The sequence below is a fragment of the Arachis ipaensis genome, chromosome B3 (genome assembly GCF_059453495.1).
Source record: "Arachis ipaensis isolate K30076 ecotype BB chromosome B3, ASM5945349v1, whole genome shotgun sequence".
NCBI lineage: Eukaryota > Viridiplantae > Streptophyta > Magnoliopsida > Fabales > Fabaceae > Arachis > Arachis ipaensis.
Genome location: NC_142438.1, coordinates 28,486,427 through 28,558,515, shown reverse-complemented (window position 1 = coordinate 28,558,515; position 72,089 = coordinate 28,486,427). Strand labels below are relative to the sequence as shown.

At 35.1% G+C, this 72,089-nt stretch overlaps 4 protein-coding genes across 7 annotated transcripts; 1 reads left to right on the top strand and 3 right to left on the bottom strand.

The window, feature by feature from the left end:
- Positions 1 to 17,733: 17,733 nt before the first annotated feature.
- Positions 17,734 to 18,234, bottom strand: LOC107632810 (uncharacterized). The gene has a single exon (XM_016336460.1). It carries the CDS (start codon positions 18,232 to 18,234, stop codon positions 17,734 to 17,736), a length of 501 nt encoding a protein of 166 aa, XP_016191946.1.
- Positions 18,235 to 29,137: 10,903 nt separating this feature from the next.
- Positions 29,138 to 48,778, bottom strand: LOC107632811 (G-type lectin S-receptor-like serine/threonine-protein kinase At4g27290). The gene is made up of 8 exons (XM_088508559.1): positions 48,462 to 48,778; positions 45,600 to 46,543; positions 31,196 to 31,336; positions 30,621 to 30,769; positions 30,305 to 30,515; positions 29,993 to 30,227; positions 29,748 to 29,898; positions 29,138 to 29,667 (listed from the first exon to the last, which is right to left on the bottom strand). Exons 1-8 carry the CDS (start codon positions 48,776 to 48,778, stop codon positions 29,359 to 29,361), a joined length of 2,457 nt encoding a protein of 818 aa, XP_088364685.1. The 3' UTR covers positions 29,138 to 29,358.
- Positions 48,779 to 51,256: 2,478 nt separating this feature from the next.
- On the top strand, positions 51,257 to 52,549 carry LOC107632814 (uncharacterized). The gene has a single exon (XM_016336465.1). The coding sequence runs from the start codon at positions 51,257 to 51,259 to the stop codon at positions 52,547 to 52,549; it is 1,293 nt and encodes a 430-aa protein (XP_016191951.1).
- Positions 52,550 to 56,193: 3,644 nt separating this feature from the next.
- LOC107630117 (G-type lectin S-receptor-like serine/threonine-protein kinase At4g27290) lies at positions 56,194 to 63,456 on the bottom strand. Of its 4 annotated transcripts, XM_088508563.1 has the most exons (10): positions 63,316 to 63,456; positions 62,231 to 63,102; positions 60,322 to 60,438; positions 60,060 to 60,205; positions 59,539 to 59,749; positions 59,184 to 59,421; positions 58,946 to 59,096; positions 58,700 to 58,868; positions 57,953 to 58,085; positions 56,194 to 56,443 (listed from the first exon to the last, which is right to left on the bottom strand). In XM_088508563.1, exons 2-10 carry the CDS (start codon positions 63,036 to 63,038, stop codon positions 56,374 to 56,376), a joined length of 2,043 nt encoding a protein of 680 aa, XP_088364689.1. In that variant the 5' UTR covers positions 63,039 to 63,102; positions 63,316 to 63,456; the 3' UTR covers positions 56,194 to 56,373. The 4 variants fall into 4 exon arrangements, with proteins under 4 accessions (XP_088364689.1, XP_088364686.1, XP_088364687.1 ...); XM_088508560.1 differs by lacking the exons at positions 56,194 to 56,443; positions 57,953 to 58,085 and having other exon boundaries at positions 58,432 to 58,868; XM_088508561.1 differs by lacking the exons at positions 56,194 to 56,443; positions 57,953 to 58,085 and having other exon boundaries at positions 58,432 to 58,868; positions 60,322 to 60,435.
- Positions 63,457 to 72,089: the final 8,633 nt, after the last annotated feature.

The following is a 72,089-nucleotide window of genomic DNA, read 5'->3' as shown; positions in this document are numbered from 1 at the left end:
CTTGAATTGCATGTTTAAAATTTTTAATTAGTTTTTGGATGGTTGAAATAGTTTTGGTAAATTCTTACTTGTGCATATTACAAGTGCTTTAAATAGTCCAATGATTTTGATTTGGAAAATAAATTTTTGGGCAATTTTAAATTTTAATGTGAATAGTTACATATTTTTGTTATTTCTTGTTTATATGCATTTTGAAGTGTTAGGTGAAATTCTGTTTTGAAAAAAAAAATTTTGCCTTTTGTGCGTGCGCACACTTTCATACTGCCCCTCTATTCAGAGCATGCGCACACCTAAGTGCGTGTGCACACTTCTTCTCAAGTATGCCTATCACGCGTACGTGTGAGCTTCCGTTTTTCCCTGGCCATGCGTGCGCCTGCTAGACGCATATGCGTCGCTTCCAATTTTTCACCAGTCCCGCGTACGCACCTCTTTGTGCGTATGCACCCCCAATTCACTACAAAAAATGGATATAAAATGGCATCAATATAATGGCGGTTATATAAAACCGCCGTTATTTTCATAAAGTGAGGCGGTTTATGCAGCTGCCATAATTCGTTTGTAGAAAGTGGTAGTCTTTTGGTGATTTAGGCGGTTTTAAACGCCATTACTTGCTCAGTTGCTCCTGCTTCACTGGTAATTAAAAAAACTATTCTATTTCACTAATAAAGGCTATGCTATTCAATCGAACCTCCATCACAATGTGAGAATCAAGAAGAAACTCCATCGTAACATGAGATCTGCGATCTCATCCACGATGCTTTCCTCTGGCGGCAATGCCGTTGTTGCTGCCTTCGAAGGAGCGCTCTTCTTTGATTAGGTTTTCTGGCTTTGATTTGAGGGTTCGTTGCGCCGCCGCTCATCTCTTCGTCACCATAAGCAACGCTATCATTGCTGTCCTCGGTGGAGCTTCTGCTATCTAGTTTTGTACATCTTTGTTGATCTTAAATTTTCTTAATTCTAATTTGGATAAGCTTTTACAAAGCCTTTATTTTCTTTTTCCCCTTCAATGGTGGTCCTGATTGGTTGAATTTGAGTTTTGTAACGCTTTCGTCTCAATAGCTCTCTAAGTATAATTCCCTTGGTTAATTTTCTTTTTCCTTCTAGGTATAATCTGAGATCGCACATCGGAGGGAGAGGGAAATGAGAACGAGAGTGAGTTCATCTCAAACCCTAGAGTTTGTCGCCGCCATCGTCACCACCATTCATCTCATTTCAGCCGCTTTCATCAACCTTCTGCGTTCGAGTGAAGGCGCCTCTATCGACGTGTTTCAAAATCTGGTCACTACGCCATAGCTTATGAGATTGAGCGAATCACCTATTCCATTAATGTGTCTCCTCCGCCAGCGGCGCCGGTGCGTTCTCACTTCTGCATTCTCTTCTTCTTCAATCCACTCAACATTGCTCGTAGTGTGTTTCTGTTCATTCTCAATTTCTGTTTGTATTCTCTTTCTCTTCTTGTTTATTCTCAGTTGCTTATTTTCTAACTGTATTTCAGTTTAGTATTGTTATGCTTGCCATGTGGTTGATGAATTTCCTGAGAGAGATGGAAAAGATTGGAACTTGTTTTCTGTTATAGATGATGATTCTTTGGTGCTTATTATTATAACTACTGCATGTTCATCATTGTGAAATTTTGAAATTTAAAACTAGCTTAGCTCCCAATGTGAATCCAGCAAGGACATGCTTTCTTTGTTTTCTTTATATAGAGTAATCGTGAAAAGAAAATTGTTCATTGTGAGGGGAACATATATTGAACTTATAAGAGGTTCCTCTGCTAATTGATTCAAGTGTTTGTGTCTTCAAAAATTGACTTATAAAAAAAAGGCTATTTTGGTATTTGTTAGTTCAAGCTAAGGACCAGCCTGTGTAATATTTTCATGTTCTTGTTATGCTTTGGTATTTTATGGAGCTGATGAAAGTGCCAAGAGTGGAGGCAAAATTAAGAGTGTTCTCTTTCAAGATTCAGTTTGGGACTTAGATTTGCTGATTCTCAAGATGTTTTGTCTGAATTTGTTTTCAATTTGGTTTTTCTTATTTCACTTCACTTTATTTTTTTCCACTTGATGCAGGCTGAAGACTTCAAGAGGAGTTTACACTGTGAACTCTGCCTGTGAAGAGGTACTTGATATTTAAGTGAAATAAAAAGTCACACTTGACAAGATTAATTAAAATAAAAAAACTAAAGCATTCATTCCCTACAACATTTAGAAAATGTTAATCAAATATCACATAAGGAAATTGGAAAAAGTTAATCCATGTACCACTGTATGCGTTAATTGACCAACGAGCTAAAATGGTCATTCATTCTTTATTGGGGGGAAAAGACAGGACTAACGACGTATATATATTTGTACTTTGTACGTAACAGCACCTTAGATTTGATTATTTTTTTCATGGAGCTAACTGTTTCTTTCTTTTAAAATAAAAGAAGATATCTTAAATGTAAAATCCAATTCATTAATTAGTAATTACTTTAGAATATATAGTCATCAATGATGATCAGTTTATGAAAATCTATCTAATGAATTATATTAGAGATTTGAGATATAGCTATTACGTAAAATAGTTAGGTCGGCGCCAAAAGTGGTTAGCTCACTTGAGAGTTAGTTACAGTTAGCAAGTTAATTAGTTATGTAGTTAGAAGATATTTATGTGGAGTCAGGTAAAGATAGTGTAGCAGAGTAGTATATTCCCAATGGATCTCTCCATTATCACTTAAATTGGAATGAAGAAGCTCTAACATGGAAGAAAAGACTAGAAATATGCATTGGAGTAGCAGAAAGATTGAGCTACCTTCACACAACATCAAATTTTCACCATAACATAAAACTCAGCAACATCCTTTTGGATTATGATATGGTTCCCAAACTCTCAGATTTTGGGCTCCCATGGTCCAAGAAAATTCATGCAGGTGACTTTTTATTTTCATTTTTATCTTAGCAAAGCAAAAATACTTATTTAATCATTTGTTGTTGTTAACCAGTCACCAATTCTGTGGCTTATTACAGAAGATTATGCTGCTCTGGAGTTGTTACAAGGACATGATTTCACAGATAAATGTGATGTTTATTCCTTTGGTATAATTCTCTTAAAAATGGTACTAACAAACAAGCTATCAATTGTTGAAGGGGTTATTTATCTCAATCTAAAGGGAAAGATTGCACTACAGTGTTGGGAAGTATTCTTGAATGTCATAAAATGCTGTTTGAAGTTTGAAGCAAATGAGAGACCAACAATGAATGAAGTGATAGCTCAACTTCAACATGACCTGGCACTGCAAGAGGAGGCAGGTTCCAACACAAGTGGTGATTACAACTTGTTATCTGTGACCTTTGATCCTCCGGTTGGAGGAAGCATATATTACTAAGAACATTACAAGTGTGAAAAGGGATTGAGAATTGAAAAAGGTAAATATTATATGAATAGCCTGTAATAATGTGAACTGTTTATATTGTTATATACTTTTTGGTAATTTTTTAATTAGATCTTTATGTATAACTAGATGGTAAAAGATAATAATAATGTTCTAGGTACCATTGTAATGATCAATGATTTGATAATACTTTATGTAAAAGATGAATAATAGAACACAGAGCAAGTGGTTTTTGGAATCAACAAATTTTCCATCTGTAGCATATGTTTTGTTGCTTGTGATCTGTATGATTATCATTGTGATCTTCTACTTATACAGAGGCGAAGAGACAGGATCAATGAGAAGATGCGTGCATTGCAAGATCTCATACCAAACTGCATAAGGTTTACTCTTTCATTTTCATTTTTGTTATGCGGACCAGAGAATTTTCATAAGCATAATAGAATATTTATCATCACTAAATTTTAACTTGAAGCAAAAATATTATAGAATGACAGCAATAGATGTCAATATTTAAGCTTCACTTTTGTTTGGAAGGTTCAATTCTCAAATTGAATATCAAGCATGCCCTCTCACTAAAATTCATAAAAAAGAAGAAGCTAAAGTTCAATACCTTGAACATAAACTAATTGCAGTGATCAATGGCTTTTCTACTGCTAATTATTTCTACTGATAAATAACATGCTGATTGAAAATTATTGAATAGGGTTTGATGTGGGAGAACTCTCAGAAGAGAGTCTGGATGATTGGGAAGGTTTAGATGCATTAGCAGCACACATAGCTAACTTGCTGTCAACAGAACCAGCTGATGGTAACAAATTTTCCAGGCCTAAATATGTTATATTTCATACCTGAATCAATCATAAGCTAGATTATCAGGATCTATTAGTAATATGGTTATTGTGCAGTTATAAGAAATTTTCATATTAGAATTGCTAATTTAAGATAGTAGATTTCAGACTAAAGTGTAATAAGTTGCTTGGTTAAATTTATTTGTGTTGTCCAAGTTAATGGTTTAACTAGTTTACTATTAATTGTTAACTCTTTGATTCTTTTTTTTTCTTTTCTTGATTTTGGTTTGGGTTCTATCGAATTTTGTATAGTTTTTTTTCCTTCTTCACTCGTTGCCATTTAATAAAAATCATCATATAAACTATTAACTTTAATGATAATCTAAGATTTCTTCAACCTTTAGCCACCACTGATATATTTGGTGCATATAACTGACAGCAAGATCTCTTTGATAAATTTGTATATTATTCACATTACATTTTTTGGTGCAAACATGGCTTTTGGTTTCAGCGCAAGCATCCCCTGTAGTTTAACTTCCATCATTTTCATTTCTTCCCTTTTTCTGGACAGTTGAAATAGGATTAAGACATTATGCCTTTAACCTGTGCAGGGAAAATTGTTCGCTCTCCTCATGGTGTCATGCATGGGAAAAGCTCTTTGGTGTATTATGATGAGAAAGGAGAAGATGGATTATTTGCCGGATTATCAAAGTAGGGATTCATTGATATTATTTATGAAATTCGATTTTTGTATTCTGATTTGTTTGATTTTTTCTATTTTCTATTTTTGAGTTGTGTCATTAGTTGGCCTTACCGCGCTGTTATTTTCAATCCTTTCTTAGCTGGTAGATATCACAGCCTTGTGATCGAAAAGGAGAGTTTTCCTCATGAAGAACTTGAGGTGACAGCCTAGACTGAGGATGGTCTTATAATGGCAGCTCGTCATAAGAAGTATAAGCATCTACAGGTAACACCCTATTCCTTATATGGGGATTTCTTTTGATCAGATCAAGAAAAGATTCATCGCCCTTCTCTTAAATTCAGGAAAATAGTGTAATCTGGTTTTCAATTTTGATATGGAGTTTAGCTGACAGCTTTTGAAATATTTTGAAATTTCGTGGACCTGAATTTAGAGTTTGTAGAGATCTTTATCATCATCACTTTTGTTTAATATGTGCTTTGTTACTATTTTGATGTCCGAGAAGTCAATTTGGGTATAATACACTACAAAGGTACATAGCATGAGTTAATAAATCAGTACGTCTGTGTAGACACTAAACTGTGCTGCATATTAAAATATAAACTCAATTGAGAATTTGATGTTTGAAAAGGTGAATGTACAAATCAAGAATTTACTCTCTAGCATTGAAGGGGTTATTTTGGTTGTTCATGCTTTTATTAACCAGCAATTCTGTGCTAAAGTTTAAGTTCTTCAAAATTGCAGGGTGTGCAGTTTCATCCAGAGAGCATTATAACAACCGAACGAAAGGAAATTGTTCGAAACTTTATCAAACTCATTGAGAGAAAGGAGGCTGGTGGTTCATGAAAATGTTTAGTGCTGAATATTAATGCATTGCAACATTTGTGGTGTGATGACCACATACATGAAACGGAAAACAGTTTAAGAAATTCATTGGCAAATCTATAAGTTAGGATTTTATTAATTAAATAGCAATGAGCAAATATCAGGTTAGAATGAATTGATTCATTATACTATAAGCGATAAATGTGATTGTTGTAGACCTACAAATTGATTCACTAATAAAAAATTATATATTATATTAATATTTTATTTATGAGTTATATAATATTTCATTTATGGATTATGATTTTTTGCTATTGTGAAATTTTAATCACAAAATTATTCATTTAACGCGATAAAAATAACAGTAAAAACTATTTTTTAAACGATAAAAAATGTCACTGTCATGGTAAAACAGCGGTTCAAAAATGCCATTTTAACCAACCAAAATGCTACTGTCAGGGTAAAAATGGCGGTTCAAAAATGCCGTTTTAACCAACCAAAACGCCACTCTGTCAGGGTAATAATGGCGGTCAAACCGCTGTTTTAACCTATCAAAAAATTGCCATTTTAACCCTGGAAATAACGACGATTAGAACTGCCGTTTTAACCAACCAAAACACCACTCTGTCAGGGTAATAATGGCGGTTCAAACCACCGTTTTAACCTATCCAAGAACCGCCATTTTAACCCTGGAAATAATGGCGGTTTTGAACCGCCGTTTTAACCTATTCAAAAACCGCCATTTTAACCCAGGAAATTGTGGCGGTTTTCAGAAAACCACCGTAATAACAAGAATGGCGCCCAAAATTACGTCGCTTTACGAAACCGCCATTATTGGTAATAATGGCGGTTCAAACCGCCGTAAATACCCAAAAAACGGCCGTTTTTACCATAATTTTTTGTAGTGATTCAACCCCTTCTGGTGGGAGCGCCCACACAACTTTGTGCGTCCGCATCCCCCTACTCTTCCCTTCCCTTCTCTTTTCCTCTTCTCTGAGCCAACCATTCACCGTCAATAAGCTTCCATCTTCTTCACCATCATCATCATCCATCACTGTCTCAGACCACCACACCACCACCGGCGATTGCCGCAGCTGCCATCCCTTTCCCCCTCTCTTCTTCCTCCTCTCTCATCTCTCTTTTCTCGTCCCTTACCCCTTCTCTCTTCCGCTTTCCCAAGCCCTGTTACCCTCACGCTAATCCACAACCCCGCGACCTTCCTCTTCGTGTAACACCCTAATATTCAAATCCTTATGCTCGAGTCATAAGTCAATGATATTACGGTGGTACGACTCTCAGGTGGATTTTTAATAAATAAATATAGGTAATTTCGAAAGGAGTATTAATCGAGACGCCTGAAAAGAGTAGAAATAAAATCACGAAGACGTATCTCTCACGTTTCGACAACAAAAGATAAACCGTGAAGTCGAAAACGATATGCGGACAAGGCATAGAGGAGATTGAGAGATAGATAACAGATAGATATATATAACATAAGTAAATAGCCACTAGTCACGACCCGCGAAGTTTAGGTCGGCTAGGGTACAGTATGAAAGTAGTTGACAACAGTATGTCCTAATCTCTCCCGAAGGAAACATGAGAGCCTCTATAGGCAAATTCAAAGAGTTCAATACATAATATAAACTTTCCAAAACAAAGGTGGAGAGATTCTAATCAAAACACAAAGTAGAGGAAATAAAGATCTTCGCCGTCTCTCAGACGACCCACAACTCACTTCTGAGCACCTGGACCTGTATCTGAAAAACAAAAGATATATACGGAATGAGAACCCCGGGCCCATGGGTTTCCAGTACGGTAAAAGTGCCAAATAAATACAATGCACTGCAATAAAACTCACTAAGCATCCTAAGCTTCTTCACCAATTATTCATCTTAGGTTTTCGCTAATCCATGAATAGGCAACTGTCATAAGGGAGTGCTAAATCTAATTCATGTTTCACATGTTTCCCAACTCGCTGACTCTTCCACGAATCAGACTCAGAATTATAAGCAAAACCATCACCAGTTGTTCTGCCTCAGCAATTCTATATCAATACATCATACACTCGCCTGGAGCTAGTGAAACCACATCACTGCGTCTACCCAGGGAGCTACAATTATCTCATTCAATAATCATCATCATCATGCAATCGCATCATCAATTCATCCCATCAAGAACAACCCTCAACACCCACCGACACCAGCATGAGGGGCCTCTCAGTTGTACAAACACAAGCAATACAGGCAAGTAATACACAAATATGGTACAAGTAGAACAAGTAACATATAGTCAGGTAACATGGCATATATGATGTAGAAATCCAAAACAAATGGCAAACCCAAACAATTCAAACATATGCAAATGATGAATGCCTGCCCTATGGCTGATGATATCATCTGTCGGTTATATAGCCAACCCGACATGTCCTGGTAGCTAACCATTGGACAGAAACACCCATTGCGGAGCAAGTAGGTTTGAGCTACAACCCCCTTGCTACTACCCGCTCAACCCAGAGCCAGTGGAATAACCACTACTGCGGCTACTACCCAGGCGGGTGTTTAAAAACTCAACCTGGAGCGAGTGGATTCACCACTACTGCCGCTACTACCCAGGCGTCACAATCTCTGACCTGGAGCAAGTGGGACGAACCACAACCCTTGCTACTACCCAGGTATCTCAAGCATTGGCCCGGAGCAAGTGGGACGAACCACAACCCTTGCTACTGCCCAGGTATCTTAAACATATATTCATTCAATCTCAATTCATATTATCAACATTCATTGTTACCAAATCTCAAACATTAACTTGGAGCAAGTGGGACGAACCACGACCCTTGCTACTACCCAAGTATCACAAATAAACATTTATTTATAATCACCCTTCATTATTATCAATTTTCAGACAATAACCCGGAGCAAGCGGGACGAACCACGACCCTTGCTACTACCCAGGTATCACAAATAAACATTTATTTAAAACTCCATGATTAAACTCGTTTATCATAATCCTCCTTTCCCGTCTCATACCGAAGCAAGTGGACAACGCCACTGCCTACTACCCGGGGTCGCACATCACATTTCAATATCTTTTCATTATTATCCATTTAACATATTCATTTATTAATCATATATGCATTTATACTCAGCCATAAACAATAATGGCTTTGCCGTAACCCGGCAATAACTCAGCCATCCGGCTCATGGTCCAATCAAGAACGGGCCATTTATCAATAAATATAGCCATCCGGCTCATGGCATACACGGTACTTCCACCGTCATCCTCCATATCTCATATAATCATCTTTGATCATCATTGATCATAACTTTTCCCCTTGCTTCACTCGCAAGTTACCACATCCCCTAGCTCCTTTCTCATTGCTAGGCATATCATAATGATTTAATACATAAGAGGTGAGATCGGAAGCTTAGAAGTATGAGATTTGGCTTTTAAAACTCAAAAATCAACTTTGGCATGAAAACAGGGCCACGCGTACGCGCACTCCACGCGCACGCATGGATGGCCAAAAACTCATCGACGCGCAAGCGCCATATGCGCGAACGCGCGGATTGAAAAATATCCAAACGGCGCACAAGCGTCAGCCACGCGTACGTGTGGGTGCTCTTGCGCCCAGGCACAAAACTGGCACAACCCTGGCACAACTCTCTGGAAAATGGCTGGGCAATTGGTGCAGCGCATCGACGCGCCCGCGCACACCACGCGCACGCGTGGATGGTGCTTTCTGGAAGAACGGCGCGGACGCGCCAAGTGCGCCTACGCGCGTAGGGTCGTTCTGCTAAAATTTTTTCTAAGTTAAAAGCTGCAGAATTTACAGATTCAACCCCCAACCTTCCGACGGACATAACTTTCTCATTTTAAATCATTTTTCACCCGTTCTTCGAACGGCATGGACATCCCGGATCCAATTTCATTTCTAAATAGATTTGGCAGAAAACAGAGATCCGTAGTCCAGGTTATGTCCCGTCAAAGTATGCCCAAAAAACCATCTTTTCATACAAAACCACAAAGTGCCATTTTCAAAACAAGCCATTTTCAACTCTTTCCAAAGTCAATCAAAACATGCCAATTTCAACCCTTTTTGAAATCAATCAAAATGTACCAAAATCAACATCAAGCCATCCTCAACTCACACATTGACACTTTCGCAAACTCAAGCACATTTACATATCATATACTCTTCCTCATGCCAAATTTCAACAACACTATTTCCAATCAACTATCATTATACATAATCAATATCATACTCACTATCACGTGGTTTCACCCACAAATCAACCTTAATCACTCCTCAAGTATATATCACAACATACATATCTCTAATGCATCATAATACCATCAAGGCATCAATAATCATAATCACATATATGACCACATAATATATCTCAACCAAAACCAAACATGCCTCATCTATATAATTTCACCCAAATTTACCAAATTCCACACTTCAACTCCTCAAACCTTATTGTTCAATAACCAACCCAATCATTCATATATTCATTATCTGAAATTCATCCAATCACTTGTGTCATCATACAATGCACACATCAACTTACCTTTCTTACCTTTCCCCGGCCTCCGGCCCAAAATTCACGGCCTCCGGCCCAATTTCACAATTTAAATGGATGAATCACAATTCAATACTCATTACCCAGTACATCAAATTCTCAATACACCAAGCATACAAGGCTACACAATCCTCAACCCAATCATTAATTCACATTAGATACCAACTATGCATATTAGCACCAACCATTTACGCAATCCAAACTTAATCCTAGGGGCATCTAGCCTAGGAATTCTCATCACAACACACGGTACTTAAATGAAACTTAAACCGTACCTCTTGTAGCCAAACCAATTGAGCCTCTTCTTTGGAAGTCTTCACCAACCTTAGCTCCAAGCCTTACCAAAGCTCCTCAAGCAATACCAATCTCCCAATTGTGCACCAACATCACCAAATACACTAACATAACCAATATCACATACATACATCAACCTAGGGCTCATAAAAATGACAAATCACAAGGGTTTGAGCACTTCTTACCTCACCCATATGAAGTAGGGATAGAACTCACTTAGAATCCATGTTGGAGTATCCCTAAACACCCAAAATCACAAGATTTCAACACTAACTACCCAAAAACGTGTAATAGTGGGGAATTTCGAAAATTGGGCAGAGATGAATAGAATACTCACCACCAAACTTAGATAGAATTGTAGAGAATGATAAGAGCGACGTGTGGCCGCAAACGGCTCGTCAATCGGAGCTCCGTAGCTCAAGTTATGGTGGTTTGAAGATCAAAGAGAGTTAGGTTTTCTCTCTTCTCTTCTCTCTTCTCAAATCAGCGCCCCAACCCCTCTTTTTAGGGTAAAATGAGCTGAAATGCTCACAACTAATGTTTATATATGTTGGGTCTTGGGCCCACTTAGGCCCGGTTCACTTATTTTTGCCCATTGGCCCAATTTTGGGCCAAAACCTTTAAGATTAGCGCTCTAAATCGCACTTTAAATATTTCTACCTTCCCTAATTATAATTCCTCATTTCTTAATCTTATTTACCCATAATCAATTTCCTCAGCTGTAGTACCAGACAGATCTCAGCCGGTACTGCCGGTCAAAATTCCACTGCGCGCTTTTACGCAGAAAACTATATTTTCCGACTCGGAAAAATTCACTGAATCCAAATATCATATTTAAATTATCAAATTCCAATTGCCAAATCTTCCAACCATATTCGCTCCTATTTAACTTATTATTTAATTAATTTCGGTTAGACCGGGTATTACACTTCACGGTACCCTAGCACCTCAACACTCTCCTTCCCTGCCTTAAACCATCATCATGCGACCACCTAGCGCCGCCAGCAACCCTAATCGCCAGCGAGCCACACCACGCTTCGCTGCACCCACCCTTTCCCTCTCCCTTTCTTCTTCTTTCCGTCGGCTTCACCTCCGCGATCCACCATCGCCAATGCCACTGCCCTACTTCTGCGGCACCTCTCTTTCCCCTGTTCTCCATCCCTTGCAGCGAGCTTCCTGCCACCGACGACCGTACGTCCGCCGTTCACCATTGCTACAACACATATATCCCTTTCCCTTCTGCTCTATTCATTCTCTACTTCCCAGATTTTCGTCTTTCTCATGTTTTATTTCGTTTAGTTTATTACTGTTTATAGTTAATTTTGCTTATTTTAGTTTAGTTAGTTTATGCATGCTTAGTTGATTAGGATGTTTGAGAATCTGGCGTGGATAGTTGATTTAGGTTATGTCTTGTTTGACGCTGCTGCATAGTTGTTATTGTTGCTTTACTCTTGTTGGTGGCTGATTTTTGAAACAAACAATTCCTGGATATGGCTGTTGCAGTGATGATAATTTTGATAAATTTCTGAATTCGAGTTGTTATTGCTGCTGGATTGTTCATTATTACTGTTTTGAGGCTGTATCTTAGGCCATTATTTGCTCATTTCTGCTGGTTGCTTAATTGGTTATGGCTTAATTGTGCATTGCTATTTGCTGTTGTATGTTGGTTTATTTGTTTATTTCATATGAATTCACATGTGATTTTTGTGTGTTTAGTGTTAATACATTCATATGAAACTTGGTTTGATTGAGCAATATTGGAAAATAGGCCAATTTACTACTGAAATGCTGCATGATTTTTTCTAACCTTGTTTCATTAAGACATTGTTTTATTTGGTGCAACAAGATTCTATTTGACGAATTTCTGTGTAAAAAAGAATCTTGTTTGCTAAATGGTTTTGGAAATTTTCTCAAGAGCTTCCTTACAAGTTTTGGTCAATTCTTGAACTTCTTTGCTTGTTTTAAATTGTGTGTTATTCATAAGTATCACATAGCCTTAATTGATTTTTCAATTGACCATAAACTTGAAATTCTTTTGAGAATTTGAGCCTCTTTTGCATAAACTCACAAGTTTAAAGGTTTTAAATCTATGTGGTTGATTTGATTCATTTTATTCATACCTAATTTACATTAAGTCACATAGATCATGGGGTTTTCAATTCTTGTTTCAACTTATGACTTTTATGCTTCATTGGAATTTGGTGTTTGAATGTTACTTGGTTAACTTGTTTCTCAATGTTTTAACTTTGACAATACCAAATTGATTTAACTTATGCCAAATGAGGATAATTAGCACTCATTTGATTATGTGCTCCACACATACATGTGCATTACTTGTTTTGGCATTTTGAATTGTTGAGAAGTTAAACATGAACTTGCTTGTTTTAGAATTTGTTGGAATTTTCAGAATTAAGGGACATTTTTGCTATGCACATAACTCTTGCCTTTCTTTTTGTTTTCAACTAACTCTTTGTTTGTCTTCACATAACTTTTGACCTTTGTTTTCTTTTTCAACTAACTGTTTTTCTTTTTTCTTCACTTGACTTTTAACTTTTCTTTTCTTTTTCAACTAACTCTTTCTTTTTCCTCACATAACTTTTAACTTTCCTTTTCCTTTTTAACTAACCATTTTCTTTTTCTTCACTTAACTCTTGACTTTCTTTTTCCTTTCCAACTAACATTAACTTTTTAATTGTTTTCTTTTTTCTTCGTGCATAGCAACAATGCTCCCTTCTTCTCTTTATCTTTGATAAAGAAGTAAGTTAGCTATCTTAGATTACTTAATTTGATTGGAAGTTACTTCTGTTTGCTTTTAACTTAAATCTTATGTATGCTTCCATTCAAATTTTTATTATCTGTTCACTTCATATGCTGTTTTGTGACTTAGTTCTTTCCTTTTCAGCACCACCATCGTTCTTGCAGCCACTCTATCGCCTGACTCACTAGCTGAAGGTGGATGTGATGACAGTGACGACTCCTTCCACTCCACCTGATCTTGAGCACCGAGACGGTGCTACATCTTAAGTGTGGGGAGGTTGTCTAACTTCAGCAGCGCATTTTGGGTAAAAAATTTCATTTTCGAATACTTTTAGTTTAGTTTCTTATTATGCTTTTTAGTTGCTTTGTATATATTTCATATTTTTGAAAACCTTTTTACTTATTTTAGTACTTTTTACTTAGTTCATTGCATCTTCTAATTTTGCTTGTACATAACCTAGTATGATATTGTAGTGATGCATATTTTTACATTTTCTTTTAATTTTGGCTTTTACATATGCTTTTTAGTGTTTAGTTATGATTGTGATTTGGATGATGTGATGATTGCACCTAGTTTAATTTTTTATACAGTTGCTATTTTGGTTTGATTGAAATTAGGAATTAAACTTAGGATTTTTGACCTTTTCCATCCAATCACATTATATACATATATAAAATAAAAGCTAGTCAATTTAATGAAATCTCCAAGAAACTTACTTTTTATAGGGAATTGAAATTCAAATTGAATTGAGTTTAAATCTTTTAAAACTTGCATGATTCATACATTGTGGAATATGATTTGTGAGTTAAAGAACATGCAACTTGTGAGTTTCGAGCCTTATTGTGTGGTTACATTATTTAACCACTTATCTCATTCTTGTGTGTTTTCTTCTCTATGATTACAATCTTTGGTTTGTTTAATTCTATATGTCCATTATTTAGTGTATATTTATGCAATTATGTGATTGAGGCCATCACTTCTTTATAGCTCACTTAACCCAAAAAAGCTTACCATTTCATTTACCTTTGTTTGCCACTTTGAACCTTTATAATCCGATCCCTTTTTTCTCTTTATATTGCCACATCACTAACTTTAAGCGCAAAACAATTAATTGTCCCTAATTTGAATCTTTGAATAGCTTAGGATAGTGAGTGTGTGTGTCAACTAAGTGTGGGAAAGATTTGGAAACTTTGGTTGATGAAAATGTGTTTTAATTCTTATTGAAAAATATTAAAAATTTGGGTACATGCTCATGTAATATTATAGAAACTATATGCATTGATGAGTTGGTATATATTATGTTCTTGAAAAAAAAAGGAAAAAAATAAGAAAAAAAAAGAAATAATGAAAAGGGGACAAAATTACCCCTATGAGAAATTCAATAAAAATCATGCATATGTGATGAATTGCATTTAATGCATGAGAGTGTGTATATGTAAAAGTGAGATTATGGGTAGCTAAGCTTAATATTAAAGTTGTATAGATTGTGTATGTGCTAGGTGAGAACTTAGGTTAATCAAAGATTCAAATGCAAGCTCACTTAGCCATATATATATCTTTACCTTTACCCTTAGCCCCATTACAACCTTAAAAAGACCTCATGTTTTTTGCATATGTACATTAAATTTTTGTTGATTGGTTAAATGAAGAACAAACTTTAGAAAGCATGATTAGAGGAGAATTGAGTGGATTGACCCTAAACACTTGAGCGACTAGAGTGCATATATAAATCCGGTGATGGTTTAATTACTCAATTCCACATTTCCATCTATGATCATTGTTATCTTGCAAGTTTGTTAAATTGTTTTATATGACTCAATTCAATTGCGAATATGATTTGGTTATGATAGTCTTAGCCCTTGATTGTATATAAATGCTTTCTTGGAAATTAATTTATGACTTGGACTAAGTAAATACGTATAGATAGTTAGATAGTATAAGGAAGGATAGTTACATACATATAGATAGATTGTATACAATAGTTACATTGAATAATTGGTGATTCCCCTTCTTATCTTTCTTTGGTATAGCATGAGGACATGCTATTGTTTAAGTGTGGGGATGTGATGAATCCACATTTCATGATATTTATTTGCTCTATTTGGGTGGATTTCATCAAATTTTCTTGCATTTATCTATTGAAATAGCATAGTTTCATTATTTCTTCCTAAATTATGCTTGAAAGTAAAAACATGCTTTTTAGGCCTTTTAATTGCTAAATTTTATTCACTTTAATCCCATTTGATGCCTTGATGTGTTTGCTAAGTGATTTCAGGTTTCCAAGGCCAGTATGGGTTGAAGAAGTGAGAAAAGAGCATGCAAAAGAGAAGAAATCATGAAGAAATGGAGTTTGGAAGTTTCAGCATCTGTGCGTACGCACAATGATGCGTGCGTACGCACAATTGTGAGCTCATGACAACGCATACGCGTGAGGGTGAATTTCATCAGGACACGCGTACGCGTGACCCTGGTCACGTGAGCCCATTAATTACAATTCGTTGGGGCAAATTCTGGGCCTCCAAAACCCAGTCCAACTCATTTCTGAAACTATTTCAAGCCAAAGTGAAGAAGGATGAAGGGGAGAGCACTTAGGTTTAGGTTTTTTACATGTTTTAGCTTAGTTTTCTAGAAAGAGAAGCTCCCCCTTCTCTCTAGAATTTAGGGCTTCTAGCTTAATTTCTCTTTAATTTCAGTCTTTAATTCTTGTTTTAGTATAGTTTCATTTATGTTATTATGATCTCTTGCCTTGATCTTCCTAATTTCTTTTGTTACTTCTCAATTTTGCTACTTTTAGTTTGTGAACACTTGTTAATTTTGGTTTTATTAATGCAATTTTGATGTTTGATATTTCTTTGATGCTTGTTTGAGTTTTGATTATTATTTTCATGCAATTGGTAGTATAGATTTATTTTTATTGCAATTTATGATGTTTTTCACTTTTATGCATGCTAGGTATTTGATAAAATGTCTCTTCTAGCTTTTGTATAGTTTTCCACACTATTGGCTTGGAATTGGGTAATTAGGTGAATTTGAGTCATAGATGTCCATTCCATATTGTGTTAGGATTGTTAGTTGGTTTGGTTTCCCCTAACGCTAGTCTTTCACTAAGTTAATTAGTGAGTTGATTAGGACTTGTGGATTGAGATCAATTATACCCTTTTGACTAATTCTCGATGTTAGGATTGACTAATTGGGATTAATTCTATGCAATTACCTTGTTTGTGGTCTATGATTATGATAGGAATCCTCAATTCCCCAATCCTTGCCAAGAGTTCTTTTTGCCATTTAATTTCTATTTTTGTTACTTTAATTGCTTTTTATTTAATTCTTGCATTTTAATTTTCTTGTCACTTGCAATCACAACCCCCAATTCCTCATAGGCAATAATTGAGCACTTAATTGTAATTCCTAGGGAGAACGACCTGGGATTTAAAACTCCCAGTTTATATTTGTTTTGAATTGTGACAAATTCTTTATTTTAAACTTTGATGAGTGGATCCATTGCCGGTTTGGACTATACTTGCAATGGAAGTTATTTTGTGAAATTCCAAACCGGCATAAATCTTCTTCATCAGCCAGCCTTTCCAAGAGGTCTTTAGCAATTACGCATTCGTTGGTGGCATAACCGAACTTTTCGTGGAAAGCGCAATGCTTCGTCTTCTCAACATATTTTTGGTCCTGGTAGGAATCTGCTCTGTTCGGTGTTTTGATCATTTTTGCATTGAGTATTTCCTTAATGATGTCCTCTCTTTTAGTATTGAATTATGTGTACGCATCGTATTTGGGCGTAGGGGTGGCAACACTACCCGAACCCGCGGGTACCCACCCCGCCCCTACCCGCTCGGGGCGGGTAATTACCCGCCCCCGTACCGGGGCGGATTTTAACGGGGCGGGTTCTTGGACGGGGCGGGGCGGGGTCGGGTTTAGGTTAAACCCGCCCCTACCCGCCCCGATATATATAATATATATATAAATATATATATTTTTAATATATAATATATGTTACATATATAAAATAATTAGTAAAATGATTAATAATATTATATCATATATAAATTTTTACTTTAATTTATGTTATGTATGTAAATGGTGGTTATATAATTTTTAAAATTTTATTTTACTTGTTGAATTTAATGATTATAGGGGCGGGTAGGGGCGGGGCGGGTATCCGCAGGGGCGGGTTAGGGTTTTACATTTTACTACCCGCGGGTAGGGCGGGGCGGGTTTCATGCAGGTTTTTTGTAGGGCGGGCCGGGGTCGGGTAGAGCAAAAACCCGCCCCTACCCGCCCCATTGCCACCCCTATTTGGGCGTCAATTTAAAGGGCTTCTTGTGGTCTTTGTTATTTTGGGTCTTGGGTTGATTTTCTTCATCTCAGGGAGGTTGTTGTCTGTCAATTCGTCGAGCTTCTTAGAGTTCCTCGATTTCCATTTGACCATCTGCCTTTTCCCGAAATTCTGCCAATGTTTTCATTTTGGTAACAGCTATTGTTTCTTGAAACTTCCCAGGGTGGAGACCACTTTTGAGAGTGTGTAAGTGGACTTCTGGGCTTAAATTTAGGATTTCCATGGTTGCCTTGGAAAACCACGTCATATAATCTTTTAGACTCTCATGTTGCCCTTGTTTGATGGTACTTTGGTAGTCTGATCCATGTACATATATCCTTGAAGCGCCAAAATAGTCGATGAAAGATCGGCCCAGCTCTTCAAAAGAGGAGATTAAACCTGCAGGCAACTTAGAAAACCAAAGTAATGCATCACCATCTAGAAAAGTAGGAAAATCTCGGCAAAGTATAGGTTCAGAGGCACCATTAAAGAACATCATGGATTGGAATTTCTTAATGTGGACGTGGGGATCTCTGAATCCCTCATATGCCTTGAGGGCGGTGGGCAACACAAAGTTCTTCGGCATTTTAAATTTGACAATGTCCTCTGAAAAAGGGATTGTCAATTGTTAGTCTTTCTTTTGGTGGGGTAACCTCGTCGAATCTTGATCCTTGCGGTCGTGTTCCGTTTGAGGTTGCACTCTTTGGATCCTCCACATTCGACTTACCGTTGCGATTTGATTCCAACAGATCGGCCATCCTCTTAACTTCGGCCAAAAGGATGTTGTTCAGGGCTACCAACTCGTCATGGGTGGGCGGAGGAGTCGGCGGTGCAACATCATCGGCCATGATCCTGCAAAAACTAGCAAAACAGAATGTGCATGGGGATTAATTTAAATAAAACGAGCCCCACAGTAGACGTCAAATATTCCATCAAGGATACTCTTTCGAGTTATAACTTGACCACGTGTCTCTGCAAGTCTTTGTGGTCGCTGGGAAGGTTATCCTCTGAACTTGGGCTTGAGCATGGAACCTGCAAGAAACACTCGAACGCTCAAATCAATAATCTTATCAATGATAAGGAAACTAGTGTATCTTATTTTTTTTGGTATTATATCTGTCCCTGTGAGATTGGTTCCACGCTGTTATATAGATGAGCCAGATCAGTCCCTGCAACGGCTTGTAGAGTAAGTGGTCAACTTTCTCGAAAAGTTCATTATGCTTTTGAATATCTGTTTCAGTTGTGCGAGAATCTCGACTTTTGTGGGTTGCCAAGGATTCCTCATTAGTCTGGTATATGCTCGTACATTTATTCGAAAACCAAGGTTGTTGGTATAGTCCAATATATACTGCATGCATCAATTATCCAATGTATAACTTGTCAAAGTAAGATGAAACTGGCGACTTCCTTTTTGATGGGTGAAGAATATCTCGGTAGTGCAAAATGTGAGTACCTACAAAAAGCACTATGAGATTTAAGTCAGGTTAGATCCAAATGATGTTGGTAATATGTTAATAGTTTTAACTAAGATTCTAAAAGTTGAATCAGTCATCAAACTTCTCTAACTAGCTAATGATTCGTATTAGAGGTTCAACTAATTTAATTATAACTCAATTAGAATTATAATAAAATAATCTATAAAATTATAAATAATTAGACAAAAATATAAATATATGCTAATATAAATATTAAAAGTACATAAATTAAAAGTACAAAACCAACTAAAATTTTATAATCTCATATAAGTATAACACAAGAGTTAAATAGAAAAAAATTTTCAAATCTCAAGGTTTATATATGTATAACAAAACAAACAAATTTTAGTTCAATTATATCTTAATTTGTGTTTCTTTTATTTGAAAAATAAGTGTATTTTATATCTTTTAATTTTAATATATATTTAATTTAAATTGAATGTAATTTTTGTATTATTAAATGTATTATATTTTAACATTAAAGATAAGCATAATTATTATATATAAAAAAGCTTTCTTTTTTTTTGTCATGTACTTGAGTAGCCCATTAGAAATACCCACACAAGAAGTCTCTTTTGTTGTAGACTTGAATAGCTGTAGAAAAAATTTTAAAAATTGGCCAGTTTTTAGTTCGGTCCAACTGACAAATTTCTGACCGATTTAACAGTTCACAAATGATTCTTAAACAAATGATTTTGGTTTATCAACTAAACTATAAGTTAAATAGTTTTCGGTTCAACCAACCAGTTCAGCTCAATCTTTAAAATATTGGTTTCAACATACTTTTTTCTCTTCACAAAAAGCTTCTGTTATATCTGACTTATTCTTTTTAGTCTATTGTTCGTAAGAATCGGTTATAGGATAAATAATAAATAACTATAACAAGGCAATTCATTTAACATAGTTGAACGTATAACATGCAATTTGTTGTAATAATATCTGAGATATAGGTTGGTTATGGCCGAGTTATAACAAATATATCACAGCTCTGATCTCAAACATAAACTGATGTGTTGACAAGTAAATCAATTATGAGCTTTCAAAATATTTAAAAAAAGAGACATAACCCGGACATACTCAACCCCAAGGTTTTGTGGACATAAATTGAGTAACTTGCATAGAATATATATGAATCATTTAAGTTTGGACATAGTGAGAAGTAAGGGTTGTCATAAACGATGTGAGAGAAGACATGTATATAAATAAAAAATTAAGAGAAGCAATCATAAGCATTAATTTAAAAGGAGGTTCTATGGTGCTGACGAGCAAAATCACCATGTGATGCAGTTTGAATGTGGCGTGCTTTTCAAGTGAGGCGTTGCGAAAGAGACTGTGCATATTACTGGACCGTTATAGATGTTTTTTTTTTTGTCGTTTTTCCGTTTCTAGTATGTGTAATTAATAGTGTCAATGAGGTGTTATATTAGTGGTATGGTTGGGTAGGATATGATTAGGCATGGATTATGGGCCGGACTAGATGATTTTTAGGGTGATCCTTCTTTGGAAACCAAGTAGCTTTGCCTAGTCTCCTCCAAAAAGAAAAACGAGTTTACTGTTAAAGTGGGTGAGGTTTTCATTTGGAGAGGACGTTGTGTGCTCTTCGAAGGCACACGAGTAATACAATAGTAAAAGATTTCCATTTTCCCATTACACTCTAATTTAACAACAACAATAACAACAACAACAACAATAATAATAATCACTCCTTTAACTTTTTTCTTTCCCTTTCACTACAATAATTTTTATCTATGTCAATATATATTCTAAGAAATGCTTAAAAAATATTGTCTAAAATAATAAAAAAAACTCTTAATATTTGTTTTAAAGAAATAAGACTATTACAACATTTTTCTAATCAACATGTTATAAGTGTTTCTTTTTAGTTAATTAGAAAACATATAAAAAATGTTATTTTAATAGATTAAATAAATAACATTCACTATATTCATATATTATATTTTATAAAAGTTACTTTTAAATTTTTAATAAACATCAACTTATAAATGTTGTCTAAAATAAATTAGTATCTTTTTTTTTTAAATTATAATCTTCCCTCCAAATATTTTAACAAAAATTATTCTTTCCCTCCTTAGCTTAAAAATAGAAAAACAAAAGCCAATTTAATTCATCATCTTCATCTTTCGGTGAAACAACCCCAACTTTAATTTTTGAAATCCCAAACATAAAATCATCATCTTCATCTTCCTCTCTTCGATGATGACAATGGAGACATTTACACGCGTTCTTCTTTGCTCATTCATCATTGTTCTTCAGTTTTGAGCTTGGGTCCTCTTTGCTCACGTTCAAGCTTCGATCCTCTCTGCTTGCCGTTCGAGCTTCGATCCTCTTTGCTTGCGTTTTGAGCTTCGATCCTCTTTGCTCTATTTTGTTCATTACCGTCAGTTACTATTTCGCAGGTACCTATGATTTTGCCTATTTCTTTTTCATTTTTGTGCTTTGAATCCTAATTTTGATAATTTTGTTGTTATTATAGCGTTTTGGTTATAATGCTGCCGTTTCGAGCTTTTCTAGGGTATGCTCGCCGTTCATCTCTGATCTTACATATCCTTTTTAATTTTTTTATTTTATTTATTAGTTTGAAGTTGGTGAATATGCATAAATAGAGACTTAACTTTTTCGTCTTGTCTCTAATTTAATATCTATGTATTTTTTTATCTTGAGATCTGGATTTTGGGAGTCTATAGATGAATTGAGGGATATTATTGGTTTTTCAAGTTAAGGTTATTATACTTGTTTTTACCTCAACTGTGTTCACTGCATCATTTCCTGGTCATTACCAAGGGATTAATACATATAATATACTTATATTCTTCTTAGACTTCTTTGGTTTCCCTTTTATACATAATAATCCACATAAGTGCCTTTTGATGCACTAGTATTAGGCATTCCTAAAATTGAAGTGTTATGATCGCAAAATTTAATCTAATTAACCACCTGTTTAGTATTTTGTAATCTATATATTATTTGATTAGCTGAGTAGTTGTAGACTCAAGCTTTGTTCTATTTTCTTTTTGAGCTAAATTGTGCCTCCCATTTAAATATGGCCTCTTGGTGGCAATCCATCCATTCAATTATTGAATCCCCAGTCAAAGAAATTTTTAAAATTTTGCAGTATTATGAGCATGTATCCCTACTTATTTCATCAAAATTAGGTGTGATATCATGTCCCGTATGTTGATGATATGACACTGTGAAAGTTGATTTACAGTTGATGCATGCTTTTTATCCTCGTCTACTTCTACAACAATGCCTTAGTTGATTGCATTTATGTTGATCACTTTGTTGTTACCAATTGCTGGTAAAATCTAAACTTATAATTTTACTTTATGGCTTATTGTATTGTCAAGACGTTGGGCTTCTCTTTGTGGGAATGACGATTACTATTTGAGAAATTGGGATATCAAAGCACATAGTAGCATAGCAAGGTCGTATAATAACACTAACAAGCTGTGCAAGCTCTAGTGTGTTCTCATTTTATAGTGTGTTCTCATTTTAGTGTGTCAAATAATAATAGACATATTGATTATGCTAATTCAAAAGTTCAGCTTTAGTGCAGGTTAAGATTTCGAGGCACGAAAATTTTTAGGCAGAATAAAGGAAACTATTTTTTATTTTATTTTAAATATTAAGCTTCCTAAGAATTTATGTTGATTATTCCTTCTTGTCTTTTGGCTGAAAAATCAAGCTGCTCCAAAAGAATTTATGTTGATTATTCCTCCTTGGTTGTCCTCTAAAAATAAACTACTCTCATTAGCTACTGCTGCTTTCTTCCAATATAGTTAGTTACTATTAATTGTTAATATTGGTGTTTGTTTTCTTTTTTCTCTTGAAGGAGATTGATAAAAAATATTTGCGAATCTTTGGCGAACACTAAGTGCAAATTGTGCGTATATAGCAAATTGTTGCGTCATAACCTCGTAAGATATTTCTATCTTATACTTATTTGCTTTTATATGTGTATATTCTTGCACTTTTTTATGTATAATGTTCTTTTTATGTAATGTTTGTCTACTATTGAATTATTAATAGAATTCATTCATCTATTAATATTCTTTTAAGGTGTTGTTAGCAGGTATATAAATTACATCATTTTTGCTACCTAGATTCTTAGTTTAACAGTAATATCCTATGAACAATTATGTTTTCCCAAGACTCATCCAAGAACTGGATGAGTTTACCAAGACATAGCCAAGAGTTTAGGGACAACGTCAATAGATTCTTGGACTATGCTTACTTCTTTGAAAATCCTCGAGGAGAGAAAATTATATGTTCTTGTGCAAAATGTTGCAACTATTTTTGACCTTGTCAAAGACAGTCTGTTTATAGCAATTTGCTTTGGATTCATCAAGGGCTATACACGATGGGTTAATCATAGGAAAAATATAATTGGTATGGATGTCGATACTGGTGATACCGATGAGATTTATTCATGCGATGACATTAAAGGCATGCTAGACGAAAGGTTTAGGAATATGGCAGATGTTGAGGGAGAAAAAGAAGCTATGAACGAAGATGCAAAGAAGTTCTATAATTTGGTTGACGAGGCTAGCAAGGAACTATATCCTGTTTGCAATGGATTCTCTACGTTATCTTTCACTATCCAACTATACTTGTTGAAGTGTCTACACAAATGGAGCAATGCCTCATTCACTTCCCTCTTGGAGTTATTCAAAGAGGTTATTCCTAACTTGAATCTCCTTTCTTCTTTTAACAAAGCCAAGGCTAGTAAGAGATTTAGGTTTTGATTACAAAAAGATTTATGCATGTCCAAATGACTGCATGCTATATTGAAAAGAGCACAAGAATGAAACATGTTGCCATGAATGTGGAACTTCTCATTGGATTGAGAATGTGGTAGTTAAAGGTGACATATCTTCAAAGAAAGCTCACAACATTCTTGCAAAGATATTGCGATACTTTCCCTAAATTTCCAGGCTTCAAAGGCTATTCATGTGCTCAAAGATTGCTAAGAATATGAGTTGGTATCAGGAGAAAGCGTAAAAAGGATGGAAAGCTAAAGCATCTTGCCGATGGTCAATCATGGAAGGATTTTGATAACCGACATTCAGAATTTGCCAAGGAACTTCGTAACTTGAGACTTGGTTTGGCGAGCAATGGATTCAATTTGTTTCGAACCATGAGTATATCTCATAGCACATGGTCAGTTATTTTAGTGACTTATAACTTGCCACCATGGATGTGCATGAAACAAGAATACTTCATGCTTTCTTTGTTGATACTGGGACCAAAATCGCCATAAAATGATATCGACATGTACCTGCAACCATTGATCACATAACTTTCTCTATTAAACTCTAATTTCCCTCATATTTATACCATTTTAAAGCTCTCACAACTATCTTCAATTTGAAATAAATTTCACTCAATTCCAAACTCCGAGAGCCAAGTTATGGCCCACCGAAGTTGGTTAAAAACAAGATTTTACCAAATTTGTCAATCCTCAAAAGACCAAATCTCTCAAACCAAACCAATTTAATCATAGCCCAAACAATACCAAAACAATCCAAAAATTCATACCAAACATTCCTAAACCATTTCTCAATCATTCAACCATCTAAACCATTCAATTCTCACCTCATTAACTCATTCAAAATTCTCAATTCAACGTAATTCATATCAATACTCATTATCAACATAATCATCAACAAACACCATCAACCATTAACTATATCCATTCATTTCATAGCATTATAACCATTATCATTCCACAACAATCATATCACCCCTCCATTCACAATTTCACATACCACACATACATTTAATCAACAATTCAATCATTCATACGAATTCAACCTATCTTAAGGCAACTAACCTAAGTCTCACGCAACATAACATATTAACTAAAGGAAACCGAAACCATACCTTGGCAGATTCTCACACAAGCACAAAATCACCAAATTGATCCTCAAACAAGTTCAACGATACTTAGCCACCAAAATCAACTCCAAGCAATCCAAACTACCAATATCAACTCCAATCAACATGTATTTACTTTAATATCATTCAATACACCCAAATTAACACTAATGTTCACAAACTCAATAAACCACAAGGGTTTTGAATTGGCTTACTTCATTCAATGGTATTTGATGAAAAATCCAATAATTTTTTAATGTTAGTTGACACCTAAACAACCAAAATCACAAAATTCACTCAACCACCATAGCCAAAAACTCAAAATCTGTTAGAGCAGAGAACTAGGTAAAAAATTGAAATTTTCTTACCACTTTGTTTGGATAGAAATGAAGAGCTCGTCGAGAGCTTCGTGTGACCGTAAACAGCACGCAAATTGGAGCTCTGTAGCTCAAGATATGAGCCAAGGAAGAAGAAGACGAATAGTGCTAAGTGGGGTTTTCTTCTTCTCTTCTCAAACCTATTGCCTCTCTCTCTCTCACTTGTGTGCTGAAATGAGGGTGAATGTTCATTAATTGGAGCTTTTATATGTTGGGCTTGGGTCCAACTTGGACCCGGTCCAATTGGTTTGTATTTTTGGCTCGTTTGACCTAATTTTGGGCCAAAACCTTTAAAATAAGTGACCGATTTTCAATTTAAATATTTTTCTAAGTTTTTTTGCAGTTTTAATTTCTCACTCGCAGTACCGGACAGACTTAAATCGGTACTATCGATATGCATTTTTACGCAAATTTTCCCCAGAAAAATACACTTTTTCACTCGAAAAAATTTACCGAATCCAAATCTCTCCTTCAAATTTTTAAATTAATATTTCTAAATTTTCGAACCTATTCCAAAAAATTAAACTATTATTTTATTTTAATTAATCGGTTAATTAAATTTCTGGTTCTTACAATCCTTAAATCACTGCTACACACTTGGCAACTAAAGAGAGTGCAAGGTCAGCAGAATGTACAACCACAACTTAAAGAATTTTTTTCTCTAACATTCTGCTACAATGTTCTGATTTTTCATAATTCAAAATTCAATTTTTGGATGCATTACCTCCATATAAAGTGGCACTTAACCAGATTTTGAAATCAAGGAAAATAGAGCATTTACAACACATATTCTTATTGAAGTTTCATTCTTTCTTTCATGGAGTTTACATAGAATATTTCTTTTTTATCTTTTCTATCTATCACTTTTTTGTAACTAAAAAAGGCTGAGTTTCATCATATGAGAAATCAAAGTAAATGCTATGAGAGAAAAAAGGCAAAAGAGGTCAGTTTGAGAAAAGCCATAATATTCATTTTATTATAATTGGTGTTTTGATTTCTTGAATTAGGATTTGTTCTCTTTTTTAAACTGGGTTAGCACTTGGAGATTGACTATGCTTGTGGAGAAGCGTAATGGTTTGTTGAACCATGTTAGGTCATCCTTACTAAGTTGGGATAATACTCAGTGTAAAGCTAGGCTAAGTGAGCTTTGTGTTGAGAAGTTTGGTGAAAAGTTTAGGTGATTCCTAAATGGATTAGGTTGTAATCCTATGGAATTGGTGTTTGTTATTCCCCTGAAATTATAGTGAAATTCTATTACTATTATTATGGAGACGGAATGTAAATCACATTGCACTAAATGGTTGAACCAAGATACATAGTATTGCAAGATTTGCTTCTTTTCTCTTCTCTGCATACTGTCGCTATAAAACAAAACAAAAGTCTCATGAATTTTTTGTTTTTAAGTCACCACAACAAATTCATTATAAGTTGTTTTAGTGCATCACCTAAAATTTGGTCCTAAATTCAACCTCTTTCTCTAGGCCAATCAAAACCTTCATACACCTATGGATGTTTTTTCGCTTTCATACAATAGAAGTGCCCGTTAATTTATACATCTAGACAAGAAAATAAAATATAAATAAGTGTTGATTTTGGTCCCTAAGGTTTAGGTCAAAAATTTTATTCGTGCCTAACTTTTTTTTGCATTCAAATTTGTCCTTAAGGTTCAACTTAGTTTTAAAATCATCCTTCGAACAACTATATCCTCAATATCATTATCTCTATCAGAGAGAAGAAAAAACTCAGAGAGAGAGAGAGAGAGAGAGAGAGAGAGAGAGAGAGAGGAAAAGGAAGCCTCGCTGTCGCCCTCGCCGCACCCTGCCCTTGTTGTCGCCCTCGCCTGACCATGCCTCGCCTGGCCCAGTTTCTTGTCTCGCCGCTGGCGCCACCTCTAGAAGGATCTCCAAGCCTTTGATTTTGATTTTGATACCCAACGCATTAGGAACAATGAGAGATTCATGTCTTTTGTTGACACAGTTCTATCTCAGCACATGTTTTTTGACATCCAAAAGCTCTGCCTCTCATGTGCGGCACACTTAGATGACGGCAATGCCATCAGAAGGTGGATGCGTGCTGCTCTCAGACCCTAACTTCAAGAAATGGATCTTCTTTTGTTTGGTTATGTTAATAGCAACTGTGTTTATGAAATATTCACATGTGCTTCGCTGGTGTCTCTCGCCCTTGGTGGTGGTTGTGTTCCTTCCCTCCCTGCCCTTCGCCGTCCAGACTCTTGTAGAGCATGGGTGAGCTAACAGAGAAATCCTAATTCCCTAATTTCCTTCCCTCCCTTTCCCTTCATTTTCACATTCTTGGTTCTTTGGTTTTGGTGAGAAATTGGAGGAAGAACAAGATATTTGTTGTTCTTGTTAATGTCTAATTTTTTTTTATTAATGTTTGTTTTGACAATGATGATAATAATTTTCTTGTTTCATGTTAATGATGGTTGTTTTGGTGATGAATTGGATTCATAAAAAAGTGGTGATGGAGTGGTAGTGGGTGGGGTAGTGGTGGTGGTGAGAAGAGAGAATCAATAATGATGGTGGTGAGAAAAGAGAGGAGATATTTTTATCATTTAAAATTTTAATCTATCAAAAAGAACGATTTTAAAACTACGTTGAATTTTAGGGCAATTTTATATGGAAAAAAAGGTTAAAGACAAAAAAAATTTCCGACCTAAACTATAAAGTCCAAAATTATATTTAACTCTATAAATAAAAAATAAAGATTCTTTAGACTCAAAACTTATTTGTTTGATCCAAATTCTACACCAAATATTTTGGAATTATTTTGTATCACTTTCTCACTCTAGTAATATACGTAATATTGTTCTTCCTTATCTTTGTTTATAAATATCTATTAATTAATGACAAGAGAAAGACAACAATGAACGTAAAACATTGAAAATTCTTTAAAAACAACTCTTGTCGTTAGTTCACCCAATCTATAGTTCTACGCAAGTAAATATTATGTTTTCCAAATATGCTACTCCTTCATTTTTTTAATTAATCATCTAATTTTAAATGATTCACATAGATTAAAAGAATGATTGTAATAATCAAAGCTATAGAAATTTAAAAACAATAATTTACAAAGTTGTCATTAATATTAACAGTACGTCTTATTTAATTTAATTAATTATAATAAGTAACATATAAAAAATAAAATGAATACTATTGCATATATATTTAATAAATAATAAAAAATAAAATTGTGGTCAATGAGTTATAGCTCAAATGGTATAATTTTTCGAGTTTGAGTCTCCCTATCTTCGATAAAAAAAAAATAAAAATAAAATTTTGAACATGAATATTTATTTTTTTAAAGAATGTTAGATTTATATGCGTGTTAGTGTTATAAGATGTAGAGTAATAGAATAAAACAAGGTAGAAGATAGAAAACTACTAGACTATATATATATATATACACACTTACAAAATAACCAATCAGTTTGTGCAAAGAGAAACTATAACTAACCTATAACTACTTGACTTAACTGAGGCTAACCTTTATCAATAATAGTTGGGGAATGCTAGGTAAACAATGATCATTTTGAACAACATGAACAATCATCAATCACATCAAAATATACTACACCCTAATTTAATGCTATTAATTAAATTTAAGGTTAATTTACTCTTTTAACCCTATTAATTCACATTGTTCAAAAATGTTGTTGGTTACCTATACTTTTCCATAATAGTTATACCCTTTTTTTTTTTTACCAAAGATAGAAGACTCGAACCCGCAACTTCTTAATTGAATATGGGGAGACTATGCCATTTGAGCTATTACTCATTTGGCCATAATAGTTATACCCTTAACAATAACAAGTTGTGATAAACTAATCAACTAGAAATATACTTGGTTTTTGAAAGCTTTAGGGAAGGGGAGGAGGTGGAGTGTGTGATTTACATAAATTTTTTATATTCTAACTAAGACAGACTTGGGGAAAAAACAATTTTATCTGGCATCTAACAATGTCACAGTTACTTCATTAGTTGAAGAATTAGTCATATTTTTAGATGAACTTTGTTCTTCAATTATTGGCGTCCTTTCTATAAGGAAACCAGGTTCTTTTGGTTGAGGCAAAGTGTTCTCATTGGTAAGCATCAAAATCACCGATGCCATGTTTGGCCTATCCTCAGGATGCAATTGCACACATAAAAGACCAATGTGTATGCAACGTAGAACCTCTGAAATTGTAAAAGTGTCTTCCAAACAAGCATCTACTAGTTTCATTGGGTTTTCTTCTTTCCATAATCTCCATGCCTGTAATAGTAACATTGGAGGAAAATATTTATGATCCTAAAATTTCACATATATGTAAAACAAATGTTATGATCACTTACATGTCCTAGAAGATTGAATCCTTGATTAGGATAAAAAATTCCTGTATTTTTCCGTCCACTTACTATCTCTAATAATATTATTCCAAAGCTAAAAACATCAGATTTGGTAGAAAATATCCCTTCTATTGCATATTCTGGTGCCATATAGCCACTTGATAAAATTGAACAAATTGAGTTATTTTTGTGATTAAAATGTATGTAAAAATTGAAAAAGTAAATCAATTTTCCAGCTAATAAATACTTACTATGTTCCTGCAACTATTTTTGTATTTGCTTCCATTTGATTTTCAGTAAACATTCGTGCCACTCCAAAATCTGAAATTTTTGGATTCAACTCATTGTCTAATAAAATATTACTTGTTTTAAGATCTCTATGTATAATTCTCAATCTTGAATCTTGGTGAAGATAAAGAAGTCCACGAGCAATTCCAAATATGATGTTAAATCGTTTCATCCAATCAAGAAGTTCTCGAGAAGAATCTGTAAAGGCGGTCAATAATATTAGTTTAATTAAAAAAAAAATTGTTCTTAGAAAAAACTGTGTTTGCAGAACATACCAAAAAGAAAGGAATCTAAACTTTTATTGGGCATATACTCATAGATTAATATTCTTTCTTCTCCTTGGATGCAACAACCAAGAACCTTAACAAGATTGCGGTGTTGAAGTTTGGCACATAATATAACTTCATTCTTAAATTCTCTTACTCCTTGTCCAGACTTATGCGCCAATCTTTTGACAGCAACCTCTTGCCCATCAATTAATGTACCCTGTATTTAATTAGTGTACAATTGAAACAATGATTAAAAATGGGTAGTGTTATTATCTTGGCATATAGTATTTAGAGAAATAATGTTAAATACTTAGTTACTTGCCATGTACACGTGCCCAAAACCACCTTGGCCAAGCCTCTTGTCACTTGAGAAGTTATTAGTGGCATGAACTATTGTGGTAAAATCGAATAATGGAAGCTCAAGTTTTTCTTCATGGGCTTCATCATCTCCTTTTTCTTGTGGTATATTTCCTGTTTTTTTACGAGTAAAATCAACATAACATACTAATGACAACAAAGTAATTATTTTGTGAAAATAATTCTTAAATTGATGTTTTTTGTGTCAAATATGGGCAGTAAGATAGTTATCTATTTAATTTTTCTGAAAACTAAATTTATAGGCCCAAAAATATAAGAATAATAACGATTAAGATTTTAGTGTCTATACTCCCTTTTAATTTTTTTTATTCGGATGCAATCAAATTTTATTTTCAAATATCATCTAGAGAGAATCATGTAACTGGAACTTTCATATGAGCGTTTCAATGTTTCAAATTAGAAAAATAATATCATATATTTTTCTAAAAAAAATCAAAATATGTATTAATTAAATTTGAGGTTTGAAATAAATAATTTTTCTGACATAATGTTCAATGGAGAGCAGTTGAGTAAATTTACCTCTAAGCTTTTTTTTCCTCCAATAGAAAGTTAAAACAATCATAAGAACCGAGAAAAAGCTAACTGAAATTGCCACAGCAAGCTTTCTCCTTTGCTCATCCTTTGAACTTTCTTCACTTGGAATAGTTTTGTTTGAGGAATCTACCCAAAGAAAGTGTATACATAATTAATAAACAAAGAAGATTGTATATGTACTTGATAGCTTTAATAAACACAAACGTTATCTTTGCATTTGTTTTGTATTTGAATTAACACTAATTAATATCTTTTATAACATTGATCTTTCATAAATGACCAACTCGTTCATATGAGATACGTACTAAATGGTATAAGATACTATTCTATATTTTTTGATAAAATAATAGAAAATATTTATATACTGATTTCAATAAATACAAATCTTCTTATACTTTGTATTATTCAATTTACTCTTATATGAGATAAATTAATCTAGCTAATTAATTTGTATTTAGATCTTATTTTATTCAGATATTTTGTCAAGTACACTTTAAGTTTTTTTTTTTTTTTTTGATAATTAGACACTCACAAAAATCCAAATAGAATATGTGTTAAATTAGTATATGAAGCAAAAGTATCGTCAATACTATTACAAATATGAAAATGAACAAATTCTAGCCATCTATAACCAAACTATAAAACCAATAAAAGAAATACAAAATATAAAAAAAAATATTTAGTATTTAATACTCAATACTCCCACAATTGTACTACACATATCAGAATAGAGATTTTTTTAACCATTGTGTTATTTCTTTCCATCATCACCCTTTGTCTTCTAACCTATCTTTCACCCACCTTATAGTATAGTAGTAATTAACGTCTTGCATTATTACTTCCAACATTACCTCTATATTCGTAAAAAATGTATTGTTCCTTATCCTCCAAATGCACCATATCACAATAAAAAAATTGATCCTCTGCCTATCTTTGTTACATTTAGGGACAATTTTGGCCAAAACCTCATTCCTCCCCTTTCAACTGTAGATTGTAATCTACACAAATTACAAATTTAAACTTCACTTCTTTAGTTACACATTTAACTGCCAGCCATCTTCTGCCTCTGATTATTTGTGGATTTTCAATAAATTCATAATTCCAAACACATAAAAGAATCCTTGAAGTGGGTGGGAAACATCGGGAGGGAGTGAGAAACACCGGAAGGGGTAAAACTAGACATTTTAGTAGAGATTAGAGGCATTTTTGCGTTCGTTCGGTATACAACGAAGGGCGGAGTAATGAAGGCTATTACGGAAATGAATGGAATGAGGTTACGAGGTAAGGTTGTTTCGGTAGGAGAAGCTAAGTATCAGCGTATGAATGAAGTGAAGAATATGAAGAGATATCATGGGGCGGATGACGTCCAAAATACTGTTAAGCTTCATCCTCATCGTAAGGAGAACCATAGGTCTTCAAGGAAAATGGTGAAAGAACTGAGGAAAGGGGAGAAAAAAGAAGATCCACATGGCAATGGGTGGACGAAGAAGATAGAAATGCCTGTGGCAAAAGAAAACCTGAACTGGTTACAGAGGAGTCTAATAGGAGGGATGATAAAGGCTATTGACTATAATTCTTTGAAGACCATGATTGAAAAGAATTTGCCTCAAGTTGTGTAAGTACAAGAATTAGGAGCGTACAAAGCACTCCTGACTTTTGATACTGTAATCAGTGCAGAAGAAGCCTTCACGTTCAAAATGAATAATTTTCTGCAATTTTTTCATCGTATGGAGATGGGATGAGGAAGAGCGCAGTGAAACTCGAAGGGTATGGCTTGAGTGTTTTGGTGTTCCTTTGCATACGTGGTCAGCAGAGACGTTCACGATGATAGGGAGCCAATGGGGAGAAGTTATTCGATGTGACAAAGCCACAGAATCAGGCCTCTCTTTCAATGTGGGACAGGTACAAATTGATTGGTAATTCCTGAGGAGATTTTGAATGAATGGAGTTATTGCAATTCAATTCAATTTCAAATACAAAGGGTAATGGATGATGCTATAGAAGGAAATGCTGATTTTATGGGATATAAAGATTTGGTTAATGATGATGAATCAGAAAGAACGGTGAGCTGGGGGTATGATAAAGATGGATTGAAGAAAGGTTTCACTTGGAGGGAAAAATCTAACCAAAACAGACTTCATTGTTGGCCCAATAAGGATATGTGTACTAATTGTGTTAAAAATAGCATGATCGGCCTTATCCAAATTAACAAAAGCCCATGTCATGCTGATGGGGCAGGAGGAGGAGGCGGGTTGGTGGAAGGGAGACCAGGTCGGGCTAGGGCTGATGGGGCAGGAGGAGGAGGCGGGCTGGTGGAAGGGAGACTGGGTCGGGTTAGTGCTACTCCGTTTTTCTACAGCGCTCCAAGACTTGGGTTGTGCGCCGTTACTCCAAACCAGATTGAGCGTGCGAACCAAGACTACGATGGTGCGGCTATCTCTCGCAGCAACGGAGAGCACCAATTCGGAGAGCTACAGCGCTGCAGCAATGGAGGTGATGGCACTGTAGGGTTTGCGACGAGGACCGTGGAAGGCGAGACTCAGCCACTGGGGTGCCTCTCAATGGATCGCGTGACCGTTCCTGACAACCTCTCATCGCCGGCGACAGTGGGGCAGCGTTCTTTCAGGGATGATGGATTTGACAGAGATGCGGAGGTGAGTGAAATAGTGCCTGGACAAAATTCTGTGGACTACGGAGTCGAAATAGAACAAGATGGAGAAAGCGAGATAGAAGATTGTGTGACGTTTAATGGTGTGGGCCTTGATGATGGCTATGTTGAGGCTAGAGCTGGCATGGATTTTGGTGTTGGTAAACTGAGGAACAGTGAAGGAATGGCTTTGGAAAGAGAAGAGAAGTTGCTAGAAAATAAGAAGACATGGGAATTAGATGTCGAATCAGGAGCAGTGCAGTACGACGAAAAAGATGATATCATGACAATTATTCAAGAACAGAATGAAGCATTAGCTAAAAAAAGGAGGATGGCAAAGCAGAAAGAAAAGGTACGGAGATGCATACCAAAGAAACTCAATATGGTGTGTAATAAAGCTTTAAAATGATTTTCAGTTCCTGGAATGTTAGGGGGTTACGCGATGTTGGAAAATTGAGTATGGTGAAAGAACTAAAAAAGAAGCAAAAATTGAATATGTTAGGCTTGGTTGAATCTAAATTACAAGTTATGACTAAGTTTGATGTAATACGTATTTGGGGGAACAATGTTGTGGGGTGGGAGTATATAGGATCAGAAGAAACATCTGGGGGTCTGTTGTTGATATGGGATGACATGCTGTTTAGAATGAATAAGTGTTACAAAGGAGATTGATGGTTATGTGTTGAAGGAGTTCTTTTAAAAATGAGTTCAATTGTGTGTTTTGTTTGGTATATGGTGCTCATACTAGAGTGGAGAAACTTGCAATGTGGGAGGAACTGAGCTTTATAGCTGGTCTATGTCAAGTTCTGATATGTTATATGGGTGACTTTAATGAAGTTATTCATGTTGAAGAAAGGAAAGTTCAGGACAGGTTAACAGTGTCTGCAGAAGATTTTAAGGGTTAGGTTCAAGATATGCAGTTAGTGGACTTACCGTTGAATGATCGACATTTTACTTGGTTTAGATGCCACTCTTGCAATCGTATTGATAGGGTTCTACTGAGTATAGAATGGACTGAGGAGTTTCCAGATATTCATTTAAAAGAAGGCCCAAGAGGTTTGTCAGATCACTGCCCAATTATAGTTAAGGATTCCAAGTTCAGAAGTGGTCGACCCCCCTTTTCGGATCTTAGATTCTTGGTTCACACATGATGGTTTCCTAAAAATTGTCAAGGATGAATGAAGGAATCTTGGTGAGGTACAGTTCATAGATAAGCTGAAAGCTATAACGCTATCATTGGGGAGATGGCATAAGAACAATTTTGGTGACATGGACGAGAAAATTCAGCACTTTGAGGAGGAGATCAAGATAGATGAGATGGCTGACAATGGAGTTTATGATAGTACAGTGGAGGCTAGAAGGAAGGCTCTAGTAAGCTGCTGCAAGCGGTGGTATGTGAGAAAGGAAATACACTGGAAACAGATGTCGCGATCCAAGCATGCGAAGGATATGGATAAAAATACTAGGTACTTCCATAACTTGGCATCGGCAAGAAGAAGGAACAATAATATTGACGCTTGGTAATTAATGGAAGGTTGATAAGAAATCAAGCTCGGATCAAAATTGCTATTAGAGAGTTTTATAAGAATTTGTATCATCAGGAGAGGTCGCCGGTTGTGGGGTTTAGGGACGGACTGGTAAATAGGCTTGATGAAGAAGGTTCTGTAGCTTTGGAGAGAATGCCGACAATGGAAGAGGTTAGAGAGGCGGTTTGGGATTGTGAATCATCAAAGGCTCCATGAAGTGATTGGTATAACATGAATTTTATTAAAAAGTGCTGGGATGAGATTAGTACAGAGTTCACGACAGCTGTTCTGGAGTTCTTTCGGTCATCAAGGTTGCCTTCTAATTCCAATATTACGTGGGTGGCCTTAGCACCTAATTTCACTGGAGCCAAGGAGATTAAGAACCTCAGGCCGATTAGCATGGTAGGCTGCGTATATAAAGTAATCTCTAAAGTGGTGGTCAGAAGATTGAGATCAGTGATGCCAGGTCTAGTAGGGAAGACCCAAAGCGCATTCGTGAAGGGTCAGAAAATACATGATGGGGCACTTATTGCTTGCGAAACAGTCCAATGGTTAAAGATGAGAAAAAAGAAAGTGGCTATCATTAAATTAGACTTTTAGAAGGCTTATGATCAGGTAAAATGGAGCTTTGTGGATGTTGTGCTACAGAAGATGGGCTTTGGTTGGAGGTGGAGAGAATGGGTGAAGGAGTGTGTTGGTACTGCATTTGTGTCGATACTGATAAATGGCTCGCCATCTAAACCTTTTAAGATGGAGAGGGGTTTGAGACAAGGTGATCCACTGCCCACATTTTTGTTTCTTCTTGTTGTTGATGTTCTGCATAGGATGCTAGGGGAGGCAGTCAAGAACAGACGTATTTCACCTTTGCTGGTTGGCAAGGATAATATAGAGTTATCACACCTCCAATTTGCGGATGACATTATATTGTTCTATCCACCGGAGGAGGAGACCATCAAGAACTATGCCAGGCTGCTAAGGTATTTTGAGTTGATGTCGGGGTTAAGTATCAACTTTGACAAATCAAGTCTAATCCCAATCAATTGTGATCAGCAGTGGACTTACAACATGTGCAACTCATTGGGATGTAAGGAGGCTAACCTTCCAATTAGATATCTTGGCATCTCGTTAGGAGCGAACCCAAGGCTGATCAGCACTTGGAAACCTATAATTGATAAAGTGAAGGAGAAACTTAGCTTGTGAAAGGCAAAAATGCTCAATAAAGTGGGTAAGCTAGTCCTTATTAAATCTGTGTTAAATAGCTTGCCGGTGTATTATTTGAGCCTGTATAAGATGCTGAAAACAGTGGCAAAAAAGTTGATTTTGTTGCAGTGAAAATTCCTATGGAGCAAGGAGGATAGTAGAAATGGTTTGCCAATGGTTAAGTGGAAATGATTCAGGCTTCTAAAAAGTTGGGTGGATTGGGAGTGGGTGACGCCGTAGTTAGGAACACAGCTCTCCTGTTCAAGTGGTGGTGGCATTTTTCAAAAGAGGAGTGTCCATTATGAAAGAAAGTTATATGCTCTTGTTATAACTTGAATCCGAATGTGATGTTATCAACTCAGACCTTGCCTAGTAGAGGAGGTCCATGGAAAGATATCTGTCAGCTGCAATTCAAGGATAGTAATGTGAGAGATAAGATGATTACTGGGTTGTTCATGGAGGTGGGTGATGGAAGGAGGAGTTGCTTCTGGGAAGATGTTTGGCTACAAAGTGGTTCACTAAAGATGAGTTTTTCGAGGCTTTTCTCTATTTCAAACCAAAAAGGATCTGTCATACAGGATTGTGGGTTTTGGGACAGGTTAGAGTGGATTTGGAACTTCCAATGGAGGCGAGAGTTATACAATGGGAGTTGGATTTAGTGGATCAATTGTATGAGACTTTACGGCTTGTAAAGTTATCATATGATACGCAAGATAGAGTTGTCTGGAAGTTTGATAAAGAAGGCATTTTTTCAACTAACTCTTTTGTGCAGGTCTTGCATTCAGAAACAACTCCGTACCACTTGTTCCTTGGTTGTGAGTTTACTTGGCAGGTGTGGTGTGAATGGCTATCCGACTTTCGGATGCTCTAGTCTGTTCCGGGCTCACTGAAAAAATACTTTGAGAGTTGGACATGTGTCGTTAACAGGAAAGAGGAGCGTAACAAGTGGCTCATTTGCTTCTTTGCCGTTATTTGGAATGTTTGGTTAGAGAGGAACAGACGGATCTTTAATAACAAGGAAACGGGTGTAGAAAAGGTGTTACAGAAATTCCTAATAACCAGCTATAAAGAGTAGAGTAGTTTAGATCCCTTTGGTTATTGATGGCTATACCGAAGATAACACAAGAAATATTTTTCTATTTGTTTATTATTTTGTGGATGTTAATTTTTAGACTTGGCTCTTTTGTCACTCCAAGTTTTGTGTTGAGTTCACTTGTTCAACAAAAAAAAAAAACCCTTGAATGGTTATTTACTTTAAACCTGCCCGTTTAATATTGCTCACTATCCAAATTCTATTTGCCAAGCTCCTAGTAATACTCTCACTTTTTATTTATATTAAACCAATATAAACAATTCTATTTCTTCTAGAAACCTTTTCAACCATCTTCACCTTCCTGTTTCTCTAACTGCCTAACTTTCCAAAATAAAAATTTCATTTGGAAAAAATTTTAACACCGACTGAGTGATATTCTATTGATCTCATTTCCATGTTATGTTCCTTTGCCTGCTTCCTTGTGCTTTTCTTATTTTCTTTAGTCCTTGATTCTCTCTATTTTATGTTATTGAATTCCATTAGCTCCTTTAAAATTTTGTTCTCCTCACATATCAAGAAGATCATGCCTCCTTCTTCACAAATTTGTTTATTGCTGATTGCTTTGTTCCACTCTTTGCTCCTCATCCCACTATTACATGCAGTACTCCCTTTTGGAGTACTTTCACTGTCTATAATATTAGCTTCTCTTTCAATCTTTCTATTCTAATTGACATCATCTTCCTCTCTATTGTAAAGTGTGCTCTTTCTGCAGAAAATTCAAACCGAAGAGGACATGGACAAAAATCTAATGGGGTTAGCTTACTACTGTAACTTTTTTCTACCATCTAAAGGCTCATTCAATCTCTACCATTATTTTGGGTTGCATCACCTTTTGGTCCATGACACTTTAAAAATATCCATTCTCAATTCTTTTTACCATTATTATAGCACAATTAACTATTATAGTAATTATTATTATTATGACCAAGACCTCTTTCCCCTAATCCAACCTCATTACCTCACTCTCCAAGGCCATAACTCCTCCGGCACCACCAAGTTTATCACTTTTACGACTCCCTCCACGAAATAGCGAGGGTGAAGCAGAAGATGCTCCGCCAAACGGTGTCGTCGCAGCAGAGGGTTTTGCCCCAAACGGCGTCGTGGCAGATGAAGTTCCACCAAAAGACGGTGTGGAGAACAAGGAGGAGCCTGAACTCGCGGCACCGAAAATGGAAGAACCCGAACTCGAAGCTGCCGCAGTGGAAGCCAAAGAGGCAGATCCAAACAGAGACGGAGCTGGAGCAGGAGCCAAGCAGATGCGGTCGTGGACCCAAAACCAAAGGACAAATGACGGCGCACAGGCTGCGGAGGAGGAAGGTAGTAGTGACGCCGCCGCTTCCTCCTACAGTGGAGGATGAAGAAGCGAATGAAAAAGAGAATGGACGAGAAGAAGCAGCAGAGCTAGGGTTTGCGGTGGCAGTAGTGGACGAGAAGAGGGAAGAGGGTTGCGTTCATGGGTACCAGGGTTAGATGAAGGCGATGAACGGTCTCGGACGATGAAGGCATGAGGAAAGGCATGGCTGTGAAGAACGATGAACAATGAAGATGGAGGCGCGGGCAACTTAGGGTTTTCTTTGGTGGCTGGGTCTAAAACTAGTGTTCTGTTGTTTGAGGGTTAATTAAAATTGAAAACTAAGGGAAAAAAGGTTAAGTGTTGAAAAAAATTGGGTGGGAGGGAAACTAAATTTGTTGGGAGGGAAATTAAACTATGGGTACATTTTTTTGGGGGTGCCAAAATAAATAGAATATGGGCACGCTTTTTAAGCGTGCCGGTTTCTCTTTATGGGCACGCTTTTCAAGTGTGCCAAAAAAAAAGGTGGCCAAATTTTTAATAAGTGGCCACCCTCGTAAAAGCGTGCCAATTTCCCTCTATCGCCACGCTTTTCAAGCGTGGCAGTAAAAAAGAGTGGCTGAATTTCAAGTAAGTGGGCACCCTCGTAAAAGCGTGCCAATTTCCCTCTATGGCTACGCTTTTAAAGCGTGACAAAAAAAGCGTGGCCAAATCACAAATAAGTGGCCACCCTCGCAAAAGCGTGCCTATAGACCACTTTTGGGCACGCTTTTAAAGCGTGGCAAAAAAAAGGGTGCCGACAGGCCTTTTTTCTTGTAGTGACATTATATTCGGCTCAATTTGGATTTTGGACAAACAACTTAATTAAGTTCTTTTTAAAAAAATAATTTAAACAATAAATACTTATATTAAAAGTAGCTTATAAATAAATTATTTTATGTTTGTTTTTTTAGTTCTAAAAGTGTTTATTTTAAAAGAAATGTGATAAAAAGGTTCTTATTATGAGAGAAGTCATTTGTTTAACTTCTCCATAAGTACTTTTAAATAATTTCTTAGAAAGCTACAATTTAATTTTGAAAATTGTACCAAATATTAATACTACTACTTTTCATAAATCAAAAACTCAAAAAAATAACTTTTGAAACTTCCCAAATAGGCTAACTCACACACTATTGGGTTCCATAATATCTGGCTAAGTTATATGAACATCCCCATTCATAATATCATTTTTTTTTCTAAGAATACATTTATTGACGGCTTGATTGTTGGTAACTTCGGCAAGATTTAGTGCGAAGTTAGCGTCGATTGGCGTGCGCTACATTTACAAACGGTCGTTGTTACCGATGCCTCGAATGTCAATATTAAACTAAATTCTTTAATTGTTTTGTTCATGACTTGGCCATCGGTAATATATATAACGATATTAGTAATAAAAAATATTTATAATAATTACTGATGGCCAAATTGTTGGTATTTCTACAACGAAGAAATTAATTTTTGTAAATAAAAAAGGTAACTAATTATTAACGGCCCCACTGTTGGTAAATTCACATTTATATTTATTTAATTATAAAATTAAATTATTATTTAAAATTTCAAAATTTGTGCATGTTTCAATACTACCCATGGCTAGATCGTCGGAAAAACTAGTTTAATAAAATGCAGTATTTTGTGACATCAGTAATTACCGATGGCCATGCCATAGGTAATCAGCGCGCGCAACTGAATTTAAAATGACGCTTACTCCGTCATTTCACAACTCGCCATCATCAAAACTCCGATTAAGATCTTGACCCTGCCGTTGTGTTTATAGTGAGTTTCTCTTCAATTTAATCGGTTTACTTTTTTTTATTGGTCTCATTTTTTCGATCATTTTGAGTGCCCCTAAATTTTTTATTCTGAGTTTGGGGTTATCTCAATTGTCATTTATTGCATGTTTCAGGTAACATGTGGAGGCTGAGCTTGCTATCAGGGTAGGGTTGTTTATTTTTTTTAGGTTTAATTACTCTCTCGATCTCTATAATTTCACCAAATTTTTAATTAGGTCTCCAAACTTTTTTTTCTTTTCAATTGTGTCCCTATATCATATCAGATTTTGTGACTAAGTTCCTACTATGACAAAAATATTGGAACTAACGGAATATTCTATTAAACTATATAGATTGTTCAGTCAACTCTTAATCATATTCGTTTTGTTTAACGAAATATTTCGTTAATTCCAACATTTTTGTTATGGCAAGGACTTAATTACAAAATCTAATATGGTATATTGACTCAATCGAAAAGAAAAAAGTATAGGGACCTAATTGAAAATTCAGTGAAACTATCAAGACCGGTAGAGTAATTAAACATTTTTTTTACTGCTTTTTGTGGTCTCAAGAGATCAATTGGCCTAATTAGGTTGGTCTCTATTCTAATTTAATATGTTTTAAATGTTATTAAACTTTATTATTATTGAAATTAAAAATTTACATAATTTAAAATAAGTGAAAAAAAATTATAACTTGAAAATTTTATTTTTTTTTTTTACCAATTATGCTTGTTTAGGATAGAGACTTGAATCCTATAATAGAGTTGTGTGAGAGATGTAAAATAATTCTATGCGAGGGCTTATAGATCCTTTCTATTTGTTTGCTGTAGAGTTTGTTTAGTTTGCTCTATATTTAGGATTAACAAAGTAAATATTTTTGCTGTGAAATTTGTTTAGTTTGCTCCATTCTTAGGATTAACAAAGTAAATGTTGTTTGCATGTTGATTATCTATATTGTGTTATATATGATTAAATATATCAAATATATGATTGAGGTTAATAACTGGAAATTTTAGAGTGTCTTGATTTTAGGAGAAACTCTGTCAAAATATTTTTAAAATTTTCAAACACTTAATAAAAATTAAATATAAAATTCTTTTGGAAAATATAGCAGGAATTGTGGTATTAATGGCTCAAAATCACTCGTGCATGGATGATAGAGTCTATCTAAATAGGAGAGTTTGAAACCTTCTTTTGTTGAGGGTTTAGACGAATTCTTAAATACTTGTCGGTTGTTAGATGATCATCTGATGCTAATTAAAGTTAGGTTCACATGTGCCAAGTTAAATGAATTACGCTAAAGACTATTGATGATGTTACATGTGATTTGTTGATTAACGTGTTTATGCCAAATTATAGGGTTTGGATACAACAACGAGCTAGAAGAGAGCCTATAAGTTGGAAGTAGCCCTAAAGTAGGTGGGTATTGTCATAATGATGATGTACAGGTGTAATTTTCTAGGAGGATAATATTGTTAGGTATAATCAATGGTGGTAGATACATTTTAACAACCTAGTGTAGGTATGAATCAATTCTGGAATTAGTGTGTAGGCCTCTATGAGAAAGATCTGTTCACTCATAACTATCAATTGCCACTAGAATGTTAGTCATTAAGTTCAAGAATAATCATTCACAATACTCTTTTAACCAAGTGGCTACGTTAGTAAGGGAAGTCGCAAGGATCCAAGTGATATTCCCAATAACTACTATAAAGCCAAGAAGGTTGTCTTGCAATTGGGGTTAAATGATGTTAAGATAGATTGAAAGCATGTTAACAGTTGTGTGATATATTACAAGGATGATGAGAGACTAACAAAGTACAAATTTTGCAATTCACTTAGATTTAACACAAAAAAATGTACTAAAAAGGTTCCATATAAGAGAATGCATTATTTACCCGTAATCCCTAGACTCCAAAAATTGTATGCTTCAAAGAGTTCTGCTCCTCACATGAGATGGCATTTTAACAACCATCGAACACATGATGTTATGACCCACCTTTTCCATGGAAAAGTCTGGTTTTAGTTTCATAAAAAAAAAAAAAAAAGACACCCATATTTTATAGCAGAATTGAACCAAGAAATATTAAACTTAATTTTTTCTGATGGGTTTGCCCCTAACATCTACTTTAGCATCCTTTATTCATATTGGCCTGTTATTGTTATCCCTTACAATCTTCTACATGAGATGTGTATAAAGGATCCTTATATGCAGGGGCGAAGCTACACATATGAAAAGGGGGGCAATGACCCCCCCCCCCCAAATTTTTAATTTTTGTTAAAAAAAAAAAGAATAATAGACATAGTTCCTCTTTTTTTTTATTTCCTAGCCCTTCCTCCTTTTTTTTTGGGTACACTTTTTCAGTCCTCCTTTCATTCATAAAAAAATCAGTCTATTTTTATATAACATTAACAAAGTATAATAGTTTTAGGTTTAGTCTAATAGTTTACTTTATTTAAAAAATAAAATATAAATTTTTTTTCTCTCAATATCTTCATTCACTCAAATTTTCCACTTTTACTTTGCAGCAGGTAATAATTTTAGTAAATTATTAAACACCGCCCCCCTAAATAGTTAGTCTAGCTCCGCCCCTGCTTATATGTTTCTAACTTGTGTTATTTCTAACCCAAATAATCCAAAAACTAAAATAGAAGTATGTCTTCAACCCCTCGTTAATGAGTAAACCAGTTGTAGTCTCCTAAAATTTTAATTTATGATGTGTCATCCAAAATTAACTTCACACTTAAAGCCGCCTTAATATGGACAATCAACAATTTTTCTACTTATGGGATGTTGTCCTGTTGGATGACACAAGGGTAAAATAGTCATATTAAAAAAAGTATGAAGTTATTAAGGAAAATGTAAGAGTAAAAGGTAAAATAATCATATTGTAAAATGTTAAGGATAGAAAGATAATTATGAGAAAAGAAGATATAAAAGTCTCTTGAGAAAATATTAAAGGATTATTTTAAGAAAAGATGGAGGACAAAATAGAAATTTTCACAGATTTAAGAACACAAGGGATCATTAACTAGATATTCGCCTGGCAAGGTCAAAGGTTTCATCTCGCTTGCCTAGTGCACGGACTGTATACGGGAGTGTGTTTGATTCCACCCACGGAGGTTTGTTTGAAGGCAGGGATACCCACCAACTGCTACGCATTATTTTCTATTGTGCGTATATTATGGCGTCAAGCTCTACAACGATTGCTTGTTATCACAGACAGATGCAATTCGAAGCCATATCTGGGACTAATTCCTAGGTAATGTCGGGATGTCAATTGTAAATTGACACGTGAGCTCATGGCCTTCTTAGGACAGACATGCATCATATTGTTTGCCACATCTTCTCAATGTTTGTACTTGTTGCATATTCTCTGTGATTGTGTTTTATGTTTTATCATTGTTTCCTGTATTTTGTGCTTAATCTATACATGTTTACCATTTTGTTACTTGTTTACTATGATAGATTAGGGTTTAATTAATGAGGAACTGAGAATAGGATAGATGAGCAAAGACTAAAACTTGATCCTAGGGATAACACGACAAAACGCACAATGATCTTATATGCTAGAGCTGCATCCTAAGACCGATACAAGATTCATCCCTTTCATTAGTACCCTGCTGGAATTGTAGGTTCTTACACCCTTTCCTTCATTATTCCTACAAGTGGAGCTGATGATGATGTGTACTAAATGCTGAGGCTACTACTCATGGTTTAGACTATCAAGTATATTAGCATTTTGGAGGATACCCCGTTAGCATGTATAGCTATATAAAGACTAGAGTACTTTTTTCTCTGCCTGTTAGTATTTTCTCGAAGGATAGGATTCTACTATTTTCTGTTAGCACCGGATTCCAGACTAGGAACTTCTTAAATGGACCTGGACTTGGAATATCTTATGTTCGTAAGTATTTATACATTAATTATATATACATATATATTATTAATGGAGTCCATGTCGGGATAGAGATTATCTTATGGATTATATGACTGATGCTATTTTTTATATGTCTTTATAAAGTCTTAACGGTCTTATATGTCATAATCTGTTTACCTTTGTCTTTGTGCTTATTGTATATTTATCTACTTAATAACTCATGCAAACATATAGGTACACATAAATCCGCATACAATAAGTGCGACAGGCTCAATATTATATAACTAAATACAGGGTCTATAGCCATATAGGTTGACCAATGAGTAATCCCCAAGGGATCAGCATTTGTCATGACATGATAATGTTGGATCATTACATCACACATATACAGATAAAATAAGGGATGGAGATATAAGAAAGAAAGTTGGAATAACGTCTATTGTTGAAAAGATGGTAAAATTTTATCTCAAGTGGTTTGGACATATAGAAAGAAGATCTATAAGCCATCAAGTCAGGAGGGTACATAAGATAAAAGGTAGACATGGGACAAAAGACAAAGACCTATGAAAACAATACATGGGGTGGTTATTTAAAGGACATTTATATGTAAATAGTCTCATTATAATTATGATACTTGATGGGGATCAACTACGTCATTTGATCCATGTAGTTGAACTCACCTATTTGAATCTAGCTTTGTTATTGTTATTGTTATTATTGTTGTTATAATTTTGAATGTTTCTTTTTAATGTTCAATTGTCAACTGATTTACAAATTAATTGATTGAATTAATATTGGCTTCTTAGACTTTTTTTAGAAACTTAATCATTTGTTGACTACTAAAACATTAACATTAAAACCTATTTCAAATAAAAAATAAAAAAATGTTTTATCAAAACAATAAAAAGATGGCAGCATTTTGTGAGAGAAACAATACATACCAGTAGCTGATACAGGCATCCGAACATACAAATCTTGTCCTGGAATTGAAGCAACTCTGAGATCCATTAAATCTCCAAACCAAATTTGACAGCCGCTGCCTTCTTCTCTAATATCTAAGTTTGCATAGGCAGTGCAAGAACAATTCTTCCAGCACTTAATCCTGCAATCATCAAGTGTCAAATTTTTACTTGCCCAAGACTTGGTGGTATCTGGCATTTTTAACCCACTTAATTTTTCAAAACCATCTCTATTTTTCACTTTACACTTCCATTCTTCACTTTGCATGCATCCTTCTGTCCAATCAAATGCCTCCCAGCTTCGTGGTGATTTCGGCTTAAAACCTGTTAAACACTTACATGGCGGTGACTCTTGCACAAGGCAGTTCCCATAAGCACCACAAAGATTGTAGTTATCACAATTGTCACGAGGCACCGACGAATATAATCGCCAAGTCTGGTTCTCCGGGATCCAATTATAGCGCTGACGCGAATAAACTGATTTGTTTAGAACGAGTCTTGTTATCACTGACTTATTGTCGAGGTTGTATGTGGTAAACACCTCATCATTGGTGGACACAAATTCTAATTGGAAAAGCGCTATGCTGGTGAATCTTTCCCCATTCCATGGACCACTCCTATAGTACTTTGTAGTTCCTTTCCATATAACCAACTCAGGGGTGGTTCCAAGTACAATTCCCCAAGTGAAATCTCCTGGAGAAGGGTCATCCCAATTCTTCCATGCTGATAACTGCCTATTAAGGCCATTTTTTAGGTTCCAACCAATCTTCATTCCCGGTAACAGCGTATCAGATGGATAGTCAAAGCTCTGCCATAAGTAGCTTTCGAAATCATTAACCTTTTCGTCTCTTAGGACCAAGTTTCCTGAGTTTAGAAGTTGCACAATTGGACTATTGACTTGCCTCTGTGTTGTTGAATTTGATGACCTGTGTTGTACAATAGATATGAAAGCAAATACTTAATGTTATCTTAAAAATAAACAAAAATAAAATTACATATTCTATGTGATAACTATCCAATCATCCATCAAAGAGAATCTTCATCTCTTCACCATTTCTCCTCTTCATTTATATTATTGTCACTCCAATTTTAATAATGTCACTCTTTTATTTCTACATACAATACAAAAATATATATTTATAGAATGATATTATGAAAAATGAGAGTGACATTATTTTTTTCCATAAAAAAATTAATCATCTTTTACTAATCTATATTCTTAGAAACTCTTTTAAAATGATAAATTAAATCTTTATTTTTAAAAATACGGGTTTATTAGTTTCTCAGTAAATTTTTGTCTTACAATCATTAGTAATTTAGTATACTGCAAAGATATAGATAGTTGAATGACATCTTTGACATTATAATGGCCAGTTAAGTCGAATACCTTTTAATTGCGGTTAATATGGTATGTGAAGTTGGTTTTTGTAACTTTATTGGTATCTACCAATAATTTTCATGTAATTAAATTCCATGAATTAATTTTGAATATCAATCTTGCGTGCTGAGGACCGCAATTAAAAAGTGTTCTCATTATAAATAAAGATTAAAACACCACAATAACACTTAAATGTTTATTACAATCGAATTACGCTAATAAATGTAAGATGAAGGTTTGATCAACCACCACGGCGCCAAAAATTTGATACAGAATTTACAATGCAATATCCGTAAAACTATCGACAAGTGTATTGAGTCGTATCAAGTAATAAACTCACGGTGAGTGAATGCTGATCCCACTAAAATTAAGGAATTAAGCAAGCAATGTTTGATTAGATATTCTAGTCAGACGATTATATGTTGGATGATAAGAAATTTGAGAATTAAATAACTTAAATAAGAATGAAAGAAAAGCAATAATTGACAAAAAAGTAAATAATAGAAATATAAATTGCTGAAACTTAAAGAACAAGAATCTTAAATTGCAAAAATATAAAGAATTGAAATGTAAATAACAACCAATCATAAGTTATATTTATAAAGTGAAAGGCTTAATTAGTAATTTTAAAATGTCAAAAAATCAAATTAAAAACTTTTTCTAACCAATTTCAAGTACCAAAAAAAATATTACTTCAATCTAGATATCATATATTATCCATCATTAATTCTAGGTATATAGTTTTATAAATTTTTTAATTAGATCTTTATAACTTAAAAATTTTGTAATTGAATTATTATATTAGATATTTGTAATTAGATTCTTGTTAATTGTTATTTTTCAGAAAAAAAATAATAATTTAAAAATATTTTGCTTATAGAATATTTTATAATTTATTTTATATTAAATAAAAAAGGTTAAAAAAGTATTTAATTAAAATTTTTTATTTAATATAAAATTTAATTACAAATATTTAAATTATAAAATTTTAATTAAAAATCTGATAAAATTATAAGGATTAATAATGGAGTAATTAAACATTTGTTTATTACTAACAATAAAGGGGTTGTATGTGGTCTGTGGGGTATCCGGTTTCCAGTTTCTTTTTACAGCTAAAATTGTTATCTTATAATTTTAGCTATATTTTTCAAATAACATTAAAGTTCTATAGCACCTAAATACCATAATCATCATTGTAATATAAAATCCCATCAGTATGAAAAAGTTGAGGCAGTTTATTGAATATATGGGATAAATACAAGTGTACAACTTTGAAAAATCCTCAGCAAAGCATGCACATGCAGAGAGTTGCAAGTTTTATCTGATCGAAAAGAAAAATAATGATAAAGAAAGGAGAATGCACATGCAGTTAAAAAATTTGAAAAAAATGTTAGGTGAATCGGTTATTTTTGTAATTACCAAAATGACTTAATGACACATCATTACTGGTTGCTAACCAGACTAACCAAACAAGAGTTTCGTTATGGCTGAGAATCACAAGTCGTCCTTCTGAGTTGATGCTCAATTTGCTGGAGCTGTCTTTGATCGGATTTTCACGGTTGGCAACCCAAACAACAGTTCTAACTGGGATTCCTTTGTACCAGATTCCAAGGTAGCGATTTGAGTTATTACCGGGACTGAAGAATCCCATCTCAAAGATTTCATCTTCGGAAACCAAGGTACTGCCATCAGGAAGTGACTGAAATTGTGTCATGGTATCGATTGCAAGCAGAGAAGATGGAAGGAATAATAGAAATAGAAAGGTTGTGATGAATTTGGCCATTGCTGCGCTTTAGGAAATTTGTGCACACTCTCTTTGAGTGCGTGCTTATAATGGTCAATGGGAAGAGATATTTTCAGTGGGTAGACATGGTAGACCAAGCATGTGGTTTGAATAATTGAATTATGGAACAATGCTTAATGCTAAACATTGCAAGTCGTTGGAGAGCTGTTGGGACTTTATTAAATCTCGTTGAATTGATATCCTTTATTGCTATTTGACAAGGACGAACTGATTATGCTGATTACTACACAAGCAGACATATATAGCGGCAGATTTCTGTCAATGGTAGCTGATTGTTGGATGCATTGAGAAGGTGAAAAGCTGAGCTAGGCAACAATTTATTAGCATTATTGTTGACATGAAAATGGGGATCGGAGGATCCTTATTAGTACTTCTTTGACCTCTTCAACTTCCTTCACTTGCTTTGCAGCATTGGGTGGCATGCTTGTGACGTCACCGCTTCTTTGACATTGTTGTTGTTGTTGTTGGTTTCTTTTATTTCGAGTATTTCGTCACTTGTCGGAGACGAGCAGTTGCTGTCAGTTCCTTCATCAATTTCAAGTATTTAATCAGTTGTGGGAGATCGATGGCAAACATACATGGGAGTAATACTACATTATAAATAAGACTAAGTTGGTTGGCTAGCGTAATCATAAGATTTAAAGTGTCCTATTTGAATCTGACGTGTAGCCCATAATACTCGGAAACATGATCAATATCAAAACCGACCATATAATCCAGAAACAAGCAAGCAGAGCCAAAACACAACTTAATCACGACTACGCACAAACGTCATCTTTAGATGGTTACCACTAACAACGGCACACACGATCCAACCCAAAATATCAAAACGTTTAGAAGGAAGATAACACTTCCCTCGTCTATAAAAACCGAACCAAATAACTCAGAAGAAGATAGGTTACAAATACATTCCTTACTTTAATACTCGTATTAACTTCTTAATACTCTTTTTTTACTTGAGCGTCGGAGTGCTTTTTGCAGGTGTTCCCGTCGCTGTGTTCTGCATCACCGAGGTTTGCCACCACTCTCCTCAAGCAACGTAAAGCTCTTCCTAAAACCGAGCAGTCGGAGAAGGAGCCTTATACCTCGGCTAAATTGGAGCGAAATATTTGGCGCCCACCATGGGTCCGAAACTTATTTAACCCCACTATTTTCTATATCTAGTTCTTTTCTGTGACAGGATCCCCAATCTTCGGACATGGCTGACAACGGGACTCACCCACCCACCCAAGCAGAGCTTTTAGCTCAAATCGCCAAACTTCAGGCGGAGGTCTGAAGGATAGCTGAACTGTCCGTTCGCAACAATGCTGAAAAGCATGAAGAAGGAAACTCCAAAAGCTCGGCTCAAGGCAACGCTGATCCACTATGTATCAATCCGCCGAAAGAAAAGCTGACCTTGGACAACCCATTCTCAGAGGAGATTACCAACTTCCAGATGCCCAAGAATTTCGTGCTATCTACTCACTGGAGCCATATAAGGGGATTGGTGACCCCCGGGCTCATGTTAAAAAATTGCAGTCTATGATGTTTTTTAACGGCGCTAACAATGAACCTATACTCTGCCGAGCTTTTCATACTTATCTTGATGGTGCTGCATTACTTTGGTTTTCCAAACTATCTGCAGGATCAATCTCCTCGTTTGAAGAGTTAGCGAGGTTTTTCATTGACTATTTCGCAGCTTCAAGGATATACGTACACGGATTTGACTACCTTGGCACCATCCGACAAGGACAGCACGAAAGCTTGAAAGAATACATGACCAGATTTGCTAAAGCGCCAATGAAAATACCAGATCTAGACCCAGCAGTCCACCTACATGCCCTTAAGGCCGGCCTTCGACCCGAAAAGTTCCGAGAAACAATCGCGATGACCAAGCCTAAGACACTGGAGGAGTTCCAAGAAAGAACAGCTGGATAAATGGAGATCGAAGAGTTACGTGAGGCTAAGAGGACAGAAAGAAAATAGCCTAGAAAAGAGGAAGACAAATCTATAAGATCGCCAAACAGTAGGGAACCAAGGGAGCCATTCAAGCTCACCCCAAAATTTGACAATTATACCAGATTCAACACAAAGAGAGAAAAAAAAATCAAAGAAATTCTCAACGCCAAAATTATAAAACTTCCAGCCCGAGCAGGCAGTTATCAGGATCAGCAGTTTGTAGACAAAAGTAAACATTGTGCTTTCCATTAGAAGTACGGACACATGACGGACGAATGTGTGATCGCCAAAGACTTGCTAGAAAGATCAGCCCGGCAAGGCCTCCTAGACAAGTATGTAGAAGGAAGAAGAAACAAGGAAGATACCCGAGACTGAGAAGAGCACCGACAAACTTCAAAGGGAAAAAATGACAACAGATGGTCTAACCCTAATCCACCAAAAGGGATCATAAACTGCATATCGGGAGGATTTACAGGAGGAGGTAAAACAAACTCGGCACGCAAATGAAGCTACCAAGCAATGCTAGCAATCGAAGGAACAGTACCAAAAAGCAACAAAGATACCACCGACGTCAGAATCACTTTCATTCAGGCAGACATATCTTCGGCCATACCTAACTTAGACGATCCAGTGGTGATCTCCATCCAAATAGGCGAACTATTGGTAAGAAAAGTCCTCTTGGACCCAGGTAGTAGTGTAGACGTTCTCTTCTATTCTACCTTTCAAAAAATAAATTTATCTGAAAAATCCATGCAACCCTCATCTGGAGAACTGGTAGGCTTCTCAGGAGAAAGGGTCCCAATTAAAGGTTATATATGGCTAAAAACGACACTAGGGAACACCCCATTATCACGAACCATTGACATACAATATCTTATAGTTGATTGCCCTAGTCCTTACAATATTATTCTCGAAAGACCTGCTCTGAACATATTCAGAGCAGCAGTGTCTACCTTTCATTTATGTGTTAAGTTTCAGGCACAGGACGGCAAGATAGAAACACTCCACTCAGATCGTCAACAAGCTCGACAATGCTACAACGCAAGCCTCAAAAGATCAGACAAGGGGCAAAAATATCAACAAGAGGTTAAGGCAATTCACAGCACGAATGAAGTACTGTCCTTAGCAGAACTCGATCCTCGGGAGGACACCCAAGAAAGGCCCCAACCAGCAGATGAGCTCCAGAAAGTTCCCTTGACATCAAAACCAGAACAATTCACCTACATCGGCCGATCACTCCGAGGACAAGAACAATTAGAGCTCATAAAGGTATTACAAGACAATGCCGACCTATTTGCCTGGACCCCAGCAGATATATCAGGAATAGAACCAAACGTCATTTGCCACAAGCTCGCCATTGACAGAACGATCCGACCTATAGCCCAAAAGAAAAGAAATCTCAAGACAGAAAAGGAAAAGGCAGCCCTAGAGGAAACCAAGAAACTACTCAGCGCCGACTTCATCAAAGAAATCCGCTTCACCACATGGCTCTCGAACATAGTAATGGTAAGAAAAAATTCAGGTAAATGGCACATGTGCGTCGACTTTACAAATCTCAACAAGGCATACCCAAAGGATGCCTACCCTCTGCCATGTATTGACAAACTTGTAGATAATGCGTCAGGTTTCAAAAGCTTAAGCTTCATGGATGCATATTCTGGATACAACCAGATTCTTATGCATCCAGAAGATCAGAGCAAAATAGCTTTTATAACTGAACATGGGAATTTTTGTTATAGAGTGATGCCATTTGGTCTAAAGAATGCAGGTGCAACATATGAGCGACTAATGGACAAGGTGTTCCGCCAATAGATAGGTCGCAACATGGAAATCTATGTAGATGACATGGTCGCCAAGACCACACCAGAAAGATCACATTGCGACGACCTCAGAGAAATTTTCAATCAAATCCGAGCATACAACATGAGACTCAACCCAGAGAAATGTGCTTTCGGGGTACAAGGAGGCAAATTTCTCAGCTTCATGCTGACTTCGCGAGGGATCGAAGCAAATCCTAAGAAGTGTGAGGCGATACTTAACATGGCAAGTCCGAAAATGATAAAGGAAGTGCAGCAACTCGCAGGAAGAGTGGCCGCCTTGTCACAATTTTTACCAGTAACTTCAAGCCGATCATATCATTTCTTCCAGACAGTATCAAAAAATAGGAAATTCGAGTGGACAAAGGAATGCGAAACGGCATTCGCCAAACATAAAGCCATCCTATCATCGCCATCAGTGTTACAAAGCCCGGAAGTCGGTAAACCTTTATATTTATATTTATCTGTTTCCAATAATTCAATAAGCTCCGTCCTTGTCACTGAGACAGGAAAAACACAAAAGCCAGTGTACTTTGTCAGCAGAGTCATGCAACCAACGGAAAAAATATATCCCAGAGTAGAACAGCTGGCCTTAACACTAGTAACAACAGCAAGAAGACTTAGACACTACTTCCAGAGCCACACAATAATTGTAAGGACAAACCAACCATTAAGGCAAATATAACAAAGCCAGAACTGGCAGGACGGTTGACCAAGTGATCTATCGAGCTTTTTGAATTCGACATCCAGTTTCAATCAAGGCCAGCTTTGAAGTCACAAATCCTAGCAGACTTCATTTCCGAGCTCACACCTGACGAGCACCACTGCAAGAAGACTTGGGAGTTACATGTAGATGGAGCATCAAACCGAGAAGGTAGCGGAGCCGGGATAGTACTAAAGGAGGGAGACACAGTGATGGCCGAGCAATCCCTTCAATTTTATTTCTCGGCAAGCAACAATCAGGCTGAATACGAGGTGGTCATAGCAGGACTTAAGCTCGCTCTCAGCCTCCAAGTACAGAGCCTAACAGTACATTGGGACTCCCTCTTAGTGGTTCAACAAATCAATGGAGAATTCCAGGTAAAAGATCCCTTGTTAGAGCAGTATTGGCTCGTAGCAAAGGATCTCATTTCAAAATTTGACAAATTTATCATATCACACGTACATAGAGAAAACAACACTAGGGCGGATATACTATCTAAGCTGGCCGCCACTAGAGCAAGCACACACACATCGGCACTATCACAACTTACACTAGAAAAATCTAGCATTGAATCACTATGCCTCATGAGCATCACTCATACACACGATTGGAGAATGCCCTATCTTGAATATATCAATACCGGAATTATTCCCAGAAATGAGACTAACCCTTAAACGTTCAAGCGAAAGGCAAGTTTTTTTACAACTGTCGCAGGAGAACTATACAGGCGAGGATTCTCACATCCATTACTGAAATGCCTCGGCAAGAACGAAGCAAATAAAGTCATGAACGAGATCCATGAAGGCGTGTGTGGAAACCATATAGGAGGATGAGTGTTGGCAGCAAAAATTATCTGAACAGGATACTATTGGCCGACCATGAAGAGAGACTGCATCACAAAGGTCAAAACCTGCGACAATTGTTAAAAGCATGCTGCAGTCTCCATGAAGCCCGCCGAGGTATTGCACACCATAGAGGTAAGTTGGCCTTTCTACAGATGGGGGCTCGATATCCTCGGCCCATTTCCAATAGCACCAGGACAGGTAAAATTCCTTTTGGTTTCAATAGATTATTTCTCAAAATGGATAGAAGCATAGCCACTAGCAAGAATAACTGCCGAAAAGGTACAATCTTTTATATGAAAAAACATCATATGCCGATTCGGAATATCAAAGGAAATAATATCAGCAATGGTAGACAATTTACATATAACAAACTTGCATCATTTTTGAAAAATTTTAACATACATCATCATTTTAGCTCGGTCGAACACCCACAAACCAATGGGTAGGCCAAAGCTGCTAACCGAGTAATGTTGCAGGCGATGAGGAAAAATCTCAATGATGCGAAAAGAGAATGGGCAGAATTGATCCCAGAAGTACTATGGAGCTATAACACGACAATACAGTCTACCACAGGCGAGACACCGTTCAAACTAGTCTACGGATCAGAAGCACTGATTCCAATTGATGTCGACGTCCCTACATTAAGAACCGAGCTTTACAATCAACAACATAATACCAACATAAGGAACGCCGAGCTTGATCTCGCTGAGGAAGACAAAGATATCGCCGTTATCAAATAGAGAGCAATGAAACAACAAGTTGAGAGAAGGCACAACAAAAAGGTGGTGCCGAGGATGTTCAATGAGGGCGACCTAGTCCTCAGAAGAACAGAGGAAGCAAGGCGACCGCCATCACACGGCAAGCTCGCCGCGAATTGGGAAGGGCCATTCCGGATCGCGAAAGTTCTCGGAATGGGGGCTTCCCAGCTGCAAACGCTACAAGGCGACTCAGTATCTGGAAATTGGAACATCTCTTCCCTAAAGTTGTATAGATCATAACCTGTACATTTCGCGGATGAAGGTACTCTTTTTCCCCCTTAGAGGTTTTTTCCCAAATAAGGGTTTTTAACTAAGGAGGGTTTTAACGAGGCCGGACGCCCAATATATCAAGTATCAAAATCAGACCAATATATATCATTAACCGATCTGATCTTTACTCTCTATCTTCATCCTATTTCTACTTTCAAATGCGAAAAACATTTAACTATGCATTACTTTATATATTATCAAGACGACAAACATTGTCAAATTGACCCAACCTCGGTCTATTCAAACAACAGTTACTCAAGTTCAAAACATCAAACCGAACATTTATAACTACATATATCTAACAGTCAAAAACTAACCACAACTTGGTTAGCAAAAGCACAGAGTTATCAAAATACATCAAAAGGATAAACATGTCCAAAACAAACAACCGAAATATCAGAAATCAAGAAGGAGGGACATTTTCATCATGATCCTCCACAGTCCCATCCACCACTAATTTTTCACCGACCACTATCTTGGTCACATCAAGACGATCACAATCAAACTCAGAGGCCAGTACAGCAATTTGGCTAACAGTACGCTCAAAACTAAAGGAGAACATTTCCATCCCATTTTCCTCCAGTTCATAAACCCTGGATGTAAGCCGACTTTTAGCAACATCACTCTCTTTAACCTCAGCCTGCAGCAGCCGAATCTGATCCCATAAACGAACAACTTCCTCCTTAGATTCTTTCATTTTCGTTGTAGCATTAATAAGAACGTCATCTTTCTATTTTAGAGACTTCTTCAGTTCAGCAATTCTCTCCTTATAAGTCCTCTCCGACTCAGCAATCCTATCTACAGTCACCTGCTGCTCGACACCAATAAGTTCAGTCGTCCGATCAGTGCACATCAGCCACATAAGCCCAAAACATGAAACAATACAAACAAAACAAAGAAAAGAGCTGGGCAAGATATATTAACTTGAATAAACTTCCCCAAACCCTCCATTCCAATCCAACGAGTCATGAGCATATCACCAGGGTATTGAGATACCTTATCGGAAAGCTCAGCAAATGGAAACTGATCACTCCACAACGAATAAGAACTTGTAACTAGGATGAAGCCATGCAACCTCTTCTGCCTATCGAACACCGATTTACCAGCACCAACAGCTTCTCTATCACCTTCAAAAATAACCTCTAGGGATTTCTCAGTATCATCCATCTTCCTCTTGAAAGAAGACACCGGCTGATCAACAGACTGAGCAGCATCTCCACCTTCCTTCACGGTCTCAGAGGCATCAGTAATTTTTTCTTTCTTCTTCAGAAAAGACTTGAAACGAGAAGGATCGAGAAAAGGAAATCGGCCACCTACAAGCACAGTGAAAAAAATCAAAAGAAAATAAACATGAGGGCAAAAAGGAAACAACCACCCAAAAACATTACATGTACGCTTTCAATCCTTCACTATCACCAGAATCATGATAACGAAGAACCTAGGAATAGACAAACACTCTCCATCAGCAAAACTCTCTACCAAATAATCTAACAACCACTCTTCCTCCTCACTCCATTCAATAGCCTCGAGAATCTGGCACGACTCTGAACACCAGTACAGGAGAAATCTCTCTATCAACTTATCATCCATATAGAAAGGAGACTCGACCTCCACTGATCGTACTTTCACAAACAAAGACTTAAAATTTTTAAAAGATGATTTATAAAGCATAAAAAGGGAACGCCCAGGAAAGCTACTCAAACATACCCACAACCCCTTCCGAACCCCTTAGATTGAAACAAAGAGAAAAATACAGCTAGAGAATAAGGAAGAGAAAGGAAATTCATCAGACATTGGAAGGCGCACAGAAACGCCCACGAATTAGGGTGTAACTGTGAAGGCGCGCAATTTAGTTGAGTTAGAACATCACATTCAAATGTAGAAAACGGAAATTTAACACGAAGCTCGATAAGACAAGGTGTATAAAAATAGAAGTACGGCCAATCTCCTCTTCTCTTGTAAACCCTATCCTCACCAGAGCAGTGAAGAAGCTCAACGACTGCGCCCGAACCCTCCTTCACTACCTTCAAACCCCGAAGTTCACACATTGAATCAGCATCAACAAACGACGAGGAACGAGTCCTCACGTCATCATGCACCCAGTAATACGGATTATCCTTATTCTCTTCAACCACCTTCTCCTTCTCTTTCTCTCTTGCCATTTCAAGCAAAAAACAGAAGAAAAAAAGCAATCTTAGGAAAACAAGACAAACCTTTAGAAGTCATAGTTGGAGTCAGCCGGTAGAAAGAATTTGAAACAGCAGAGTGTAAGTTCCAAAACAGCGAAAAGATATTATTGCAAGCCCACCAACTTAGTGGGTAACTTAACTCATAACCTCTCAAAGTATGGAAAACCCAAACGGCAAAGAAGCGCATTAAACGCAGCACGTTTCACAAGGAAACAAATGGAGGAGGGGTCTTTCAATTTTCTTTCAAAATTTCTTTAAAACTTAAACCCTTGGAGAGCCCAATGCTACAAAAAAAAATCCAAACATATACGCAGGGACCAATTCCATTAAGCTCGCCTGCCATTTCCTTACAAAGCCAGACGAGCTTTGGGGCTATGATGTGTACCCCATAATACTCGGAAACAAGATCAATATCAAAACCGACCATATAATCCAGAAACAAGCAAGCAGAGCCAAAACACAACTTAATCACGACTACGCACAAACGTCATCTTTAGACGGTTACCACCAACAACGGCACACACGATCCAACCCAAAATATCGGAACGAGCAGAAGGAAGATAACACTTCCCTCGTCTATAAAAACCGAACCAAATAGCTCAGAAGAAGACATGTTACAAATACATTCCTTACTTTAATACTCGTATTAACTTCTTAATACTTTTTTTTATTTGAGCGTCGGAGTGCTTTTTACAAGTGCTCCCACCGCCGTGTTCTGCATCACCGAGGTCTGCCACCACTCTCCTCAAGCGACGTATAGCTCTTCCTAAAACCGAGCAGTTGGAGATATTTGGAGGTTAACAAAAGCAGAAGATTAAGAAGAAGATTAAGAAGTTGAAAAAAATATAGAGTAAATAGTATTTTGGTACCTGAATTTAGTCTCATATTTGTTTTTGATAAAATGAATCTCTAAATATATATGTGTTCTGTTTGATGCATGAAATGATCTAATTATTCAAAGTGACCAGTTAATAATTAGACTATTTTATCAAACGGAGTAGATATTTAAGGGTTTATTTTATCAAAAATAAATATAAAAGTCTATTTTGACAAAATTAAAATCTTAGATGTCAAAATAGCTACTTACTCAAAAAATAATAAAAGCAAGTTAATTTGTGTTGCACAATAATCTATTTATGTCTAAAATTGGCTTAAATATAAGACAAATACAAAAAAAAATATTAATCACCTAATACTTTTCTATAAGTAAAAGTTCTATTTTACCAGTTACCACTATATTTTATCTTGCATCCAACATTGTGATGGAAACTTCATTAGCTGAGAATTTTACATAGTTTGCCGATAAAGATTCTTCTTTCGGTGTCCCAACACAATCTACATAAAATGCAGGAAATTTTGGTTGGGGCAACCATTTCTCACCATTTAGCATTAGAACCACCGATAACATGTTAGGCCTATCTTCTGGCCTTTGTTGCACACATAATAAACCTACTTGTATGCATCTTATGACTTCAGTAGGGTTGCACCATTCCCTTAATACTTCATCCAATAATTCCAGTGGCCTCTCATTAATCCACAATTTCCATGCCTAAAACATTGGAAAGATTAGTCAGTTGAAAAGAAATTTAAATTTGACTATTTGCTATAGAGTAATATTTTACCTACATGTCCAAGAAGATTAAGGTAATTTTCAGAGTTTGAAAATTCTCTATTCTTCTTTCCACTTATCAACTCTAATATTATTACACCATAACTAAAAATATCTGATTTCATGGAGAATTGTCCTCGTAATGCATATTCAGGAGGCATATAACCGCTGAAATAAAATATAATCAAATTTAAAATTAAGGTGATTAAAACAAAACATGTATACATAAAATTAAATTCAAATAAATTGACTTACTATGTTCCAGCAATTCTATTTGTATTTTCCTCAACTTGATCATCTAAAAATGTTCGAGCTAAACCAAAATGTGATATCTTGGGATTAAAATTTGCATCTAATAAAATATTACTAGTTTTTAGATCTCTATGAATTATCCTCAATATAGAATCTTGATGAAGATAAAAAAGTCCTCGAGCAATTCCACTAATAATGTTGAAACGCTTTAGCCAATCTAGCCGCTTTCGTCCAGTTTCATCTGGTCAATTATGCATATTGCTTAGCATACTGCTTGGGTATTCATGACACAATGTATCAGAAATATTAAAATTGTTGTCAAGGCTTATGAATTTTCAATAAACACCAAAAAACTTACCGAAAATAAATTGGTCTAAACTTTTGTTAGGCATGAACTCATAGATTAGTATTTTTTCTGACTCTTGAATACAACAACCAAGAAGCTTGACAAGATTCCGATGCTGAAGTTTAGCTATCAACACCACCTCATTTTTTAATTCTTCCAGCCCTTGAGTAGACCTTTTTGAAAGCCTTTTTACAGCTACTTCTCGACCATCTTGAAGTATGCCCTAAAACAATTATGTGTCGTTAGAGTTTGTAATGGAAAATAGCATGGTTTGACCGGTTAATTTAAAGCCGGCCATTAGACCGGACCAATTTAAATTAGTTCAGTTTTAGCAGTTAACTGATTTAAAATAATAAATTATAAAAAAAATAATTTTTAATATACATAAATATATTATTTATTATATCTGATTCAACTTATGATAAATAAAAGTCGAACCATTAAACTTTTTAATTTTAGTTCTAGTGGTTTGTTGACCAGATCGATTTTTAGAACATTAAAAAATAGAAGTCCTTGTTTGTTTTCTATATTACCTTATATACGGGACCAAAACCACCTTCTCCAAGCTTTTTATTAGATGCAAAGTTTCCTGTAGCTTTAGCTATGACTGAAAAATCAAATATCGGTAGATCGACATCTTTCCAACTATGCTTTTTCTTGCATATATTTCTTGCTACACCTGTTTGGTGGTAACAACAACGCATAACAATTGAGTCTACAACACTTAGTAGTAGCATATTTTTTCTTTCTCTTTTTTACATGCCTATTGCAAATTAGATCCATAATAATATTTACCTTTCTTTTTAATTATCATCGACATTGTGCCAGCGCATGCGATTAATCCAAAGATAACCGAACCTACTATGATTCCAACGTTCTTATTTTTCATATTCCCATGGCCGTTAGCCGCTGCTGCATTGTCATAAGAAAGATGAGAACATATATAATTATACTCTACATTATTGGCATAAGTTTTATACACTAGAATGGTTGAAAACATTAATAGTTGATGATAAGATTACTATTAGAAACAAAGTTTTTAAAAACTTGAATTTTGTTTATTTTCTATAACAACTTTTAAAATGGTTGATTTTAATATGTTTATCTATACCTAATTTTAAAAGATAAGAGACTAATTTATCAATTTATCTTAACATAAAGTATATTTTTTATATTTTTAATATTTTATAATTTTTTAAAATCATTCCTAACGTTTAATTTGGTTAAAATTTATTCATAACATTTAAAAAAAAATTAATTTTATCCTTAATATTAATGTTTTTACAGTCAACCATTTAGTCAACTTTTTTTACAATTTTACTTTTAAATCTTCCTTCCTATAACTCCTCTATCTCCCCAACCTTCTCTTTATCTCCAACCAAAACCAAAGCCACAGCACCACGTGTCCATCATCATCTTTCCTCTACTTGCTACCATTTTCGATGTCATCGTCTCTACACACCACCATCATTGCCTATGCCACTTCTTCCTCCTTCGCGTGCCTCTACTTTTGCCTCCTCATCCTTCCTCTCCCTCTTCTTCTCCATTCGCTCTTTATTTTTTTACCTTAACAATTTCCGCACCTTTGTCACCCCTCCAGGTCACCTTCTAAACCTACCTCGTGTTGCCACCTCCGTCACTGCGTCACCTTCTAAGTCTGTCGCTACATCACCACCTCTGCATCCTCCTTGTCTTCGTCCTACCCCCTTCCTTTGTCACCGTAGTTTTACTATTTTCCATTTTCTTCTTCTTCCTTTTCTATTGTTGTTGTTCTTATTGTTTTATTGTTGTGGGTGGTGGCAATGAATGTGTGGGACACGGGCATGGTTGTTACATGGGTGGTGGCGGTGGAGGTGACGGGTGTTGGCAGTGTTTAGGGGTGACGGGGCTTTATGATTAAGAATATATAGGGTGGATTTGAAGTGAGAATTAGCATTTCAGAAAAACAATCTTATATGAATAACAAATATTATCAATTTTAGTCAGCAATAATTTATATTTATATTTTTAGATGTTTGTAAGTAAAAAATATATAATTTATACTTATATTTATTAAAATATATATATATAAATTAATATAATTTATATTTATATTTTTTAAAATTTAGACATATATATTAATAAAAAATATTTGTTAAAGAGAATTTAGTATTTATGAAAATGATAATCAAAATTATAAAAATTTGGTGCCCCAAGAATTTTCCTTTGAAAAATTTTAAAGATAAAAACCATAATTTATTCTTTATTTTATTAGGAACATTATCTAATATTATAAATGACTATAGACTAATTTGTCAATGTGCTTTTTGGTTAGTACTTTATGCAATACAAAAATCTTTAGATCCAATTTGGGATTTCAATCTTTTCTTTATTTTAACTTACGTAAACAGCTAAAAATCATCAAGGAGATTCTAATCAAAATGGTACATTAGTTTTAACTTGATAATCAAAATCAAAATAGTTTCTTAATTTTTAAACTAATCAAAATAGTTCTTCATTTTTAAACCGTAAATAAGTTTTATACTGAACGTTCATTTTGATTGGTTTTAAAACTAAGTGGCCATTTTGATTATCAAGTTAAAGCTAAAAGACCATTTTAATTATTATTTTAATTATCAAGGGGGAACAAGCCTTCCTAATCCACAAAGAAACTTGTAGAAAAAATCAGAAGGGAAATTGAGGAGGGATGAAGAAAAATAGTTACCTAATTCTGAAGCAGGGACTTTAATGTAAAGGTCTTGTCCTCCTTTAGAGAACATCCTCATGTCAATGAGATGATCAAACCAAAGTAGGCAGCCACTTCCTCCATTACGAATATCCATATTTGCATACGCTGTACAAGAACAGTTTTTCAAGCAGGATTCTCGACATTCCTCAAGATTCATTGTCTTATTATACGTTGAAGAAGATGTATCTGGCAACTTCATATCTCTGTACCTCAGGAACCCATCTGTGTTATTACAATCTAACCAAGTCTTTCTGACGCAACCACTAGACCAATCAGACATATTCCATTGTCTGGGAAATTTGGAAACATATGCTTTCAAACATTCACATGTTGGAGCATTACCATCCATATAGCATATAGAATTTGAACCACAAAAGGCATACATTTCACACTGATCTACCAGCTGAGTTGGAGTGTTTTTAACCTGATTTCTTGTTTGACTTGTCCAAACCAAAACATTACCCGTACCTGAAGTGATTGTTCTGTATATGGAGAAAAGGGACCTATCACTCATTGTGACCTGATAATAAATCTCTTCATCATTCACTACAAAATCGATGCTATATATGTTGTTGGCATATGGATATCCTGAAAAAGAAAGACCATTCCATGGTCCTGCTCTAGTAACTATTACTGATCCCTTCATTTGTACTAGTTGCGGATACCCTTTGGGTTTAATTTTTAAAGAATACTCTCCTATAGCAGGGTCATTTGAGCTTTTCCAACACGATAGAAATCTATTCAGACCAGTAACTAAGTTTAATCCAAGTTTCATTCCTGGCATCAACGTATCAGAAGGATAGTCAAAACTCTGCCACAAGAAGTTGTCCTCCGCAGCATCCTATTGGCTAAGTTGCACGAATATTGATACGTGAATATATACATAATGTCAAATTTAATTATTTTAAATTAAAAAAAATAAATATTTAAATAGTCGAAATAATCAACTTAACGTCTTAAATTGTACATCTAAATAGTTTTGAAATAAAGTAAATAAACAAATAAAATTTACTCAAAACCACTTAATTTTGAACTAATTTGTGCCGGTAAAATAGTCGTACCTGTGCAACATAGCGTGTTGGTACTTCACAACAAGATTTCCCGAGTCCAAGAGCTGTGCAGTTAAGTTATTTGAAGCTTGGAGGGATGAAGATATATTGGATGACCAAACAACACTAGTGTTTGCGTCATTGAGAAGTTGAAGAATTCCCTTGTCACTGAATTTCAAGACTCCGGACGTGCTTTGAAGGGGTCTTTCTCTATTGGCCACCCACACTACTGTCGGGTTTCTTGATGCATCTCTGTACCACACACCCAAATACCGACTTGTGCAAGTTTTAGGACTGAAAAAACCTAGTTCAAAGCTTCCATCAACTGAAACTACGGTCTCACCATCTCTCATAGATTGACCCGTTCCCAACCGATCTGTTGAAGTGGAAGTTCTCACGCAAGACACTAGAAAGAACCAAATAATTAACATACTGATGAACTTTCCTACAAGTCCCTAATGAATATGAGCTATTAATAGCAAGTAAGAAGAGAATTTTCCAATGGCTGTAATCTTCTCTACTTGTGGAAATAAATTAGTCATGGAAACGGTGATGTGATTTAATCACATATGGAACCTTGAAATAGAAGCGTCTTCCAGTAGAATAGTTACTTTACACAATAGCCACAATTGATGATAATATCTCATTTCAGAGGTCTCTCCTCTTGCTCTTAGTCATCTTGACTTGGACAGTGACTCTTTCCAATCATAATAGGCTCGTATAAGATAGGAAGGAGAAAGCATTAGCCACCACTATAAACGTCATTACTTGTACACCTAAAAAATTATGGTCTATGCAAATTTTTTTCTATGTTAAAATTATAAATTTTAATTTTTTTTTTTAAAAATATGAAAATATAAGTTTTAAATATATTTGTATTGGATTTATTATAAAAATATTTAAAAATTTCTAATAATAGTAATCTTAAGAATATATGTTAGATAATCTCTAACATATATTAAAAGAGTAAAAATATTTTATTTTAACTCTATTAACAAATGGCCTTAGTATATTCTCTAAATTCAATTTATTAAGTATAAAAATTATGACAAGATAATATTTACATAGATATTTGTTAAAACAGATGTATTGTTATGGTACGGTAGACAACTAATCCTAATACCAAAGATTTATATTTTTAAGGGCATGTCCTAACAAGCTCAAATCCAAATAAAAATCAATCATGAATAATGAGCATGTAATTCTTTTTATCTCCTACAGAGACAACTATGAAAAGAAAATACAGTAAGTTTTTAGAATAGGGCTGGCATGAAAAGGATCAAGGGATCATGGGAACCTTGTACATCTTTCAATGTGGTGTGTTATTTATAGTAAGACGTGTTTCAGTAAATGGGATTTGGCAACGACTCTTTTCAAGGATATTGACCTGTAATTGGCATAGGTGGTTTCATAAATATTTCTCCCAATGAGGACTCAAGTTGAAATAGCTAAAAATTTGCGGGCAAAATGCATAATTGTAAGAAAGATTTCTGTTTTTTTTTTTTTTTTTCTTATTAAACTACTCCACACACACTCGGTCTCAGCTGGAGTTTGAACTTGGTGCAACTTCATTAAGAAGCAATATGATTATCACTTGATCTAGGCCTCTGGTGCTTTTTTTTTTTTCCCTAATAATGAATTGATATGATGGGCCTTAGTCAACTAAAATGCTAGCGTTTGGGCTTTTGTTTTCATAAAATTTATTATGAAAATAGGTCTTCAATGGATGTAAAACATATTTTTGCTTTTATAGAGTTAAGGTTCGTAAACTACATTTTGTTATTAAAAATGGATTTTTTTTAATAAACCAAGAACACATATTTATCAATTTGAAATATTTATTTATAGTTTATCGTTTTGGACAGTTTTCGAATGATCTAGTGAGAAATGGTTTACGAGCAACCATTATAGATATGGTTCCAAATTTGTTTGCAAAACAACATTGTGAGAAAGATGAGAAAAGTGAATATAAGTTCATGGAGGACTCTGATTCTAAAACATCTTGACATATTTTTATGTAGTTTTTTTTTAGTAAAATCCTAAATGACTTATTTTTCTTAGTTATTTTGTTTATTTAATTACTTGTTTATGTTAATTATGTTCATTAAATTATTAATAAAATAATATTTTATTCATTAAAATTCTTTTGTGTATGCAGAATAAAATTAGGAAGACCACTAAAAAAAAACAAATACTTACCTTAGGCCAAAAAATAAAAGAAAAAAGTCCAAAAAAATAATTCTTTTGAGGTTACACAAGTAAAGTTAAGTGTTGAATTGCTACAATAATACAAGATTACGAGAGAAAAGATTGTGGTTGAAAATAAGAAGGCTAGCTTGCAAACTCAAGACCCAAAAGCTCCAACAAGAAAATAATCTACCACAATAGTAGAAGATGCATTTGAAGAGTAAGCTAGGACTCTGAAGAAGAAAAAGAAGGTCCAACCAACATCACTTTTTCAAGAATGCGAGCATAATGGGAATGGGACAATGTTTCAAGCTGAAAAGGACGAGCTCCAAAACTGGGAATCAAAGGACCGTTGAAACTGATACAATGGAACAAAATGATATAAGTTCTGAAGATGAGAGAGAAGATACAAGCGAGTCGAGTGCAAGTTCAAAGAAAAAGAAATGAGTCTTGATATGTATTTTAAGATACATGAGATAAATTTAAAAGATGAAGAAAATGAGGAAGTTAAGGAATATGAGCTTGATAATACTGCAAATAATGAGAGTAGTGGAGGACAAGCTAGTAATGAAGATACTTTTTTGCTTACCTTATTGTCTAATTATAGCTTATATTATTTCTCAAATGGTTTGACTTAAAATTCTGTTATTTTAATCGGACTTAGGCACAATAAAAAAAAAACTCGTGGAAAGACTATATGCAAAAAATTTCATGCCACTGATTTATTTAATGATCGACAGGAGATGGAATTTTTTCAAGAGCAGCCTATAGGTCCAACCAAAGAGGTTGTATTTGACCTCAACCAACTTTTGGACACAATAGTTAAAAATCCTTGTTTTGTGACTTTGCTATATACTAGTTGGTATGGTGTGCCTAAAAAACTTAAAGAAAACATGTGGGAGTATGCCAATGTATGTAAATATGGAATTATAGATAATTTTTTTAATTTATTTGTTACTTTATTTGTGTCCACCTTTGACATTTTAATGTGTTGTGTTACACAGTTGCAAGAGCTTAATGGAAGATTCAATGATAATATGGTGAAATTGCTTACTTTAAGTTCAACTTTAGATCCCAGAGATAATTATAAGTTTTTCAGTGTCAACAAAGTATGTGAATTAGTATAACGATTTTATCCAGATGACTTCAGTGACCAAGAAAATTTTTACATTAGAATGCAAGCTCAATATTATGAACTTGATGTTCCTAATCATGTTGAGTTAACTAACGTGTGCACAATTTCAGAGTTATGTCAAGGATTAATGAAGACAGGAAAGTCTTTAACATATTCTTTGATTGATCGTTTGATTCGCTTGGTATTAACTCTCCCTGTTTCAACTGCTATAACTGAGAGATCTTTTTCAGCTATGAATATTGTGAAGAATAGACTCAGAAATAAAATAGAAGATGAATTTCTTACTAATTGTCTTTTGATTTACATTGAGAAGAAGATTATTAAAAGATTTGACATCGATTCTTTTATCGATAAATTTTATATATGAAGAATCGACGTGTACCACTTCGTTAGTAAAAAGTATGCATATTTTGTTTGTACTTTAAATATATATTCTCTTTCAGTATATTTTTGTAATGCATCTTACATTATAATTTATTTGTATATTTCTTTAATATTATATATGTTATTGACTCCACGATAACATTTCTGGATCTGTCCCTGGATATAAATAATTTGAAAAACAAAAAGAATAAAAAAAATATTTAGGTAATTGTAAAGTTATATAGTTGTGAATAGAATAATTTGAGATTGGTTTAGGCTTAGGCACGCATACCTAATTTTTTTGAACATTGATAAAGATCTCTTTGTTGTATATAAATATAATTATTTTCTTTGTGAAAATTCTTAGGAAGGACAAGCTTAAGGAGAACAAATTGTTGAGGACGAGTAGGATGAGTGTGTGCTTAACCCTACACACTTGAAAAAATGAGTGATATACACTACTATCTCTATGAAATTTTATGTCGATCAATGCATGAAAAACTAAATAGCAATTCAATAGGTTCTAATTGTGTGAAAACATTGAATATTTCTCAATTGTATATACTCAAGTCTTAAGGAGTTTTAAAATCCTAAAAGCCTAAGTCCTTAGATTGCATGAGGCTTAGGAATTTAGTTAAGATATCAAGGAGTTACTTTTTCTCCTTTTATCTTTCATCTTTTCGATATTATTGCATGACAACATACAATGGTTTAAGTACGGTGGAGTTAATAGAGCTCAATTTATTTACTAGAAAATACATATATTTACTTAAATTTAAATCAAATTTTTCTATTTTTAATGCAATTTCAATTGGTTTTGAATTCTCTGCTCAAATCATGATGATTCAAAATTATATGGATTTTGTATTCTGTTTGAATATGATTAGTTTCATATTCAATTAATGCCCAAGACAAAGTTTATTTGAATTTTTTGTGTTGAAATCCAGAATATTTTTTAAGAAAAAAGGTATCACAAGAAGCTATAGTAATTAGATTAGAGCAAATTTAGAGTCGTTGGAAAGAAGAACACCAGCTTAACAATTTTTATATTGAACATTTTTTTTCAATTCTCAATGATTATACGTATAATTTATAATTTAAGATTAGTGCCAAGAATATTTCGAATGTTGTCAATTCTGTCCTCTTCGCACTAATTTGATTATAACTTGAGTCAGAGATCCAAATGAGGTACTAGTAGCATTATAAAGCTAATATTCAGGACTTCAAAATGATATGCATATGTCTATATTGAACAGAAAGAAAATATTGCGTGTGAAAAAAGCCTCACATGTCATATTTAATAAAGTACGTGGCTCAGGTTTTGGATCCCAAAAAAGTTCCAATGCACTAGAATTTCAAGGATAATTTAAACTAAGAAAAATCAAAGAGGTTTAGGAGAAAATATTAGTATTAAGCTATTTGTGTTTGTGTTTTTAGGTTAGTTCTCTCTCTCTCTGTTACATTTTATTTTAATTTTATTAAGCACTTTGAAGATTGAACTCTAATGTCATCTTTTTCAAGCTCTTTTGATTTAGATTCTATTTTCATACTCTTTTTAGTTTATGTAATGAACACTTTTTCTCCTTGGATTTTGAATTTGATGTTTAATGAATGAGTTTTTTATGTGTATTGTTTATTTATATTTTTTTATGTTGATTTTATGTTTCTTGTAAATTTGGTGATCTTATATTTATATTTTTATTACTTGCAAATTTATGTTTTATGATACATACTAAATTACTAATTGTTTGATAAAACACCTAACTTAGAATAAGAGTAGTTTAGTTGATTGGCTTGGACTTATAACCTAGGTTAGTCTTGAGATATATATATATATATAAAACTCACTTTCCATAAAATTCATGGATGATGAACGGTTAAGACTTTGTGAATTAGGTTAAAAAACTTAGTAAACTTTGTTAGTTAGTACAGGTTAACCTACTAGAACATTTTTACTTTGATTGTATGTATGTTTGATTGGATTGGGTGAATTGAATTAGTTAGATTTACTTGACTCCAATTGATTCATTGTTGTTAACTAATTGGAACTTGGTTGATTAATCAAGAACCCCAACCATTGCTATTACCTCTTTGTGATTGACTTGTTGAAAAAATTCACTTTAATTCATCAGCATAGGTAAAGTAGCAATGAAAAATGACTTTAGGCAATATCCCTAAGCCAAGTCTAGTTAATTGCAGTTCCTTTGTTACTTTAATTGCCCTAAATTGCCCCTTTTATTTCCATTGCTATGTTGCTTTTTAAAGAACCTTCGTCGAAACTAAATTTAGTTGTGAGAGTTTGGCGTTGGGAGGTTCGCTACAATGAACGAAAAGAGGTAGGATAGATCCTGACTCTGAGCAGGCTGCAATCTTTCTTAATCCACAACCTTCACCGGTAAAAATACTATTTATGTTCTTATTTTAAATTTATTTGGGTTTTATAATGAAAAATGAGATATTTATTATTAATTATCAACAAGATTTGAACTATAAAACATTCAACATTTTTTAGTCGAAGGGCATAAAGATATTTTGAGATTCAAAAGATAATTTATTGAGACTATTACAAATAAAAAAAATTATAGATATAAAGACACTTTTGACTAAGATGCCAACCAACAAGGAATTTCTGAATATGAATGATATTTTTTAACATTTTGTATTTTGCTAAGTACTTATTTTATTCTTGTATTAAGTGTGTCCTTGAGGTTATAACTCTGCTTGATAAGCAAGTCTGGCTGTGGCTACTAGCTCTTCTTGTTTGTTTCTTCATCATCATGAACAAAACCACTCCTATGAGAAAAACTAAAATTATTCATTTTTAATTCTCTAAATGTTGAAAATTCCTCTAAAAATTATAATGAAATATGACACTAACCAATGAATTTGAAATGAATTGAAATAAAAGATCATATGACATTACCAATTGAATTTGAAATGAATGAAAGCTGAGAAACGTTCTTAAATTTATATTTTTTATTATGTTTATGAATTATATTTTTGTTGTAGGAATTGAATTAAGAAAATTAAATTTTATTGTCGAACAAGCTAGGAAGTAAGCCCTTTAAAGCGAAAAAAATAAGGTAGTATAATCCTTCACGATCAAGACCTTATGTATTAAGACCATATATTAAGACAGTGTATGAATTAAAACCATGTTTTTATTTGATTATTTGTTTATAGTTTATGACTTTTGGTTTTTGTTGACTATGTATGAATTTTTTTTTTTTGGTGACTAAACAAGGAAAGAAACAAAGCAAAAACTATTCTAAATCCGAGCGGATGATTCGTTGGAGATCAACACTAGGCTCAGACTAAATAACATGATTAGAGTTACTCTTGGCACCATATTTAGCCATCCAATCCGCAGCTCTATTTGCTTCTCGGGACACCCATTCAACGTGAACAAGCCAAGGACGAGATAAAAGCTCCTGAATCTTGTGAACCAAATCTGTTACTTCAGATGGATACCCACTTGTAAGCTCATGCATGATGGGCAGAATGTCAAGGCAATCTGTTTCACATATAATATCCCTCAAACCGCAATCCCAAGCTAAAACCAGCCCCCTCCAAGCAGCAAATAATTCACATCTGATTATAGACCAAGGGGGAATGCTTCCAGAGCAGCCCGAGATCCAATCTCCCTTAGAATCTCTAATAATACACCCAAATCCCGCTAAATTTGAATCCATATACAAGCTTGCATCACAATTAACTTTAAAACTATTGCCTACCGGTGGTTCCCAACACAGGCAATTTCGGAGAGACCTAAAGGCATTGCTTCGATTCCTGTAAACCTGTAAGTCCTTGGCGGTAATTCTGGCCAAGGCAACAACCTTATGGTCTGTCCAAGGGTTGTCAGTGTTGAATATGTCATTGCACCTATGTCTCCATACCCACCAAAGCCCTGCACCAAAGGACGCCTCATTGTTAGCCAAGGCCTTTCGAAACCACTCTTCAAGAGCAGTACCAGCCGTCGAGTCCAGGATACTAGGATCCAACATATACCAGATTGCCTTTGATCGTTCACAGTCTCTAAGGCAATGCTCCATAGTCTCCTGCGCCTTGTTACATCTCTTACACATATCTGAAGAAGCTAAATGCCGCTTGAATCGAAAGGTCTCAGTTGGTAGAGCATCATGTAAGCTAAGCCACATAGTAAATTTGAACTTCTCTGGAATGTTTGTGTTCCACAACCAGTTCCAATTACTGTTGGCATTCCAATTTAATGTTTTCTTTAATAACCATCTGTAACCCTCCCTTGCACTATACTTTTTTGTTGCTGCAGGCCACCACTCCCACTGTGGCTCCAACTCAGTCAAACTAGGATATCTCAGACCATAAATAAACTGCTTAATCTCATGCGGAATAGGCGTGGTAAGACTATCAACCTCCCAAGACACCCCTTTCCACAAGTCAGCCACCATGAAATCTGATTCAGAAATATGTACATAAGGAACAAGGTTGCAAAGCTTACCAAAAGGAGTCCACTCATCATACCAAACTGATTTGTGGACATCTCCAATATTCCAATGAAGCCCTTCCTTGAGATGCTCATAGGCACTAACAATGTTCTTCCAGGTAGCCGATGAAGAATTTCTACTGTTTCCGTTCATACCAGATTGATTCCTGAGATATTTATGCTTCAGAACCTGCACCCATAACTTCTCACTATTATTTAGACAATCCCATACCAACTTTCCCAGAAGCGCCATGTTAGCACAGGAAGTATCCCTAATACCCAATCCTCCTGCCTTTTTAGGAGTTATGGCGACCTCCCACCTGACCAGAGGCAGTCCTTTTCCAGTCACTTGGCCTTTCCACAAGAATTATACATTAAGTTTGAATTTTTTTTTTTAATGATTTATGAGTTTTGATTTCTGATCATGGTGAGATTTTAAAATTTTTGGAGTATTACAGTGGTTTCTAATGATGACCATTTTATGGGTATTACGCTGAGTTTAAAGAAAATTATTATATCTTTTATTTATTTATTTATTTATTTATTTTTGTATGAGATGGAAATTTAAGAATCACTATTTTAAAAAAATTCTCTTTTTAACTTTGTCAAAATAAAATAATAGATATAACTTTGTTTTAT

Bases quoted from the DNA above. Each gene is read 5' to 3' on its own strand.
- LOC107632810 (XM_016336460.1), bottom strand. From the start codon at position 18,234: ATGCCGAAGAACTTTGTGTTGCCCACCGCCCTCAAGGCATATGAGGGA.
- LOC107632811 (XM_088508559.1), bottom strand. From the start codon at position 48,778: ATGGCCAAATTCATCACAACCTTTCTATTTCTATTATTCCTTCCATCT. The intron at 29,899-29,992 runs GTAAGTATTTAT...AATTTTATCAAG, and splicing joins AAAATAGTTGCAGGAACATA to TGGCTATATGGCACCAGAAT. The intron at 29,668-29,747 runs GTAAGTGATCAT...TTACTATTACAG, and splicing joins GATTCAATCTTCTAGGACAT to GCATGGAGATTATGGAAAGA.
- LOC107630117 (XM_088508563.1), bottom strand. From the start codon at position 63,038: ATGCCAGGAATGAAACTTGGATTAAACTTAGTTACTGGTCTGAATAGA. The intron at 60,439-62,230 runs GTAACTATTTTT...ATGACAATGCAG, and splicing joins AGTCCCTGCTTCAGAATTAG to CAGCGGCTAACGGCCATGGG. The intron at 59,422-59,538 runs GTAAGTTTTTTG...ATAATTGACCAG, and splicing joins TTTAGACCAATTTATTTTCG to ATGAAACTGGACGAAAGCGG.
- LOC107632814 (XM_016336465.1), top strand. From the start codon at position 51,257: ATGCTAGCAATCGAAGGAACAGTACCAAAAAGCAACAAAGATACCACC.